At 41.5% G+C, this 58,542-nt stretch overlaps 1 protein-coding gene and 1 long non-coding RNA gene across 3 annotated transcripts; one reads left to right on the top strand and one right to left on the bottom strand.

Moving 5' to 3' along the window:
* Window positions 1–21,511: 21,511 nt before the first annotated feature.
* On the bottom strand, window positions 21,512–24,053 carry LOC121961589. Its single transcript, XR_006107058.1, has 3 exons — window positions 23,726–24,053; window positions 23,512–23,621; window positions 21,512–21,579 (listed from the first exon to the last, which is right to left on the bottom strand). It is a non-coding gene; the product is annotated as an uncharacterized LOC121961589 (long non-coding RNA).
* Window positions 24,054–24,334: 281 nt separating this feature from the next.
* Window positions 24,335–34,424, top strand: nfyba (nuclear transcription factor Y, beta a). Of its 2 annotated transcripts, none has more exons than XM_042510929.1 (7): window positions 24,335–24,431; window positions 26,632–26,725; window positions 26,830–26,960; window positions 28,641–28,838; window positions 33,528–33,606; window positions 33,731–33,810; window positions 33,932–34,424. In XM_042510929.1, the coding sequence occupies exons 2-7, from the start codon at window positions 26,632–26,634 to the stop codon at window positions 33,962–33,964; spliced, it is 615 nt and encodes a 204-aa protein (XP_042366863.1). In that variant the 5' UTR covers window positions 24,335–24,431; the 3' UTR covers window positions 33,965–34,424. The 2 variants fall into 2 exon arrangements, with proteins under 2 accessions (XP_042366863.1, XP_042366864.1); XM_042510930.1 differs by lacking the exon at window positions 24,335–24,431 and adding an exon at window positions 24,440–24,737.
* The last annotated feature ends 24,118 nt before the right edge of the window (window positions 34,425–58,542 follow it).

Raw genomic sequence — 58,542 nt, 5'->3', positions numbered from 1 at the left:
GTTTGGTGACATCATGCAGATGGCTGCTATGATTGGTGAAACTCATGGGAGTTCAACGAAACACAAGAAACTTATGCTCCAGAAAAGGATAAGCACTCAATGAAGAACCTAGGGTCACTAATCAGCTATTATGGCTTAAATGTAAAGGCCAGTGAGCAGTGATAACTAAAACGTCTTTGGGGTTTCATCACTGTTTTACCTACTTAGTCCCACAACACCTCCAGGATGCTAGGCACTGATCTCTGGCGTCCCAGAGCCACTCCCCTAGTGCCAGCTCTCGCTGCTCCTATGCAGCCCAAACAGCACTGCCACCTTCAACAGACCCAGGCTCCGTTTATGCAAGCTCCAGGTAGTGACAATGGCGATACTATCAGATACAAGGTTAAGCTACTACATGGCTATCACAGATACAAGGCTAAGCTACCACATGGCTATCACAGATACAAGGCTAAGCTACAACATGGCTATCACTGATACAAGGCTAAGCTATCTAATGGCTATCACAGGTACAAGGCGAAGCTAGTCAAGTCAAGTCAATTTTATTCATAGAGCCCATTATCACAAAACATAGTTTGCCTCAGAGGGCTTTACAGTGTACGACATCCCTCTGACCTCCTTAGACCCTCACATCACCCTAGGAAAATCTTTCGAAAAAGAACCCCTGTAACAGGGGATAATAAAGGAAGAAACCTCAGGAAAAGCGGCAGAGGATGATGAGGGATCCCTCTTCCAGGACGGACAGACGTGCAATAAATGTTACAAATAACAAATTAAATACAATCATGGCAAAAAGGAAAGCAAAAGAGAGAAGGGAGGAGAGGGGGAGAGAGGCACAGCAATAATGGAAACAGACGCATGCACAAGCACAACCAAAGGCAGGGTGACAGCTTCAGCATAGCTATCACCACGATCAGGCACAGCCAAGGTTACGGCCAGGATCCGGCAAAACTAGGAAACAAGGTAGCAGGAATACTTTGGAGTGGCAACAGGATTAGCGTAGAGCAGTTCAACAGACCCAGGATCCGTAATCACGAGTACCAGATAGTGCAGCGGGTGTTTTGCTGAGCAGGGAGTATTTATTTGAAACATGAAGGGGGGTTGGGAGGTGTACCTTGGCCTTCGGCTTGCTATGCTTTGCTCAGACAGTCACCCAGCCTCCCGGCTGCACGGGGGTTGCCAGGGATGGCTAGCAGAGGCTACGCTATGTCGGTCCGCACCAGCTACAGGGGGCTTGCTAACTACCGCAGCTAAAGAGGGATTTTCCATGGTGTGGAGCCGCGTTTCCAGATCACTAAGCCTCGCTTACAGCGCAGCAAATAAACTACACTTGTTACAAGTACCACTATCACTAAAGGAGGCAGAGAAGTAACTAAACATCTGACCCACTGAGCAGGAGTGAGCAGCAGAAGAGGAGCAGGGAGAAGCCATTGCTAACCAGAGCTAATGCTAAAGTAGCTAACGGACTTTATCCCACCAAATTGGCAAGGGGTTTGTTCCCCATACTGGATCCCGATGACTGTTGAGTTTAATCCTAAGACTCAAACTGGGGGGAACCAAACAGAATGGGAAGAGCCTCCCCTGACAATTAAATGGCCTACTCAATTACCAGATGGATATGATCCAAAATTGACAATTAAAGAAAATGGTGATGACTTGGTCTACATAGAATTTATTTTTAGACAGCAATCATCCCTTTATTTCTAATTTATGGTATAACTCACCTATGACAAAGGTACGTAGACTGACCAAAAAATCTCATTAGTCCCACAGTCAACTCAGGAATTATTTCCAATGCTATCTATAACTCTTGAAGGTCCAAAAGGATTGCCCTCCTTGTGTAATGGCCTATCAGTATGTGTTTCAAAATCATTCTGATTTAATAGCATCTGATGAGTCTACATTCTTTAGTAGACCTGTATTTCAGCCTAATAACATTCATATTGGAAAAACTAAAGCCATGGTATCTGAAATAGGTGGTGTTTTGCATAAAATGATCCAATATTTAATTTATTCCAATATTACTATTAGCAAGGAAAATGGTCACGAAACCCATTAAATTTTTGCTAGACGTGAGGGATGCTAGTGTGAGACAACGCAAGATTTGTGCGTGATTCAACATGGCGGCGCCCTTCTGAATGTAAACAGCTCAGCTCAACGCCAAACGCCAGCTTATACAAGCCCAATAATTCAGTTAAACTTACTGTTACACGTTTTCCCCTTTCTGCAATAAATCTGTCTGATAAATCCTGGATGAAGAGACCGTGGAAAGCCTGCAGGATTACGTCGATGAGTGCTATTACAGACTCGTCATGAGGAAGGCAACCGACACGCCGACTTCTTCCTCAAAGAGAAGCCGCTCGGAGAAGTCTCCAAGTGCCGCTTCATCGCCCCGAAAGAGACTACGGAGACATCCTAGACTCAATAGATAGAAAGCTAAGCAGCTTTGACGCCCACCTGGCTTTGGTGGAAGTCCTCCACAGAGTTCTAGGCGCTACGTGAGTCTCTGGAATTTAGCCAGCAACAGGTGGCCTCGCTAGCGGCTGAAAATGAGACCCTGAGGGGCTCAGTCAAATCGCTCACCGAGGGTATGACGAAGCTTTCCGACGATAACAAATGGATGAAGGAGTCCATCCTCGATATTCAGGCGCGCAGTATGCGAGACAACCTGGTTTTCTCTCCGGGATCCCAGAGTGGGCAGAGGAAGATCCCGAAGTGTCCATCAAGGAGTTTTTCCAGAAGCAACTGAAACTCCCAACGGACACTGTGAAGAACATCACCTTCCATCGGATCCACCGCCGTGGAGGGAAGAGACCGGATGGCCGGCGCCCGAGACCCATTGTTGCGAAGTTTGAACACTTCAAGCAAAAGGAGCTGGTAAAGAGCCGAGGCAGGGAGCTGAGAGGAACGGACTTCAGCGTGAACAATCAATTCCCCAAGGAAATCCTGGAGCGCCGCAGATGCCTGTTCCCAATCAGAAACAAAATTTATCGACGGAGGATCCCGGGCTATCATCACTGTGGACAAACTCTACGTTAATGGACAGCTGTTCCGTGATCCAGAAGTCACTCCATGGCTCTACTGAATGCACGTCTTCTCCCGCACTTAAAGGTAATTTCCGAGTAAGGTAATACAGAACATTGTCACAGAACAATTCCTCCACTAATTTCCTTTTGGGCCTTTATTAACTAAAATCACAGTGCACGTCTCATAATGTACTGTTTTCCTTCCAGACTGTTAATCTGTGTATTTGTGTTACCTGTTCTGTTTGTTTTATTTCCTGTTGTAGTTGTTGTAATGTGTCAGCATTTATGCTTAAATGTATTGTGTTTCAATGATGCTCAGTCCGACCACATATTTTACAAGGACACACTTGTCACAGACATACACACGCACACACACAAGAAAACATATATACAACTTGTTTATGCAGGTTCTTCAGAAAGGCAGCTGCACACATCTAACACACACACACACACACACACACACACACACACACACACACACACACACACACACACCTCCACTTATTTAAATTACAATTTATATTCAATAAGTTAGTTTAGATATGAACATGTTACGGTTTGTCACTTGGAATGTGCGTGGAGTTGGATCACATGAAAAAAGACTCAAAATTTTTGAACACCTTAATAACCTTCAGGCAGACGTTGTTCTATTGCAGGAGACTCACACATCCAAAGTAGGACATCATAAACTTAGTTCATCACAGTTTCCTCACACATACTTAGCTAGCTATAATACCAAACAAAGAGGCGTAGCTATTTTAATTAGTAAAAAAATAAATTTCAACTTGCAATGACACTATCACAGACCCAGAAGGAAGATTTATAATAATCAATATATCGACACATAATACAGAGATATGCATTGCCAATATATATGGACCAAATGTTGATGACCCCTCCTTCTTCCACAGCTTTTTCACTGCACTTTCGGCACACTCAGACACAACACTTGGTACTCAATCCAGAATTTGACAGACTTAGCAGAGCAGGTAGTTATCGCCACTGGCAATCAAGTGATATAATAAAACAATACATGAGTGATTGTGGTCTCTGCGATGCTTGGCGCTCTTGTCACCCCACGCTCAAATAATACACCTTCTTCTCACCAGTCCACCACTCTTATTCCCGTTTAGACTACTTTTTAACAAGTAACTCAATTATGATGGACATCTCTGACACACAGATTCACCCTATCACCATCAGCGACCACGCTCCAGTCACTCTGACAATCACTAAGAAAACAGTCACACCACCATCTAGACATTGGAAATTTAATACATCATTGCTTAAGGACCCAGACTTTATTAAATTCTTTAAAAAAGAGTGGACAATATTCTCTGAAACAAATGACCTGCCTGACATCTCCTCATGTGTTCTTTGGGAGGCGGCAAAAGCAGTCATGCGAGGTAAAATAATTTCGTACTCCGCATACAAGAAAAAAAAGGAGAAAGCTCTTGAAATAGAATTAGAACAGCAAATTAAAGCTTTGGAGACAGCTCATGCCGCCTCCCAAGATAAACATTTGTTAAGTGAATTGAGAAAATTAAAACTGAAATAAATGAATTACTTGACATAAAAACACAATTTCAGCTACAGAGATTACGCCTGGAGAACTTTGAACACAGCAACAAATCCAGTAGACTCTTAGCAAACCAACTAAAATAGAATAAAGAGTAAAAAGTAACAGTTTCTTCAGTAAAGAACTCTGCTGGGAAAACAACCCGTGTCCCAGAAGAAATAAATAATACATTTAGGGATTTTTACAAAAACTTGTATTCATCACAAATTAATCCATCAAACTCTAGCATAGATGCATTTTTTAAGTGTAGTTGAACTACCAAAATTAAATAATGAACAGATTATGGCTTTGGAGTCACCTATTTCAATAGAGGAACTTCATGAAGCCCTCCAGCACATGCCCAACAAGAAAGCCCCGGGACCCGATAGTTTTCCCTGCAGAATTCTACAAAGAATTCTGGCCAATGCTCACACCAATTTTCAACAGAATGGTTGCTGAAATTAAGGAAACTTCCATACTCCCTCCTAACATGAACCGTGCAAACATTAGCCTCCTCCTTAAATCAGATAAAGACCCATCACTCCCATCTAGCTATCGTCCAATATCACTTATAAACGCAGATCTGCAAAGCGCTGGCTAGAAGACTTGAAAGAATAACACCTCACATAATAGATCCTGACCAAACGGGGTTTATCAAGGGCAGACACTCTACAAATAACACACGCAGACTAATCAATATGATAGACTACTGTAATATTCAGAATAAGGAAGCCATAATAGTCTCACTAGATGCTGAAAAGGCTTTTGACCGGGTGAATTGGAAATTTCTCTTTGCTGCATAACAAAAATTTGGGTTCGGGGATAACTTTCTATTCTGGATCAAAATATATACAGTTCACCCAGTGCTTGTGTCAGAAAAAATGATCAAACTTCTCCAAGCTTCAATCTCCAAAGGGGCACCAGGCAGGGTTGCCCACTCTCTCCATCCCTTTTTGCCATATTTATCGAACCACTCGCAGCTGCAATTCGGCAAAAATAATAATATCAAAGGGATTCAAACAGCAAATGTGAACCATAAGATAAGCCTTTATGCTGATGATGTACTACTTTTCCTTCAAAATGCACAAGCCTCTCTCTCTGAGACAACAGCACTTATAGACAAATTTTCCTCTATTTCAGACTACTCTATTAATTGGAACAAATCAACAGTCCTACCTATAAACTCTGACTTCAAGAGTGGGTCAACCGCCCCACTACAATCGGGAAACATTAGATAACTAGGTACCAACATTTCCGCCAGGCTGTCTGACCTGACACGGCTAAATCACATTCCCCTACTTAAAACAATAGAGGATGATCTCACTCGGTGGAGGAATCTGCCCATATCACTTATGGGAAGAGTGGCAACAGTTATAATGATGGTCCTGCCAAAAATAAATTATATCTTCTCTGTCACAGCCCTTGTCTCTCATTCCCCTCCTGTCACACTGCTGCAGTGTTTTTCCGCTCTCCCTCCCTCTGCTCCACTCTACCTGCCAGCCACGCCCACCTCATCAGCCCAACTCTGCTCACCTGCCTCACAGCTGCAGCTCATTACAATCAGCCCTCCATATAAGCCTCTCAAGCACTCTCACTCATTGCTAGATTGTTCTTCAGCGTCATGTGAGACTTTCCAGCATTCATCTCCTGTCTGATCTCCCGGTGCCGACTCTGCCTGTTCCCAACCTGCTCTCCTCGTCTGCCTCCCGCTAAACTCACCTGCCTTCTGTCCCTGACCTCATGCTCTGCCTCAGCGTTTCTGGTATCTGACTGCTCTGCTGGTAACGACACCTCTCCCTGGCCTCGTATACCCTCTGCCTGCTCCCCCATCAGTGCCTCCGACCACTCCTCTGCTCTCTCCCTGTTGGCACCCCCATCGAACGTACAGCCGGCTCTTTGGGCCACGGAGCTTCCTCCTCGTCGTCTTCGGCTGAAGTGAGCTACGTCTCTTCCCCTTGTCTGAGCCCCAGAGACTGTGTGAGGGCTTTCAGCCTGGAGAACGAGCTTTATTCTGTGTTTATTCTATCTGCTCCGTACCTTGTTTGCTGTGGAGAAAATAAAGGTCATTACCAACTGTTCCTGAGTGCCAGTGTGCTGCATTTGGGTCCAAACCACACCCGTTTCACTTCTCAATGGTTCCATCTCAACCCCCCCTCACTTGGTTCAAATCATTAGACTCGAGCATTTCCAAATTTCTATGGAAAACTAAACCACCACGTATAAGTTTAAAAATTCTTCAAAAGGCGAAAGACCACGGTGGTTTGGAGCTACCAGATTTTTATAATTATTACCTTGCTAATAGACTACAATATATCTTAAAATGGATTACAAAAAGTCCACTAGATCAAGCATGGTCGGATATTGAACAGACATTTTGTAAAGAAACCCAAATCCCTGACCTGCCATTTATCAGTCCCATTATCAAAGGACATAGCTGCTTTAAGAGAATTAATATTAGCACTTCCCTAACAGCCTGGTGGGAAGTTCTTAAAATAAATAGGTCTTCACCCATGCCATGCAGACATACGCCCATCTGGAACAATCCTGATATCCTGCGAAATAAAAAAACAAACTTCACAACATGGTACGACAAAGGGATAAGACATCTGGAGCATATCCTCCAAGGCAGTAACTTCATTCAATTTAATGAGCTGGTAGCACTATATGGCATTTACAAGAACAAATTTCTGGAATATCTTCAGCTTAAATCCATAATTCAGGCAAGGTTTAACCTTAGCCAATTGGACTTAGAGCTACCACCAATAATAACAGATTTTCTAAAGCTTTCACCTCCAAAATTACTTTCCAAAATACATTTTTTATTGTCTAAAACAGATCTAACAGTCTCTCTTCCAATCTCCAAATGGGAGAAAGATTTATCCATCAACACAGACCCAAATTTTTGGATGCAAATTTGTTCAAATACCTTCAAAATGACCCAAAGCGCCAACTTACAACTCATACAGTACAAGGTTCTTCACAGAACACGCTACACAGGACAAAGGATGTTCAAAATGGGCCTTACACATAGAAACGTCCGTTTGAACTGCACGGGTGGCCCATTAAATACGTATATGCATGCTGTTTGGCTTTGTACACCGGTCAACAAATTTTGGCAAAAGATTTGTGAAGACCTATCGACATGTCTAGGACACCCCATCCCTGCCTCCCCCTCACTTTGTTTGCTAGGTGATCTCACTAACATCAATATGGACACTAACAAATCCTACATGCTCCTTGCAGCTCTAAGCATTGCCAAGAAAACTATCCTCATGAATTGGAAATCCAAAAAGAATCTAAGTATAAGTCAATATAAAAATCTTGTATTAGATCACATCTCCATGGAGAAAATGTCTGCCTGTACAAAAAATCAACTCACAGAATTTGAACATATCTGGACCCCAATAATTAACTTCTCACATAGTGTCACTGGGGATCGGGGCTTCGCCGCCCTGACTTCTGGGCTGGTGGCGGTGGATTCCGGTTGTCACGGGTATCCGGTGGCTCGCTGGGCCTCTGCCCCCTCGGTGTGGAGGGGTGCTCTGGGGGGTTGGTGGCTCTTGGGCCCTGTCTGGGCTGCCTCGCTGGTGCGGGTGGCTTGGGGCCCGTGCTGTCCCCCGGCGGGGGGGTCGTGGCACATGCGGGGGGGGGGGGGGGGGGGGGGGGTCAGTGCCTGCTGTGGCGTCTCGGGACAGGCGTGCCCCCTGGTGCTCCGAGGGGTGGGGGTGGGGGGGGGGCATGTTGGGTGTCTGAGGGTGGTGGGCCCCCTGCTTGGACATGGGTGGGTCTATGATGTCCTGGCTCCGGGTGTTTGGGTAGGCCTGACTCCCTGTTGGCCAGGTGGGGACAGTGATGGGGGTAAGTTTCAGGGCCAGTCGGGAAGCTGGCCACTTGGGAGCAGTCCCCACTTTACCTCCTTGTCGACCCCCTATCCCATTATATCTCACCTCATAAGACACTAGGGCCTTGAGGGGCGGGACCACTGGGGCCAGTGGGTGGGGGGTGGGGCTGCATTATGGCGGCCTGGCAATCCTCCCTGCTTTGGTCATTGCACCGCCCCTTAATTTTAACTGCACAGGAGACACTGGGACACGAATGGGGGGGGGGGGGTGGGGCATTTTGGGAGACTCCGCCGTCTGCCAGCGGTGGGGCGCCCATGCCCTGGCCATTCCCCCCAATTTTAAATTGCACCATAGTCACTCACACATCTCATAACAACCCCTACAACTACATACACACACCTTCACATGCATACATGCATACATGGGGGGGGCGCTGTGGCCTCCTGCCGTCTTCCCCATGGGGTATATAGGTTGGCCAGGGGGCGGTGGGCTGGGTCGTCGTGGTGGGCCGTGGCCCGCCCCGTTGGGGCCGGGGGTTGGGAGGGCTCTGGCCTCTCTGGTGCGTAGCAGGCTCCCCTCCGGGGGTCGGGGCCGGTCTCTGGTTGGTGGGGCCCTGTGGCTGTGGGCTCAGATCGTGCTGGGGTTGGTGATCTTGGGCTGGGCCTTGTCCCTCTGTGGGCTTCCCCCGGCCGGGGGGGTGTTGCCTCTGTGTTCCCTTGCTTGTTCCCCCTTGGGTGGGGCGCGTGGCTGTCTCTGGGGCACGTGGTATTGGGTCTGTCGTGTTCTGGGGGGCTGTTGGGTGCTCTGGTGGCTTGGGTCTTGGCCTGCTTGCCCCTGGGAGTTTGGGGGGTCAACTACAAACCACATCCAATGACAAACCCCTCACACACACACACACACACACACACACACACAGCACACAACTATTATACAATCACACACGTACAACAGTTACAAATGTTGATGTTATCCATGTCAAGGTTAAGGTTATTTTGGGTAAGTATTTATGCAATCTGTTTTTTTTTGTTTGTTTGTTTGGTTTTTTTATTATTATTATTTTTTATATTTTTATTTATTTATTTATTTATTTGTTTTTTCTTTTCCTCTTTTTTACTTACTCATTTTCTTCCTGCTTCCACCGTTAATACTGTTGTAAATAGTTGCAGCTATCATTATTGTAGATAGCATTGTTGTCATCGTTTTCATTGTCATTGTTGTTGCTGTTGTTTTTGTTGTCTCTTGTGTCTTCCCCTCCCCTCTGTGTCCCCCAACCTCTCTCTTTTCTCTCTCCCTATCCACTCTAACGTTGTGCTGTCCGGTAGCCTTGCCAATAAATCTCAGTGCAGACTGCAACAGGAAGAAGTATGTCAGACTCCTCCTTTGCAAAGCAAATCTGTTATTGCACCTCAAGGCATCCAGACCTCTCATACTGCATGCCTAAGCTGCCGAACAGGACAGGTTAAAAAAAAAAAAAAAATTTTGCTACTCCACTCAAGGTTCCAGAACACTACTCATCTTAATGGGTTTCCCAAGTTTTATAAGAAACATATTCTTCAAGTACCAGCGGATCTAGCTACTGATAATATTTTGTCTTCAGCTCCACTTAACTCATCTGCTGTTTTTGATTGTCTAAATGGTTTATGACAAGAGAAACAAAAAAAATCTTGGCGCCAACTCTTTAGGAGACTACGCCCAATTAGCAAGATTAGGTACTGCTGTAATACCAGGTTTTTCTTGGTGTTGTGGAGTTAATGGAATTATTTAACTCCACTATTTAAGGGACGATGCTGGTTATGTGCCCACTCGTAAAAACTCATCACGACAATAAAGAGAGCTGTCTAAAGTTATAGGAAGTTATATTATTATAAGTTATGTCTTAAAAATACTAATCCAGTGGATTTGGCTACTCGTTATTACACACTGCCAAATAACTATCAGCTTTACACCCATTCTTAATTAGTTTTTAAAACTTTTTTTGGAACACAGAATTACAGTATGCTAATCATTATCTTAGTGTTGACATGACACAATGTAGCTTTAATTGCTAATGCTACTCTTAAGTGTTTCTATGCTCTTGGTAGTGAATAAGCTTTAATTAAAAAATATGCTATTGACAACAGAATTGCTCTAGATGCTGTGACTGCCTCCCAAGGTGGAGTTTGTGCAATTGTAGGTGAGGGATGTTGTACATATCTTCCCTCAGAGTCAGAAGGTCTAGGAAATTTGACTGTTGCAAAATTGTCAGGATTAATAGTGACACTTGAGCTACAGCAGGTCATAGAGATTCACAGATATGGGATTCAGTTGCTAAATTCTTTAATGGAAACCCTACAGTTGCATGACTTTTGAGTATTAAGGCTCCCATATTAGGAATTGTTTTAATAGCTGCTGTAGTGGTATGTTGTTGTTTTCATATTCTTTGTGCACTAATTTCAAAATCTGTTTCTTCTCTCTATGTTTTTGACTTCCCTAGGAGATGTTCTTTGTCAAACGGCTACTTGCATGTTTCTTTTGTTCCTGTGTAGGCCCAGAGTGCTCGTAATAAATGTTTCCTGATTGAAGCTTCAATCGGTGTCTCCATTCCTCAATTTCATCACAGAAAATCATCCTATCACTACCCAAACTCCAGTCTGAATCAGCACACGTCTTAGTCAGCACATTTTCAAACACATTCAAAAACACAAAACAAATGAACAGATATTGAAAGCTACTTTAGTGTTTATAATGGCTGCAGTGTGTTCCAATCCTGACCAGGATGTGCAGACAGGGAATTAAGTGATAATGAGCACAGGAGATATTATCAGCAGCTTGGCAGAGATGCTTTCTGAAATGCAGTTATCTCGAGTGGTGCCAAGTCAATTGTAGAAAGAGCTAAAAATATAACAAAAGAGTGGGTGGAGAATTGTGGTGTGAACTGTTGCACAATTGGGGGCATTATGACTGAATATCTCCAGAGGAAAGGCAGAGAACCATCTGCTGCATATCACACTTCTAGGAGTGTGTGGGGGGCTCCATTAGTTTGGACAGAACTCGAACTGCACAGTTGCCTTGTCAGATGTTAATTACTGAATATGACTAAACAGTACTACCTAATGTTAAATAAATCTACTTTGTACCTTGTAATTAGATGCAGTATTACTGTGCTTTCTGTGTCACCAAACATTTCAGTTAAACTGTTTTCTTATCCCACCACTGTCACTGTACACACTGTAGTTTAGTTGCAAACTTTTTAAACCGTCACATGAATGAAGCGCAGTCTGAAGCACAAGTTTCAAGGTTCAACTGCCATCTGTCAGGCTGTATTCTTCAATAGACAAAATATGTGACACAAGGAGGCATGGGCTCAGAGCTTCAGCATCCTATGTCCATCTCACAAAACATTAACCCTTTGAAACCTGTATCAAAATTACCTTTCCTCTGCTTCTTTTAGACACCTTTCACAAGTATTTAAACCTTTGAGCCCTGAGCAAATTGGTGTGACTTCTTTCAAAAACACTAAAAAAAAGTAATGAACCACTTGGTAAGAAATGTTCCAGGACTGTCAGGCGATTTAGGAAATGATTTAAAAAAAACTATAATATACAATATTTATAATTAGAATCATTATATATTTAAAATTATGTTACAGGATTTTTATATATATTATTTTTTACTTTCTAACAAATTTTTAGGTATATTCTGTACTTTTTTACTATTTTTTTTGCTATTATGGGGGTAATTTCTTTTATTGTTGCTTATTGCCGTCTTCCCATGTTTTAAAAGAAATCAAGCCACTTTGCTCAGATTTTAAAGAGTGAAACACCAATCATTTGTTATTATCAAAATGATAATTGACAAGTTAAAGAAAAAAAGTCATACAAGGTTGGAGATGTGACATATGACTTTCACATAGCAGGAGATTTTATTCCTGGCAGGGAGGGTCCACTCCAGGGGCCAGTAGTAGCTGTGATACACCTGCAAAATGGCAGACCAGACATTTTGGTTTTAGATCCTCCTACAAGATGAGGACTGCTGTTTGTTTAGGTATGTATATACAGTATGCATACGTGTGTGTGTGTGTGTGTGTGTGTGTGTGTGTGTGTGTGTGTGTGTGTACCTCTACACTGGCTTCTCCAGAAGTTAGATTGGCTTTCTCCTCAGACAGACCACAGGCAACATACTCCAGTGGAATCAGCACAACAGTTGGCACATTGGTGTAATCACACTTTGAATGAAAAACAATTTTAGCTCAAATCACTTCTAAAGTTGGTATACAGCACTGATTCATGTAAAAGCTCTAACACATAAACACAACAGAAACACAACACAGACTTGGTCATTTATAATTGATCCGACGGCATAAATATGATCCACACTGGTCTGATCCCTCTCACCAGGATCCTGCCACTGCTGCAGCACGCATGTGCACGCATGCACACACACACACACACACACACACACACACACACACAACCTTAAACACCACCTGTCATGCACAAACTGAGGTCAAAATGAACGTGGACAAACTAAACCCACTCCTGGCTGCACTGCACCCCAACACACTCCAGTCCAACTCCTCTGGTTCCTTCCTACACTGAACAGCACCTGGACATTAATGGATTCAACATCCCGTCTAGTCTGGACCCCCTTGGAGATGAAGGTCACTCAAAGTCTCCCCCTAGAAACCTGCTGTGGTGTAGCTGCAGAATTCCCTGACTAAAATAATAACAAAAAAATAATATATAATTCATTCAATGTCACTGTGACTCATTTTCTTAGAATCTGTCATCACCATCTTGGTCTTTTGGAGCCAGAGGTGAGCACACCTATACTCTGTAGAACTGACATTATGCCATGGCTACGCTACCTCACCAATATTGTCACCAATGTTCTCAAATGAGGCATCTACCTGTCACATAATGTGGCCGCGCTTAATTATCAGTAACTTTATGCCTTGATAACATTTAAACTGGTGAATTATATAAAATTCACCCATGCACAGTTGTCATGAATGTTTAAATTAGCTATAGTGACATGATTCAGACTGTAAACATGTTAATATCCGCTGTAAAGTTGGGTATTTTAACATGGGAGTCTGTGGGGACTGACTGCATTCAGCCTTAAGAGGCCAAATAGAGAAACTGAGTTCCTGCCCAGAAAGTTCCCCATTAAAAATTGAAGCTGCAACTGATCGACATTTTCTTTGACATCAACAAACCTGGTGACAAACAAACATTCTGTTTGTTATTCTATTTATTAAAAACTTTAGGATATCCCTACCCTGAGTAGAGGTCTCAGCTTTAAGCCCATTGGTTCCTACTGAGCATCCATTTGTCCGTCTGTCCCTCCATCCATCCATTTTTATCCGCTTATCTGAGGCTGGGTCAGCCGGGCAGCAAGGGTGGAGGACTGGTTCAAGGGTGGGAGACTGGGTCCGTTTGTTAACAACAGATGGTGGAACTCCCGACATGTGACAGTGAAATAGAGGATCTGCTGTCAGGACATTGAACTGTTGGCTGTCGGTCTTAGACCACACTATGTACCGAGGGAGTTTTCACACGTAGTCGCCATTATTATTTACATCCAACTGAGGGCAAGTGACGCAGTTGCGTGTGACGTCATCCACGAGACTGTTGTGAGAATGCAGATCCAGCATCCTGAGATGTTTATTGCAATCACAGGGGATTTTGATGAGAATAAGATACCACTTCGGCTGCTGCATCTTCTCCACTGTCTCCTTTATGCAGCTACGCCCCCGCCCCCACTGCTGCTGTCACTGCAGCCAACACCTCACCTGGGGCTTCAACTCCATCTTCTCCTCCTCCACACAGCTGTAACATGTCACCTGCAGCTGCATTCCCACTACACCTGGCCAGCGCCCCCTGTCTTTTAACACGTGGTGAGGGAGGAGCTAAGGAGACTCCATCCAGGGGAAGCAGCAGGTCCAGATGGTGTGTGCCCGAGAGTACTTAAGGACTGTGCATCTCAACTAGCTGAACTGCTCCAGGAACTCTTCAACTTGAGTCTGTAGACGGAAAAAGTCCCTGTGCGGTGGAAAACATCCTGTCTTGTACCGGTGCCCAATTTGGGCACCCGGTAGAGATAAAAGACTACAGGCTGGTGGCTTTAACACATTATGAAGACCTTGGAGCAGCTGCTTCTCCGTCAAATAAGACAGAAGGTAGCACAGGACCTAGATCCCCTTCAGTTTGCCTACCAGGAACACATAGGAGTGGTGGACGCGATCCTCTACATGCTGCACCGGACCTACAACTATCTGGATGTGCCTGGTTCCTGGTTGTGCAGACCTATAAATACCTGGGTGTGGTCCTGGATAACAAGCTGGACTGGTCCACAGACATGGATACTCTGTACAAGAGGGGGCAGAGTCGTCTCTTTCTCAGGAGGCTCAGATCTTTTGAGGTCTGCAGTGATTCGCTGCATGTTTTATCAGACTGTGGTGGCGAGCTCATTGTTCTATGCTGCAGTCTGTTGGGGAGGCAGCATGATGGACAGAAACAGCAGGCTCCTGGACTGGTTAAAAAGGCCAGCTCAGTGCTCTAAAGAAACTACAAGCCATAATGGTCAATAACAACAACCCTGTCCACAACATCCTGGCTGGACAGAGGAGAAGGCACAGTGAGCAGCTCACCTCACTGCGTTGCAGAAAGAACAGGCTGAGATGGTCTTTTGTCCCCACAACCATTAGGCTTTTTAACACCTTTTACCCCCCCACATGAATTTCCCTGTGGGAATCAATAAAGTATTTTCTATCTATCTAGCAGGCCAAGCAGAGCATTCCAGACATCCTTCTCCCCAGGAATGCTTTCCAGCTCCTCCTGGGGGACCCTGAGGTGTCCCCTGGCCAGATGACATATGTAACCCCTTCAGCATGTTCTGGGTTTGCCCCGGGGCCTCCTACTAGTTGGACGTGCCTGGAACACTTCCATTGGGAGGCACCCAGGGAGCATCTTAATCATATGTTCAAACGACCACAACTGCCCCCAACCTGCCTCCCCTTTCCATGTGAAGGATTAGTGGATCTACTCCAAGCTTCCTCTGGATGTCTGAGCTCCTCACCCTATCTCTAAGACTGAGCCCAGCCACCCAGGACACTCATTTCAGCTGCTTGTATTCACGATGTCATTCTTTCAGTCACTACACAGAGCTCATGACACATAGGTGAAGGCAGGTGAAGCTTTACCTCCTTACCTCCCTCTTCACCACAACAGTCTGGCGTAGTGCCCATATCACAGCAGACGCTGCACCAAACCCGTCCATGTCACGCTCCGTTCTACCCTCACTTGTGAACAAGATCCAGAGATATTTGAACTCCTTTGATTGGGGCAAGTAAAAGAGTCCTACTGAAGATGTAAATATTTAATAATATTTCCTAAAACAGGTGGTCACTGTAGTTTTTATCAAACGTTACTCAAACAGGAGGAAGTGCATTTTGGGGACTATTTTCAGTGGCGGATGAATGCACATTCATTGCTCTGGTGAGTGTTTGTGGCAGCCGAACAGTGTGTGTGAGACTGAGTCAAAATACACACAGTGTGTGTGTTTATGGTAATGAAGGAAGATGTCACCCAGTGCAGGACTATGGCTTAGTTATGTGTTTTTAATCATTTTTTGGAACAATGAAGCTGTATGGCACTGAAGGTAAAGATAGATCAAATTTTGATACACAACACTTGCTTTAATGGGATTTGTTGTGAGAGTAAGAAAAATGTAGAATATCGCCAGTTCTATCCTTTAGAACTTAAAAGTTTTTGAAAACATCACATATACTGTGAATCATTGTATAACTTACTGTTCTAACTCTTTGCTCAAGCTAACTGATAAACTGAGTTACTGGCACAAGATACCATACCCATCTACAGAGCATCAGTGACATCAGTGAAGTCAGATGTCTGCACAGACTGATGGCAGCTACCCGAGCTAGTCTGTTCACCCTGCTGCCATCTGGGAAAAGATATAGAAGTACTGTCTGCCGAAACACCAGACTACGGAGCAGCTTTTTTCCCCAGGCTGTGAGCCTCATCAACTCCTTCATCATCTCCAGGGGATGTAGCAGGATTTGAGGATTTAGCCCTGTATCTTAATAAATCTGGGGGTTGTAACATTATGAAAGTGGGTAGGCAACAAGAAAATGTTCTACAAAGTTTTTCAGACTTTATTATTTTTACGTTTTTGCAGAAGTATTGAGGAGTTTTTAACCTTAAGGTCTTACAGGCTTTGAGGGAGAATGTCCTGTTGGTGGAATTGCTAACAACTGACAAAGGACTTCCCTGAACACGATTTCTATAAGGGCTCATATGACAAGAGGCTGGAAACCATTGTGTAAATCAATGTGTTGTATTTTAAAAACTCATCTTATGGGTTTTTCTTTTTTTTGAATATGTAAAATCTTTACCTGAAAACTAACTACCAACAGCCACTGTGAAATAAAGGTAGTGGGGTAAAAAGTACAATATTTGCCCCTGAATTGTGTAGGCTACTGTGTAACATGGAAACACTTGAGTAAAGTACCTCAAAATTAAGTGCAGTATTTCAGTCAATTTATTTCATCACTGTCTGTGGGTGCTGAGGTTTGGTCTGGAAGATTTTTTTCGGGTCACACTTCTAGATGGTTTGGAAGATCATTTAAGACAAAACAACTGCAGATACACTGAGTTTTGGAGATTGACAAGAATTAGTTAAATAAAAAAAAAGCATTGTGGCAAATTTACAATGTATAAGCTTCATGTCATCATATTTAGCCTCTTACCTCGCTGTATTATCATACATAATATGATTAAATAGGTTTTTAACAGTTGTCATACTTGAAACGACTTCATTATTGCAGGTTTCAGTCTGCTCCACCTAACACACACACAAAAAAGGCAATACAACATTTAAGTAATAATCTCAAAGATTATTATTTAAATAAATTGCTGTGAAGTCACTTTAGCCCAATGAGCTAACACAACTGGCCCACTAATGAAGGCCCTCGCATTTGCAGTATTATGAACTGGCTTTCTGTGACGACAGAATGAGTCGTGCTTGCTTGTAGTGATAGCAGCTGTTGAAAACACCAACAGAACAAGCAGTGCTGGGAGGATTACTTTAACAATGTATTTCACTACAGAGCACGGCATGCATAAAATGTAATCTGTAACAAATTCTGTTAGATTATTCAAAATAAGTAATGTATTCTAAATACTTTGATTTCCTCTGGAATACTTTAAAATTGTCTTGCTGAGCTCGTTTTTCTGGCTGTTATATTCCAGTTATATATGCCAAAAGCAGATAACAGTGTCCAGGCTGTGTATCTCCTCTGCCATAGTTGCGTAGCAGGTGCACTGCACACACTTAAAAAAAAATCTGCTTGAAGGATACGCTTGCTGCATGAACTTTAAACCATGTCAAGCATGCAGATATTGTTCTATGTCAAAACAAAATCTGTCAAATATGCACATCTGTTACATCATGTAAACAAACTATGTAGGATACCTATCAGCTGTGCACTCCATTAACAGAGCCTTTAGTGCGAGTAATATAGAAACACAACATCCAATAAAAGGTCAGCTCAAAACAGCAGCGCTGTGTCACTCCCAGGTGAAAAATTCCAATGAAACAATGAAATCACATGCTCACTTGCACCACATCCAGTCAGGACACAATGTCGTTGCAAATAATTCAGAATACCACTAATTTAAACTGTAATTGTAATTGAACACAGTTACCCATATTTGGTATTTTAGTTACTTATATTCCAGTACTCTCCAAACCCTAAAAACAAGTAGGTACAAACTCATCAGTGTTTATTATCTACACCAACCATTTACCTAAATTATTATAAGCAACCACGGATACATTCAGCTGAAAGTCCAAAGTTAACACGGTCACTTGTTAAACTGAAACACCAGTTGTAAGCTTTTAAATGTGTTGATAACCACTGGACTGAAGACAGGTCTAAAAATGACTATGTTTCAATAAAACAGAAGCAGAATTTAAGGTTGCTAAACAACTGTATCATCAAGCTCTGGGCTTGCTAGCTAGCCAGCTAACACAAAATTTTGCTCTCGGGAAATAACATTAGTTTTTTGTTTGTTAATTTGATAACATGGGCCTCATACAGAGTAGTCCTGTGTCCTTGTCTTTGGCCGGAGAGGGTTTCTGATTTCAAGACACAAAACACATTTCACTGTATTTGACCTTATGAAGGTTCATAACCACAGTTAACATGACGTTAGTCGGAAGCATCTAGTGACTTATATGCTTGCCTTATCTCATTATATGCCTGTTCACATTTCAAACTCATAAAATACTGCCACTTTGACAGTGCTACTGGTGTAGGATCATGATGCCAAAAGCAACCTTTCACGTGCACATGAAAAAGGATGGCATCAGGTTGAAACGCTGCCAGTGAGGAGCTAATATAAGGAGCGTGAGGGCGGGCAGGAGGGAGGGGCGGTGGATGGGTCCAGCAAACTCCAGACTTTTATTCAGGAGTCTGGTGTTTGCTTCCTGTCTGAATATGGTGTTTTTTTCTACACCTTACCATGTGCCTCCTTTCCCTAATCCTATCCCTTCATGCCAGCATATGTGTTTGTTGACATTCCAGTTTTGGTTGCCAGGTGCTTGTGTTGTTTAAACATAACTGCAGCTTCATCCTACCTTATGCATTTGTTGCAATCCATTCACACTTCGAACACATCTTGAAATTCTGACCGCTTATGTTAGACATTTGTTTATGGATTTTAATTCTGCTTAAATGCTATACTGCCTCAGATCAGATGAAGCACATAGAGGTGAACCCCTACATAATCAGATTGTACTTTGCGTTCCTTACAGGTTGCCAGCAACAGGTGAAAGTTAGCTCAACACTCTGACATACGGATTATAAACACCAGGGCTCCACAGGGCTGCGTGAGCTCTCCTCTCTTTTTCAAAGTATACACAAATGAATGCAGGAATAAGTACACAACAACTACATAAACAAATTCTCCAATGACAGCCATATTGAGTCTACTGACTCAGGTATTGTTATGTATAAGTCTGAGACAGAACAAGTTCTGCAGTGGTGTGAGGGAAACAAATTGATGTTAAGAAAACAAAAGAAATAGTCTTCAATTCCAGGTCTGTTGGTGATAACAGTCCAGTAGTTATTGGTTCGGTCACCTGACATCAAATTCAGATCCCAAATCCGAAACCTGATCAGAAGGGCAATTTTTTAGTGCAATTATTTTAGGCAGAGCATCTGTGCAACGCTGGGGTTCAAGGCACTGTGCAATACTCTGGGGTGTATGGACTGAGGAGGATACTGTGATAATTGTAGTCTGACTGTATATGTATGTGGCTGTGTTGCCTGTGTCTCTCCAAGACAAATTCATCCTAAGGAAGACAACCTAACGTAACCTTACCTTACTTTACCTAACCTAACCTAACCTTACCTTACCTTATCTAACCTTAATTTACAATAAGGTTATGACATTGTTACCTTTGTAAGTTCAGATAGCCTTTTTTGTGGCAACATTTTAAAGAGTTCCAAGGACGTTCTTTCCCTTGTAAGGAGAACTATTTGAAAATTATTATTATTAATATTATTATTATTTAAAAAATATTCTTCAAGCATTTAAAGGAAACATTACTGAAATGTTATGATATACTCTTATTTAAACATTTTTTAACAGCAAGGTTTTTGAAGTGTTCCCAGAACTTATTACCCTTATGTCATGTGAAAAATAATGTTGCATAAATGTTCTCATAAAAGCATTCTGTAACCCGCTTCCAAGACAACCTTTTAAATACATTCTCAAAATTTTGCAGTGAGAACCTTTCAGCTTTGTTAAGGAATTATTCTGTAAAAGAGCATATGTTACCTGGCCCCTTGACAACATTCACAAAATGTTCTCAGAATGTTGTATTCAGAACGTCAACATGTAACGTTGCAGTAACATTCTGTAAAAAACATTGTTTAACCTATGCCTTAGACACTGTACGTAAAACAATTTTGCAATTTTGATGTGAGAATGTTCTACTTTTGTTTACAGAGTTGCAGGAATGTTCTCTTAAAAACATTCTGTAACCTGTGTCCTAGACAACACTTTTGAACATTTTTGAATTGTTGCAATAAGAATGTTCATGATTGGTTAACCTGCAATGTTGAGGATATGTTTTTTTAAAAAAAACCCTTTTGTAACCACTGCTTTAGAAAACATTCAATAAACATTCTCCGAATGTTGCAGTGTCAAGTTCCACGTTTGTTAAAGTGCAACGTTTCATAAACAGAAAACACACAGCAAAATAAAAATTAAACATCCCCAGAATGTTCTGTGACCTTTGTAGTCAAAATATTTCTCCTGTAACATTTTAGGAATATGTAGGATTTTGGTTCGTTGAGTTCTAAGATTGAACAATAGTATTTGGGGCTAAAATTGAGGAGTCCCGGTGGCCTAGAGGTGTACGGCAACACCAAATAATTGCAAATTGTTTACCTCCACTGTGTGGGGTGCGACTAACTCACCACGAGTATTGAGGAAAAAAACTGCAGCTCCTCAGCTCCCTCTTCAACTCCAAACTGCAAGTCTTCACCTGCTGCTGCACTGCTTCCACCAGCTCACTCCAGCCATGACACACTGAAATCAGGCAAATATTGCAAACATGTGACCACCTCTGTGTGTGTGTGTGTGTGTGTGTGTGTGTGTGTGTGTGTGTGTGTCTATGCGTATAAATATATATATATATTCAATTTAGAGTTGGTGATTTGGTCTGACCATCTCAAGGTTGTTGGTATTCGAGGACCTTGTGTTGAGACTGGAACCTCCCAATTCTGGTGGAAATCAGAGGAAAAGAGAAGATAAGAAAGAAAGTGGAGAGTGAAGATGAGAACTGACAAAAAAGGAAAACGGGGGAAAAGAAAAGACAGCAGAGGGCCGGACAAAAATGACAGCAAAGACAACATGAGAAGAGAGAAAAGAATTTCTGACAAAAATTCAAGCAACAATACACCTCAGTAGGAACACAGTGGTTGAAACCTAACGAATCTGCAAACTTGAGGAGAGGAGCAATGATTCATAATCACCACGACTTTTCAGACTTTGAGAATTAAACACTCACCTCTCTTGGTGCCCTGTGGAAAGGGTGCTGCAAGGTCAAGGATAAGCACCTTTCTGCTCAACCCCACAGCCTCCTGAAGAAGTGAGAGAAAAACAGAATAAATGAGAGCGACAGAGTCAGACATCAGGAGAGAAAAGGGGAATTAAATATTGAAACAGGTTAAGCATTTGTCTTTCTCAACAATCCCAGCTCCTGCCCCTTCATCTCATTTTCCACTTTCCTCTAGAGCTGATCACAAATCAACCATTACCATAAAGCACATTAATATGCTAATTATCTGAGCTGTGCTTTGGCAAAGTGTGTGCTCATTGACCAGATTAGCAGTAATTATGAAGGTGAGTTAGTGGAGTGTCTTTTAACCACTGGGAGTGAAGCAAAGGAATTGCGAACAGGTACAAGATACAAATGCAAATAAACTGAGAGTTTCAAAATCACATACTATGTAACAGTCAGACTTCTATGATCTGGATATTTAAGTCTTCATCCAATCCTTTATGAGTTGATGTTTTGCCTACAAACACCCTACCAACCTATGCCTCTTTTAACTCTGTTTCTGATCTCCATTAATTTCTCAAAAATAATATCTGCCTCTGCAGCTGCTAAATGCTCCTCTGCGTTGAGCTGCTGTCACCCTGGTGTTTGCTGCTGAGTAGGTCGGGTCCAAGACAGCTGCTTGCTGCGGCTCTGACATCGCTGACAGAAAATGGTAGAGACGGTAAAGTCTGGGACCAGACAGATGAACTATGAACTATGAAACTCATTCTCACACTATAAAGCTCTGAAAACACAAGAGAGGCTGCAAAAATACCAGTTGTAGCCAATTTTAAAAAATGCAGTCACTTTTCAACAATCAAATGCAAACTTTCCAGGCTCAGATGCATCCCTGTAAAGCATTAGGCCTTAAAGAGGGCTGATCCAAATAATATTTAATAATACGGAGAGACGCTTTTTACGACAACACTAATTAATTTCTCCGTCTCCACTACACCACCATGCCACGCGACATATCATATGATGTATTATTTGTTAGTGTTGAGCTACAAACAGCCTCAGTGACAGGGACTTTGGCCCCTGAGCCACTCACTGCAGGCTAACTGTGGACTGCACCGCAAGACATCAACTCACAGGTAGTATAGAACATTCAGACTTCTGTCTTTGGATGAGACCTGGAAAAAAAGTATGCCAAAAATCAAAGTCAGAGGCAGAGAAAAACGCAAAAAAAAGTGATTTGAGTGCAAAAGATCTATTTACAACAACACACTGCAAAAAAAAGTTGTGTGTGTGCGTGTGTGTGCACATGTGCATGTGTGTGTGTTTCCTGCCCAGATGGACTTTATTCAACATTTAAACTTTGAGACACTGTCACTTACACCCATCACTCACAACATGGCAGCTACCTTTGAACTATCTTTATTATTCACAAAGTATAATTACATAATCATATTTTTAATATTTATAATGTGTAACATGACGTGCGATTTTTTTACTGTGCAATAATATTTATAATTGTTCAGCTGTCTGGTCCAAACTTAAAGGATGACAAATAAATCTACCTTGTACTTTAAGCTGTAGGCCTATTTCTACATTTTGACAGTAGATATATTACACCCCGTGTGTTTCAGTTATGCTGTGCCACGATCAATCGTAAACATACAGTATGTATAATTGAAGGGTGTGTGTATGTATATATATATAATTTTGTACATTTTATTATCTTTTGCACTCCAATGTTTTTTGGGGTTTTTTTTTTTACATTTTTCTCGTCTTCGGACTCTTGAGCTGCTGTAACGGGTGAATTTCCTTGGTGTGGGATTAATGAAGTCTTGTCTTCAACAGAAAAAGGCTTATCGTATGGCATCAAGTCACTGACAGAAATCACTTCAAATGATAAAAAAAACGACTGTGGTATTTATCACTTAAACAAATCTGCGGACTGAAATTAAGCAACTATAAACAACTGAAACTGAATTGCCGACATTAGACTTTTCGTGACTTTAAATTCTACCTGAGTGATTTTGTGGGGGCAGGGCGACATCCTGTGGACAACCAGCGAATATCATCTAAACTTCAGTCTGACTCCTCAGCAGCTTCCTCGGGGGAGTCTTGCACGAACATCTAGGGCACAGCATATAAACCCAACTCACCGTATGGAACACCACAGATATGTCAGTGATCGGACTTGTGTTGCCAGGAAAGCTGTTTGCGATAACACTGCCTACCTTCTTTATGTCAAAAATGGCTGAGGTGAAATGTGAACAGTGCTCACTTAGCTCAACAGTTCTCTACACATAACCCGCCGCATTTAAACGGAAGTCCCGAAGAAGCTTTCTATGGGAATTTGGTCCTTCGGTGCAGCAGGGCGGGCCGGGAGGAAAGTTTCTGTGTCCACGGTAACATTTGCTGAAACAACCCGAATCGTGTTTGAACAGAAGCGGAAGCAGTGAGTAGGAGCGCGGGGCACAGAGAAAGCAACAATTACCAGAAAACTGCAGGCTGGAAGAGATGCGTTTCCGTGTAACCCTGAATGTAGGAATTGTGAAAATGCAGAATAACCCCAAAACGTTGCGCAAATCGAATTTGTGTTTTCTCTTCACTCCGTCATCTCAGAAAGCAGTTACTCTGTATTCGCGTGGATGGTTAAACTAAAGAAGCGAAATTACACATTTCGAAACATTTAAAATCGCCTACCAAATTAATTGTCCCAATCCATGTTGGACATTTCACATTAAAGGCTACATGGCTTGATTTACTGTCAACCTGATTAGGCAGGAGCTTGCTTAGAGTCCGTGAACGCAGCGCAGCCCTCTGCTGGCCGGCGGCGGGAGTGCAGCCGCGGCTGCGCGCTGGGACTGGTCCTTTCGCAGCCATTTTCTGTCCAACCAAACAGCCGTCTCAGGAAGGTAACCAACCAGGGCTTCATTGCAGGTTTGTGTCTGGCTCCGGCCAATGATTGCTAACCGATTTCTCGTTAGCTCGAATGGAAATGTCCGTCTCTGTCTGATTTTTTATTTGTTGTCTGAGTGAATGAGGGCTGCTCATCAGGAAGTAACGTTATCCAGCGGGCTAAACTTTACAAACGACTATTAAAGATTTCGGCCCCGGCCACGTCTGGATCCTCTGTGTACGACAAAGAACAGGCCGACACGAGATGTGCAGGCGCGAGCTGCAGTGGATTTACAATGAAAATGTATTCAGGGGACGCTTTGTACCTGAATAGGTTAACTACAGAAGGTAACTGCCCGCTGGACGCCTCTCTTCACTATACTTAGCTCATTAGTTGTATCGCGGCCATCAGACTGACTAGCTAGCTAGCTAGCTAGCTAGCTTAATTTGTGGCTCGACAGCTAACGTTTGCAAAATATGTCACCGACGTTAAAATTTGCTAGTTAGCATACGATAGCTGACGTTAAACACAGATCGACGTAATGGATGTGTTGCAAACGTAATGTTACACTGCGCTCACCGCGGGTATGCAGCTGTCTAACCAGCGCGGGTTTCTGTTTAACGTTTAGATACTATGTTAACTGCACCAACACGACTAACGCTAGGTTGCTCCCCCGTTGTCGTACCAAATTTCCCTTCCCCCGAGCACGAAAACACATTTCATTATATCATACTGCATGTAAAATGAGGGGGGGGGGGGGGTTATTCATACAGCGTTCGTGGTCAGCCATTGAAAATATCACCGTCCTCAAAAATAGACTACACATCTATTCGGTGTCTTAAAAATGGAAACCTTCGCGTAAGGTAAACGCTGCAGACCTGAAGGCAACTGCCTCAATACCAGACCCAGTCATTGAGCCAGATGTTGAGGTCAGCTGCGAAGCGAGCGTTACTTCCTTTCGTTGAACAATGAGAATTAAAGCATGACACACTTTTGGTTCATTTTTTTGTGAAAGTCTTCCCGTTGGCTCATTATCATTTATCATTATCATTGCTCAGAGCAGACTGCTGTTTAGACATGCAGATGCAGAGGACACAAAACAGCAGAAGAGCAGCCCATCACAATAGCCAAAGCACCTCTTCCAACTATTTTTGGCTAAAAGCTTCCATATGAAAATATTGCCTAACCTTTTGAAATATGAGAAATTTAGCTTGATTTCTTTCAAAATATGGGTAGAAGGTAATGAGCAACAAAGAAAGAAATTACCCTTAAATTGACAAAAAAGTACAAGAAAATTACCTGAACATCATAAAAAAAATAATCAAAGAAACAAGTAGATGACCTTGAAAAAAAAGTTTCAAAATAATAATAACTTAACATAATTTTAAAATCTGTGATTGTGAACATTAGAAATAAAGGTTTTCTGTAGCTCTTAAATTTTCCGGAGACGTTTTCCCTTGCCTTTAAAAACAATTGTCTAAATCTACTAATGTCTTGCAATTTGGGGTGCATGGCTTACCAAGTTGCTCATTGCCTTTTTCCCTATGTTATTGAAAGAAATTGCTCTAATCTGCATAGGGATTCAAGGGTTTAAATACTTGTAAAAGATGTTTGAAAGATGTCATTCCAGGTTTCAAAAGGTTAACAGATGATACAGCGCAGGATTACTTTTAGGCATTAAGGTATTACATCAAATGAGCATTTTCCTCAGTTTGGGGGTTTTGCCATTTATTTGTATGAGAGTTATCCACCCACAAGTGATTTACTTTCAGTGTTTCTTTAGTTCCCCATGCTTCAGATGATCTAGGTCAGTCTGCCAGAGTGTTGAATTCACAGTGAAGCTACAGAGAAGAACCACGAGTTGTCATTATTCATTTAATTTTAAAGCTCTAGCTTTACCAAAACAGCACGTCATTGCATTTCAAGGAGATCATATGCTCTTTGATAACTGTTTGTGTGCGTGTGCTTGCGTGTGTCAAGTCAAGTCAGTTTTATTTATAGAGCCCATTATCACAAGACATGGTTTGCCTTAGAGAGCTTTACAGTGTACGACATCCCTCTGCCCTTAGACCCTCACATCACCCAAGGAAAAACTCCCGAAAAAGAACCCCTGAAGGAGGCTGTGTGTAGGAGGCTTGTAAATGCTCTTTTGAGTCAAACTTGGACACTTAGTACATTCAGGCTTTGCAGATTATTTCAAACGCTTCAGATGCTGAACTGGGTTGTGTGTTTGTGTTGCAGATGGACGGAGACAGCTCGACCACCGACGCCTCCCAGTTGGGCATCACTGGAGAGTACATGGCATCCGGTCACTACGTCCTCCAGTCTCAAGATGGTGAGAAGAGGCTGAAGTGTAGATCATCAGAAAACCACTGTCAGCAATGTGTTTACGCTCAGGTCACAGAGGGCTGATTCTGTCTGTGCGTTTGTTGTCTGTAGATGATGGAGAGGAGAATCTGAATGACCATGATGAGAGCGGCATCAAAGAGAACTTCAGGGAGCAGGACATCTATCTTCCTATTGCCAATGTGGCTCGCATCATGAAGAATGCTGTTCCTCAGACTGGAAAGGTCAGTGAGCAAAAGAAAAGAAGGAGCACAAGATTTCTGTGTGCTTTTTTGTGTTGCATTTATTGTAACAGTGGTAATTAGTGGAGTACAGCATAACAGACCTTTTTTAAGACCATATTTGACGAAGATTGACTTCCAAACTAATTGCGGTGTCACAAATTCTTGCTTGTATGAACATGCCTTTCACTCAGATTTCAACACCGCTTGTGGAGTTTTTGACCTTAGTAGCACTTGCTCAGCAGTTTTTCTTCCAGTTGGTCCTCTTTCTGTTTTTCTTATGCATGCACACAAGGACGCAAGTCCATACACATGCGCCAGAAAGCGATGCAATACACAATCCTGCCAGTGGTTTCATTCTATTCCACTGGTCAACAGGTAGCAGTAACATGCAGAGATATGCTGCAAAGCACTCACCAAGACTGCAAAGAAGACTGCTAGCTGGTGAATATGGCCAATATTTACCAGCCATTATTTCCATGATTTGAAAAATGGATTCTGCAAATGTTTTATGAGAAAGAAAATACATTTAATATTGCTATTCCACATTAACTGTTACACACAGATCGCTGAATATAAACATGCCTTTTGTTTGTTTACAAGAAAACTCCTGGCCCCTTGCAAACAAAGCACAGAGAAACACTACCCCTCAGCAGATGAATGTGAAAGCCACTTTCTAGTGTCAAACTCTGCATGTATATTATTCGGCATGGTGATGTTCAAATATTAGAATGAAGTGGCAATAAACAAAGCAAACTTTAGCCTTTAGTTCATTTTCTGCAAAGTAAAATGCCATAAACAGACGTTTGTGGACTGGGTGATTCAGCTTTAACTATTTAAAATGACAAACCTGATTCAATAATGGGTGCCTTACAGATAAAATCTGACTATATTTTAGCTGTGGAGGAACTCGTTGGACCTGTTGAAACGACAGATGATTTGCTGGCTGTATGTGTTCTCACAGAACATTACGACAATATCACAGATGCTCATGAAGTGAAAGGAAATCATTAGTGTGCTGGGACCCATCAGCTGTCTGTGATTAAAGAAAATGGTTCTCAATTTACAATTATATTGTGCTCTCTTATGTTCACTTTCAGGCTCGAGCCTAATTAAAAACCCAAATTTGTACAGTAAAAATAGGCCTATATTATATTACATTTTGTATATTATAAAATATATATTCTGGAACATTAAAACATGTATTACAAGCTAAGGGCTGGCATATTTCCTCCTGACTCAGTCTGTTAAAACTCCCGCCAAGGCGCCATTTGAGGACGAGACACCTCATGATGGTTTCATATAAGAACATTTTTTTTTTCTCAACTGCACTTCACTCATAATAACTTCTTTCTCAGTGTAGGAAAAGTTTTTCTCTCGGTCTTTCTTTGTTTGCAGCATGTTCACAGGTGGACAGGATGCACCTAACCATAAAAATGGTAGCACTTAGTACAAAGAGCAGAAGCTGCAGGATAACTGAAAACATGATTAACAGTTCTTTACTGCCAGAAGCCTGAGGCTGTTTATCCTGTGTGACAGAGAAATGTTTGTCTGTGGGGCTTCACAAGGATTTTTCTTCTTCGTCAGGCTGATGTGTGCGTTTACTGCCACAGCTGTCAGATGCAATTGGTCATAATTTCCTTTTCCTTTCCTTTTTGGGGTACATTTTTTCCTGTATCCTAGATTGCAAAAGATGCCAAGGAGTGTGTGCAGGAGTGTGTGAGTGAGTTCATCAGCTTCATCACGTCAGAGGCGAGCGAGCGCTGCCACCAGGAGAAGAGGAAGACCATCAACGGGGAGGACATCCTGTTCGCCATGTCCACGCTGGGCTTCGACATGTACGTGGAGCCGCTGAAGCTTTACCTGCAAAAGTTCAGAGAGGTGAGACATGACTATGGTCCAAGTAAGCAGAGAAAGTTCGACTGCTGTAACACCTGTAAGCTTACAACCCCTTGGCAAAAATTATGAACTCACCAGTCTTGGAGGATGTTCATTCTGTTATTTAATTTTGTAGAAAAAGAGCAGATCACAGACATACCACAAAACTAAACTCGTTTAAAATGGCAACTTTCTGGCTTTAAGAATCACAAAAAGAAATCCAGAAAAAAAATTGTGGTAGTCAATAACAATTGCTTTTTTAGATCAAGCAGAGGGAAAAAATTATGGAATCACTCAATTCCGAGGAAGAAAAAATGGAATCATTCAATTCTGAGGAAAAAATATGGAATCATGAAAAAAAACACTACAACACACCACTAATACTTTGTTGCAACACCTCTGGCTTTTATAACATCCTGCAGTCTCTGAGGCCTTAATGAGTGACAGACAGTACTCTTCATCAATCTGGCTCCAGCTTTCTCTGATTGCTGCTGCCAGATCAGCTTTGCAGGATGGAGCCTTGTCATGGATCATTTTCTTCAATTTCCACCACAGATTTTTAATTGGATTGAGATCAGGACTATTTGTAGGTCATGACATTGACCATACGTGTCCTTCTTCAAGGAAAGTTTTCACAGTTTTTGCTATATGGCAAGATGCATTATTGTCTTGAAAAATGATGTCATCATCCCCAAACATCCTTTCAATTGATGGAATAAGAAAAGTGTCCAAAATGTCGACGTAAACTTGTGCATTTATTGAAGATGTAATGACACCCATCTCCCCAGTACCTTTACCAGACATGCAGCCCCATATCATCAATGACTGTGGAAATTTGCATGTTTTCTGCAGGAAGTTGTCTTCATAAATCTCATTGGAAGGGCACCAAACAAAAGTTCCAGCATCATCACCTTGAGCAATGCAGATTCGTGATTCATCACTGAATATGACTTTCACCCAGTCATCCACAGTCCACAATTGCTTTTTCTTAGCCCATTGTAACCTTTTTTCCGTTTAGGTGTTAATGATGGCTTTCGTTTAGCTTTTCTGTATGTAGATCCATTTCCTTTAGGTGGTTTCTTACAGTTCGGTCACAGACGTTGACTCCAGTTTCCACCCATTTGTTCCTCATTTGCTTTGCTGTGCATTTTCTGTTTTCAAGACATATTGCTTTAAGTTTTCTGTCTTGATGCTTTGATGTCTTCCTTGGTCTACCAGTATGCTTGCCTTTTACAACCTTCCCTGTTTTTTGTACTTGGTCCAGATTTTAGACACAGCTGACTGTGAACAACCAACATCTTTTACAATATTCCGTGATGATTTGTCTTCTTTAAGAAGTTTGATAATCCTCTCCTTTGTTTCAAGTGACATCTCTCCTGCTGGAGCCATGATTCATGTCAATCCATTTGGTGCAAAAGCTCGCCAAGGTGTGAGCACTCCTTTTTAACTGCAGACTAATGAACAGATTTAATCTTATGCAGGTGTTAGTTTTGGAAATGGAAATTTCCAGGGTGATTCCATAATTTTTTCCTCAGAATTGAGTGATTCCATTTTTTCCCTCGTCTTGATCTAAAAAAAGCAATTGTTATTGACTACCACAATTTTTTCTTGATTTCTTTTAGTGTTTCTTAAAGCCGGAAAGTTACAATTTTAAATGACTTTAGTTTTATGGCATGTCTGTAGGGCTGGGGCGACCTAATCGATTACGTGAATACGTCGATTCACATAACATGCATCAACACGTCGCACCGTTTCACACAGCGCCCCTCATGAGATTGTGAGCAGCGCAGAACGTGTTGTTTTGGTTTCGGCGTTCATGTATCAAGTTAGAGCGTGCACACTGCTCGCCCGAGCAGCGCTTGTCAGGCGCATGTCAGCTGCTTGTCAGCTGCAGCACATCTAGACAAACAGTGGCTTTTTACGTGTGACGCTCGTGTTTGTTGACTCGAGATGAGGAAATACAAAGATGTTTGTTTTACCTCAACTTCCTTGCTTCCCTTTCAAAACAAAAGCTATCTGACAGTGTCTCTGCGGACAGAATGCCATCATTTGCTGATACAATGCATTTTATTTCAAAACATTTACAGGATGGGATTGTCAGCTGTGCAGGAGCTTGTATAACTTCATAAATGAGTGGAATATGTGCTTAGAAATATGAAAATACAGCACTCATATCAGCAGGCAGCGATATGCCGTAAGGCCCAGTTAAGGCTGGACTATTTGGATGCAGAAAGAATGTACTAGTCATAATTATTTCTGTTAGAGAAAAGTTATAGTGTAATTGCACTTATTTTACTGTAAGATGTTTTGTTGGACTGCTAGATTTGAGGTTTGTTACTGTATCAAAGAGTAACTGTTTTGTTAAGTGTCTTGAATGTTACATCGTTTTATTTATTTTGCTGTTGGATAGCTAAATATAGATTGCACTACATCCCTTTTACTTGAGTTTAACAAGCTCTTGCATTAATTTCATTTTGGAGAGACTTTATATCAGACTGTAAAACACAGATTACCAGTTAGGACTGGGCTATTTTTTGTTGGGGAATAATGCCCTACAGTGTATGACAAGTTTTAAAATGTTATTTTCTGTAAATTCGTTGTTATATTAATCAAGTAATACAAAAAAAGTAGTTAAATCAATATAAAAAAATCGATAGATTAATCAATTAATTGAAAAAATAATCGATAGATTAATTGATAGAAAATAATTGTTAGGTGCAGCCCTACATGTCTGTGATCTGCTTTTTTTCTTTTGCAGTTTTATTCCTCTTTTCCTTCAATCTGTTAATTTTTTTCAATTAAAAAAACATGGATAATTGGTCATTTCAGTCAAGATTAAACAAAAGCGTCAATAGTAAGTGAAATAGAAGCAATGCAAAACCAACACAGGACTAAGACAAGACGAATAGTACAGATCAAATCAGTCTTAACATAATATAATGGTTGTCGGTTGACAGTACCTTTATTCCTGTGCAGAGGTCGTTTTATTGAGTCAGTGACCCTCTAACTCTGATCTTGTGTATATCAATTTTGGTTTACCATTCAGCATTTATATTTGCAACTCGGGCAAAATCACTTTTTGTTCAGAGCAGGTTTAGATTCCAGTCCAATCAGAAGTCATTGCCTGTAATCAGAGGGCACTGTCAACTTGTTAGAGAGAGGAGCGGATTTAATTTCCCCTAACCAATCACATGAGACCAACGTATTCACCTGATTCGAATGTTGTAATAAGTCCACACTGATGTGTAGTAGGGCTGGACCCTAATATTCAGCTATTTGAGCATTCATTAATCGGGTAGGTATTCGGTTTTCTTTTTTTTTCTTCTTTTTGTTTTTGCAGAGAACAAATGTAATTTCAGTGTTTGCAATTCTGCTACTGAAAGTGTCATGCACAGTGACAAGAATGATCATTTTACCCAGCAGTTATTTATGGGTTTATTGATTGAGTTAAGCCATTTCTGTGTCAATGTGAGCAGCACCAGAACAAACACGTGCTTACTCGTTTTTGTCAGTTGTTGAAAATAGTAAAATTAATATCTTGGCTTAGTTACTTTAATTCAGACAGGAATGTGCAGCCACAGTTGCACTCAAATATCCAAACGCGCACACACCTAGCGCGTAGTCTGTAGCCCTTTCAGGCAAAATATATATTTCTGTGCATTTTCAGTATTAATTGTCTGCACCTTGGATGTTCAATAAAACACAGGACACAGTGGTTAAGGACTATACACCACAGACAGTGTACACCCTGTTTGTTTTGACCGCCAACATAATGATAACCAGGTCAGTTCACAGCAGCACAGTTCAGTTCTATCACCCTATCAACTGTTTTGTCTCAGTTGTCTTCTTCCTTTGTTTCGTTTGTGGTACATAACATCACTACGCTTAGTGCTTCCTCCACCTGATTGAGTGTAAGTGAACACACAAGCTTAAACCTGTATCCACGAGGTTCCCTCTTTCGTATATTGGGGCGGACGTGACCCCTGGTCTCCCATAAAGAGTACACATATTGTCGAGGGGCTCTAAATTGGGAGAAATGTGACCCCAGAAGGACAATGGGAGAGGGCAAATTCCAAATGTGAGAAGCTGATTGATTGATTGACTGATATGATTACATAATACACTTGAAAGTTCTTCCCAAATATCTATATCTTTATATGTCTTTATAATAATCCAAATGGCCTAAAAGCAGGCTGTCTGTTCACAGAGCCACTCCCTAATATTAATCGTGCACATGGTGATTAAAAGCACCATGTGCAGAACATGGGCTGAGTCACAACTTGTGTCGAATTGTTTAAAGGTTTACGTGCACTTCGTTTGATCACTGTTCATCAGATTTCGGCATTAATATGCTAAAATAATCAGAAAACACTGTTTGAAATGTTGTTTCTAACTTCTTATAATGAAGCTGGTTTTATTATAGTGCTTTACCATGAATAGTATTTTTCTCTTTTATCTTTTAAAATTTATTTTCATTTTATTTTATCTTTATTTTTTTATGAATTAAAAGAAATTCTGTTTATTTTATTTATTTCTCTTTTATTTTTCTCTTTTTTATCTTTTAAAAAAAAGTCTACATGTAACATGTTTCTATATGTGAATGGAGTCAGGCAGCTTCCAGTGGATACCACACTCTTGTGTTCCAGATGTGCTTACTTGTGTAACGTTTCTGCTTCTGTGGTGTCTGTCCAGGCCATGAAGGGAGAGAAGGGGATTCCTGGAGTGGCGGTGGGAGAAGGCCTGGGAGATGAACTCACAGACGATAGCTTCAGTAAGTATCAGTGCAACAGTTTGTTTTTATTCCACGTCTTTTGACATGTGTTTATTGAAGTTTCTGTGACTGTGTTTTGTTTTTTTGAAGTTCCGTCTTATTAAAACATTTCTCTCCTTTTCAGCAAATCCACTGCCAGCTGGGATCATCACAGCAGACGGCCAGCAGCAAAACGTCATGGTGTACACCACCTCATATCAACAGGTAAAAGCCACACTGAGGCAGCAGCACATCACCTGCTGGATTTGTTGCTTGCATCACAATTTTCAGTTCCTGTAGTAATCTAGATCAGACTAAAAACCTTCGAATAAACTTTGTGTTGTAGATTCCCACTGTACAGCAGATCCAGTTTTCATGATGAGGCTGAATGCAGTGGCTTCTTACCAGGCCTGTGCTCACCAGATGACCTCTGACCCTGAAGGTTATCAGACGGAAAGGGAGAAGGGCTGACAGAAACCCTCATGTACAGAGAAATCACTACCTGTTGAGTAGAAAGTGTAGTTCCTAGTTGTGAGGTACCAATTGTTTTGGAGTGCATCCAAACCAGCTTGGAAATGAAGGCTTTATTTTAAAGGCTAGTCTTATTACATGATTTAGTGGTGGAATTCTGTCTGTGCGTTAATGTGTTTGCTTTTATGCATTTATGGCTTTTGGGGGGGGTTGATTCGGATGTTTGTTTTTCAAGACCTTCTCTGTTTGAACGGAGAGACGCCACATTGTTACTGTCACATCGGATCATGCAGCTCTTTTGTAAGTTAACACAATTTACCATGTGCTTTAATGTTATGTCAATCCTTTGAATAAAAATTCAAAAGTGATGTTTGAAGTGTCCCCATGTTTATTTGTCAGATGAAATAATCCCAGTTTGCATGTAGCTTTCCTCTTAGCTGTGTGGAGTATCTTGACAGTCATGTTTGCAGCCTCTTCCTGTAGTTGTCCATGTATGGCTGAGCTGTCGTCCACACCTGCAAGCAGAAAACAACACATAAACCATCAAGTCATCACAGTCATCAATGGTATGAATGAATGGTAGATCTGTTGTTTTTGGCCAGTCTTACCTTTTGCTGTCTGACGAGTGTGTGAGTCAGGACTCATGATGCGGTCTCTGTCCCAGGGGCTAGACAGACAAGGGTTAGTGAGGACATCCTTGTGGTATTGTGCTCATATAAAATGATATGCCTTTCAAGCTGTGTTTCTGATAAGAAGGACCTGGAAAGTTTCCTGCTTCGAGGAAGGAAGCAAAACTCTGCTTAACCTTAACCCTGCTCTCCTACTTAACCTACTCTCCAACATCAAATGGAAGACTCCTGGGACTGTGACTGGTGGCTTCACTGATTGGCCAGATATTTGACAGCTGCTCATATAGAAGACAACAGTAGAAATAATTATTTTGATCACAGTAAAAGTAGTTTTTGATCAGTACCAGTGTTAACATGAAAACAGCTGTAAAAGACAGGAAGACTCAAATACAAATCAAATACATTGGATAATTTTCAAATGAACTGATTATCTAAATTGTCATGAATACTGATAAAAGTTACAGTTGATAACTTCTATGAAAACGTTTTGTTATAGTTGCTAAAACTGTCAGTACATCCACACTCTATAACAGTTAAACTGAGCTTGTGTCCGAGGGCCAAATCTAGCCCCCAGTAGGGTCCCTGGTGGTCCCCCAAACATTTTCTAACTCACAATAAAAATAAAGTGATTCACACTGGGAATTGTTTTTGTACTTTTAGTATCCATAAGGTGCCGAATGCATAAAACAGCATCAAAATAGAGCTTGTTGATCCAAAAATGTGCTGTTGGAGGATCCCCGACAGAGGTTTCAGCTAAGACCCCAATGTCCTGAAATACTAGAAATGTCTTAAAATCATATCAACATCCTAAAATCCTAGAAACATGCTTGGCGGTTTGAACCCGGATTGGGGTGAGGTTCAGACCATGGACGGGGGGGCCTTCTGTGTGGAGTTTGCATGTTCTCCCTGTGTCAGCGTGGGTTTTCTCGGGGCTCTCTGGCTTCCTCCCACATTCCAGTGGCATGCTGGTCAGGTTAATTGGTGACTCTAAATTGCTCGTATGTGTGACTGAGAGTGTGAAAGGTTGTCTGTCTCTATGTGTCAGCCCCGTGCTAGTCTTGCGACCTGTCCAGGGTGTACCCTGCCTCTCGCCCAGTGACATCTGGAATAGGCTCCAGCTACCCTGCGACCCTTGCAAGGACAAGCGGTTACGGACAATGAATGAATGAATCTACGGGGTTACTGGTCCCTGGCCACCCCAAGCAAAGCAAGTTGTATATCAATGCACTATAACATGAGAAAAAAAATCCCCCCCCTCCCCCCCCTTCTCTTTCTACTGCTTCTAATTTAATTTGCTTGAATCTCAGGATGGTAAACAACCAGTCAGAGTTGTCTGTGTTCTTTGCGGCCAACAGATTTTCATTTTGAAGTGAGAAAACCAAAATTCAACTACAATTAAGTGTACTGTTTAACTGTGAAATGAGAAAGTTTGCTCCAGCCAGTGGGCAGTGCTTTCAGATTGACTGTGTCCAACATGGTGGCTCTGACTCTATTCGGATGAGCAATGGCTAACAGCCCCACTCTAAGAGGGTCAGCAGGTGTCCCTTTGCCCTAGGTTGATTTTCTGTATCTGACCACAGAGCGCAGCAGCTCGTAGACCTTTTCCAGAGGAGTGGTGGTCTTCAGAGGACGCAGGAACTCCAGAGCCTGGCAGGCAGCCAATAGCTCTATGGCCAGCACTGCAACACACACACACACACACACACACACACACATAGGTTGATTTGCTGCCAGAGACATATGGTGGTCATGTATGAGGGTCTGTGGGGTGTCAGCTTGCTGCACATACTCCACCATTCTCAGTCCTTTGCAAGCAGCCCAACCACCCATAGACACACGATCCTCTGTTGCTGCATTGGTGGAAAGGGAGTCGACGGAGGATGGGTGGCTCAGAGCCTTACTCTCTGACGCTACAGAGATGGATAGTTCATATACACAGATAATACACACTGCAGCTGAGAAGTCTCAATCTGTGAAGGGAGTACTCAGCATTGTGTTGTAAGTAGTCATATGAACATTTATCAGGTTCATTCTGCAAAGCATGACTGCAAACTCTTCATGCTTCCCTCTGTGCTATGATACAGGTCTTGATCAGTAGAAAGAAAATAGTTGATTATCTTGGATAACCAGGTCATAATTTCTAAAAAGAGACGTTGCTGTTTAATTTTTTTAATTGAATTTTTTTGGCTCCTTTAGCCTCAGAAGTCGAGTGCCATCTAATTCCATTACATTAAACTACATGTCTACTGCCAATATCTCCAACACTCAGCAACTCACACTCAAACTAAACTGATAAACAGCACCGCACGTATGAGGAAAAATTTATACTGGGAGTGTCTATTTGCACCCCCAGAGAGAATAGTCACACTGCAGCTTTTTGGTTATTTAAACTCATCCCTGTGACCATGGATGGATTACTGAGCGGGCCTACTTGGCAGTGTCGGGGACCCCCAGGCAATAACCTGATAAGTGTCACTCAAATTAACGCTTACTGACCAGGAACAAACTCAAAATGACCACAAAGAGACAAAACAGACACAAGGAGGCACACAATCACTACATAACCAAAAACAACACAAAGAGACACAAAACGATCACAAGGAGACACAAAATGACCACAAGGAGTCACAAAACAACCACAGTGAGACACAAAATGACTACAAAAACACAAAACAACCACTAGGAGACACAGCACAACCACAAGGAGATACAAAGTAATTATGAGGACACAAAATACTGAGAATTACAAAAAGGGGCACATGATTACCTCCAGATGACCACAAAGCGAAACAAAACCACATAAAGATGCATACCGACCAAAGAGACACAATACTACCACAAAATCTGTGTATGATGGGGCCCTTAGCATAGCTGTGCCCAGGGGCCCACTGTCTCATGACATAGCAAATGACTATACTCATACTGTACCTGCATTATCTGCTTTTTTAATTTTATCCACTAACATTGTCAAATTGTGCTGTATATGCTTAATATGTACATGTTTAACTGTATTGTGTGCCTTTTTATCTCGAAGGTTGTCTTTAAACATTGTATATATTGTATCCTCATACTGTATTCTTATTATTAATTTGGGGTCCCTATTAACATCAGGCAGGGGATTACAGATGAAAACTAGAAAAAGCATTTTCTGCGGAACATGCCTCTGGATGCTAATAGCTGAAATCAGTTTAAGTCCATGTTTGAAAATGCAGAAATATATTGCTAAAAAATGCAGAGATGTATTACAAATTGACGGAAATATCTGAAAACCTGGCAGAAATGAAAGAAGGAAGAAGTTGATGTCAAATAAGGTTTAATATTTTAGGCATAAATGTCCTTGAAGAGCATAACATTTTGACATTTGCAAGGTTTCTGAAGCTGAAAGATACAGCTGAAGACAGAAGGAGAAAGTATCAGAAAGAGAGAAAGACAGGAAGACAGAGACACAGTCAGAGAGGAAAAAAGAGAGAGAGAGGGACACATTAACAGAGACACACACAGTGAGAGACAGAGGGATAGATGGAGAGAGAGGCAGACAGAGAGACAGACAGAGAAACAGACAAAGACAGTGACAGTAAACAGGAGCTGATGAAGGTCTGACCTGCTAATTAGAAGCACCCGTGTGTCTGAAAGTGACACGAGGAAGTAATTCCAAACTTAAAATGTCTGGAAGTTTGAATCTGTTAACTATAGGAGGCATCTGTGTATTGAGGAACACACGCATGCACCAGCATGGCACTGTGTTTGTGTGTCATTAACCGTTGCTATGGTAATTAATGGCCCACCTGTGTCAGTGGAGAGAGGAGCAGCAGAGAGCAGCTCGGAGTCATGGTCAGATAGATAAAAGACAGACGAAGACTGCTTAAAAAAGACACCCTGCAGACCTCATTTTATGCAATGCGGTAAAAATATGTGGACAGTGAGCACTGTGAGTTGTTACTAAAGAGATTGGTACGTCACACGTGTAGAAAAAAAGTGAACATGACTAAGATACAACAGTTTTAAAATGCCCCTCCATCTGGGTTTTGCTCAAACTTGATGAGCGAAATTAACATTGCAGCAAATGGGAGCAGGAACCGATCTCGTTGCTCTGAGGCAGAAAAGGCATACAAATACTAAGCATATTGCTTAAATGGACATATAAGGTAAAAAGAAAACAAAAATGCCTACGTTCTGATTAGAAATTGTGTATGAAGACCTTAAACTGTGGGCAGCAGAAGACTTTGAGAAATTTTTGTGAAAGAGCAGAGACAGAGATATCCAGAGTGCGGGAGCTTGTTAGTGATGTCACGTGCTCTGACCTCCAACATTCCGTCTCCATTTGACTCCATTATAAACGCAGAAATCGTCTGAAAAGAGCATAAAACTTAAATCACAAAAACAGAAAAACTGTAAAAGATACAAAAGAGCTGGGATTGGGACCTGTTAAAAGTTTAAATGGAGTTTCTAGATGAAAGTATGCTGAAGCAGTAGGCTTTCAAATTGAAGTGGGTGAGAGAGAATTTGAAAAATTTCCCCATTCATTTAAATGGGAGAAACATTTTGGAAAATGCTTAATATTTGGAAGAGTTTAAAGAGTTAAAATGAGAAAAGTCATAGCAGTCGATTCCCAAAGAAGCTGAACATTTTGATAGTTAAATGGTTTAAATAGCAAAAAAGTATGTGGAAGTAGTAAGTGGACAAAAAACATACAGAAGGTAAAATTAGAAGAACTAGAAAATGCATTTCCTGCGGAACATGCGTGTGGATGCTAATAGCTAAAAATCAGTTTGAGAGCATGTTTGAAAATGAAGAAATAAATTGCTGAAAATGCAGAGATGTATTAAAAATTGATGGAAATATCTGAAAAAGTGGCAGAAATTAAACTGAACTGCTTTAAAGTGAAGAAGTAGGCAGGGGTAGCAGTTGACCAGAAAGTACTGGAGAAAAAGTACTAGTAGTACTAGTAGTATTAGTAACATGAGTGTTAGCCATAGTAGTAGTTGTAGTTGTGGAAGCAGAGAAGATGGCAGTACTTCTATCACTACAAGGAGCAGTACTTGAGACAGACAGAGAAACAGACAAAGACAAAGACACCTAAGAGGCCACAAGGGCCAATTAAGGGCCCTGTCCACCTGAGGGGCCACAAGGGCCCACAAATGGATCATTAATTTCTAACTGGCAACTTTAATTGGCCACAAGGGCTAATTGATGCTTGAATGACTTGAATGTGAAGTAGTATGAATACCCCAAAAAAGTTGAACAGGTTAAATTATGAAGAATGTCATTAGAATTTTGAATGATTTCAATCTTGTAGAATATGTTTAAGCTTGCTGAAAAGCTGACGCTACACTGCAATACTTGTTTGAATTTGTTAGAAGCTGGTGAAGTAGTATCAATAGATAAACAAAGTATGAAGGAGTTTAATTAGCATGAATGTCATTAAAACGTTCTTTCATCATGTGAAAGATCTGAAAGCCTGTTAAAAAAAGCTGACATTTTTAAGATGGTGAAAAAATAGGAATTGAAGTGTGTAGAGGAGTCTAATTAGTTTGAATGTGGTTAAAATGTTGAATAATATCCAGAAAATACACGGAATAGTGTCTTAAATGTGTTGGTTTAGGTTCAAATTGCTTACAGAGCAACAGGTTTGATTTTGTCTGTAGAATGTGCCAAACCCTGTGTGTGCGTGTCTGTGTCTGAGTCAGAATGTTGGTGTGTCTAGCAGGCTCCACAGGTTACCGTGGTAACAGTCACTGCTGGGTGAGGTGCTGGATTAATGTCAGAGATTTGAAGTGAACATCCACTCTCAAACAAGTTGCCCTCAGTCGATGACAATACCTCCAGGACACTTCAGACATATACTGTTAGAGAGAAAACATCCAGGGGAACATAACTGTGCACATTTGTGTCTGAAAAGTGTAACGTGAGACTGAGCAGAGGTTAAAGAGAGGCATGGACTGCTGCTCTAAAGAGATTTCTTGAATAACGTTATATGGGAAGGTTGGTGGATTTCTTTTTCCTTTCTAGCCAACAGTAGGAACTGTGTTAATCTGATTGGTTCCAAAGTCACATTATTAGAAAGATCACGCCTGTTATATTTATTGTCACCAATGATGGTGTGTGACAAGCAAAAGCTGTAGACACCATGGCAAGCTAAAAAGAAATGTTTGGGAGGCTGTCTGCATTCTGCCAGTTGGTGTCCTCACTCTAGCTGTCAGCATTCTTTGCCATAAGGATCAATATTAAATCTTGATTTTGGCACTTTGACAAAGTTTCAAACAAGTTTGAATATTTCAAAAGCTATCAAAGATATTGAAAAGTTGTATCATATTTATATGAAAGACATGATGTGGAATATTTTAAAGGTGGAATGTAACTTTAATATGAAAGTATGGAGGAGGAGAAGAGTTTTTAAGATGCTTGAAAAAAGGTGATTTTTTGAAGGTTGAACATTGTATCCCATAGAAACCAATGTTAAATCTTGAAATTGGCATTTTTACAAACTTTCAAACAAGTTTGAATATTTCAAAAACTATGAAGGATAGTTTTCACACCCAATAAAGACAATAACAATAGTGTGGCTGCTGAAGCATCCAAACTTATTAGCTCCCCAGCTAACTCGGGTGCATTTACATTTGTGTACATGTGGATTAATGTACATAGTCCCTTCTTAAATAAATTTCAAATTGCAGATCCTCCCATGCATACAATGTGTTATTATGAATTCCATTCCGTGCTGTGATTGGCTAGTTTTTGTCACACTGCCACATCAAGGTTGGAGGCGGTTACAGTTTGGGCAAAGAGGTCATAATTAGGATGAGTACCACACAGTCCATGGATGCAGAATGGCTATTTACCATGGCTATTTACCATGTACACACCATGGCTGTGTTGTCTACAGACAACACAGCCATGGTGTGTACATGGCATGTACAGCATGTGTACATGCCATGTACACACGGTGTATAAAACAATAGACAAAACAATGCGAGGCGATAATCCAGGGCACCATCTTGTTCTCTTGTATATGTAAATGTACTTGGCAATAAAACTGGATTCTAATTCTGCTAAATAGTCTTTTTGATTTTGGAGTGAACTTTCACTTTTATAACTGAAAGCCAGGTTAATTTTTAAGCTGTGTTATCAAAAATGCAACCTCCAGTTGCACACATGGACAAAGAATAAAATAAATAGAGATGACTACATGTCCACAGAGATAGGTTTTGTATCTGAAGTCGTTTATGTGAGTTTAGGGTGCTTTAAGGTCCTGTCTTTGAAATAGAAAACAGGAACCAGTGGCACATAGATTACCAGTTCACAATCCTGAAAGGTTTTAGTATGACATAGTCAATATCTCGCAGAAGCACAGAGACACACCGCAGGCTGCAGCAGTGCAGTGTGTGATCATGAAGCCAGAGCTCAACCCTCTATCCTGGATGTGGAAGAAAGGCAGGTCACTGAGGGCTGGGTTCACCAGTCTCCCAATCCTCCTCTCACTCATACTGGCCAGCTCGTGCACACCTATGGCCAGGTAGTCCGGGGACTGGAACAGCAAAGTCACACTCAGAACTTTACTGAAAATGACAAAAGCATGACAAGCCAAAGTGGGAGGGGCTCAGAAGTTAAGTTTTTTACTTTTTTTGAATGACCAGCCTTTTTCACTTTGTCATTAACTGAGATTACACCTGGTGTCCTGCCAAATCTGCCAGCAGGGAATAAAACAATGCCAGACAAAAACACAATTCACGAGCATTTAGTTGCTAACTCCTCTGTGTTTCCTCTCCTCTCCTCATACTGTCTGCCAAGCCAAACACACATCAGGAGGAGAAGGAGAGATAGAATGGAGGATAAAGGACAATAATTCAAGCAGAGATCTCATGAGTTGGTTCAGTGTGACTCTACTATGGCTGGATACTCTCCAAGGAAGTTCCCACCAGATATTGTCTCTCTGGTTTCTGCAAACACTAGCTGGAACTAAGTTAAGGGTTCATGAAGCACCAGTCAGTTGTATGTATTCTGTGATGAAACATGTATACTGCCTGGGGAAAATCCCTTAAATGACATGCTCATAATACCCTTTTTTAAAAAAAGATTATTTTGTTGGCATCTTGCCTAATTGGATAGGATAGATTGATAGCGTGAAAGGGGGAGAAAGAGGGGGGTGATATGCAGCAAAGGGCCACAAGCTGGAATTGAACCCATAGCCACTGTACAAGGACACTGCCTTCATACATGGGGTGCCTGCTTTATCAACTGAGCCGCCGGACGCCCCTCAGAATACCCTTTTAATGACATGTCGGGAATCAGGAGCTTTAAGCAAGTTCAGTTTTATGTAAATTCAACTCCTTTAACTCAATATGTAAAACAACCTGACTTTACTTCTTACGGCCATCTAAGGTGACAGAGTCAAAGCAAATCATCAAATGTTTGTAATCACTCTAATGGCACAAACTTTTGTTGGTAGGACCATGAGACAGACCTCTTGGCTAATAATCTAATTTTGAAACTTCCTCTGGAGAGCCCCAAATTCCAATTTTTTAAAATTCTACACCGTTGAGTTGAGCATTAATTTCAAGAAGTCTAAATATAGAGTAGAGGGATATTTCATAATATAACCCATATTTTGAAGTGAGGTTGTATGTGGCACTTGTCAGTGGACCTCCATTAGATAGCAGTTTGAAGAAGCAGGCAGGAGTACTGGCAATGAAGCTAAGCAATATACTGCTGTGGGCGAGGGTAGCAGCAAAATGTATGTTAGCCACCAAAAATGAATAAACAACTAAATATAAGTTTATGTGTACGCTGTATTTTCACTGCTTTAGCTCTCGGTCAGAAAACCCTCTCCAACAACTGAAACTTTTCAATGCTCTCTTCAAAGCCAGACTCTGGCTCTGACAAAAACAGTGTTTGTGCTCGCTGAACATAGTAGCTTCTGGTCTGCAGTTGCCTCTATAGGTCAGTGCTATTGTGTGACTTTGGTGTTTGAAGGGTCTGTTCAGTTAAACCAAAGTCACACAAATCAGCATCTAACCGTTCCAAGCAGTGGTAGACCAGCAACTCCCATGTTATGTGAGATATAATTACTGTTTTTATCAACAGAGTCTGGTCCAATATAGTTTAATATAGTGTACGGTAATACACCCCCCCAAGCTAACTGGCCGCTGACTGTACCTTATATTGACAAATATATGTCACAAGATCACAATTAAACAAAAATGCTAATCATAAATCATGTTAAAAAGAAAGACTTTAAATATTAAAGGGCTTATTTCCGTAATCAATTAACCTGCCGATTATTTTTATTTCCTCAATTAATGACTTCATCTACTTGCTTGTAAAATCTTAGAAAATCCTTTTTTTATTCTCTCTGGCCAAAAGTCAGAACCCGAAAGGTGAATCAGTTAATCTTGTGACTGGGTTGGATGAATGACATTTACATGGTTTGATCTACACATGATGTAGACCAAGATAACATACATTTTGTGTGGTCTCCAGCGCCACCTACTGGCCACAGGAAGTATCACCCCAAATGAAATATCTAACTGAATTGGATTGAAATTATCGGCGACTTTCATTGAAATGAAAGATCATGTGACATCAAAGGTTATTCAATTTGAATTTTTTTTCACACCATGTGGGCGTGGCTTGGTTTCCAAGTTTGATTTTTCGCCATGGAACAGGAAGTTGTTGTTACTCAGCCAAACATCATTTGATCTGCCCAAAACCCATTTTCAGCCCATATTCAGCTCAAACTTGGTAATAAAAGTGTTGATACCTTGAAGATGCCTGCTTGTGATTTCAGAGCTTTTCATGAACATCGTTGCCATGGCAACGTGGTCTACGCCGCCAAAAAGGAAGTTGTTATAACTTCACTTTGCACCAACCGATTGGCCCCAAATTTTACAGGTGTGATCAAGGTGCAGCAATGAACACATCAACATGTCAATTAAGCATGATAATCACAGCACCACCAACAGAAAAACGGTAGTCAGCCTCATAACACAGCTATTCTTTGAAGTATGCTGTGTAACAATATCATCATATGATTTACATGTAATTTACATGGTTTGGTCTACACAAAGACCAGGATGACTTAAATTTTGTGTTGTCTCCAGTGTCACCTTCATGGTGTTGGGATTTGAAACAATAGTCCTACATATTTCAACAGATTGACTTAAAAATTTGACAATTCCACCTTCAGATGTGGGCGACCTTAGTTTGCGAGCAGTTTTGGTTTTTGATCAACGGTGTGGAAGTTATGGGGCCAAGAAGTTACTTGTTACTTGTTACTTGTTACTTGTACATGGTCCAATCCCAAACTTCACATGCTTGATAAGAGTCCAGCCCTGAACACATCTATATGACAATTTTCATCGATACTCAGAGCGCTACCTATTGACACAGGAAAGACAAAGTTTTACACTAAGAGGTCCAGCTCCTAGCAGGTTGACTTGACTGATCTCAAACTTGTGTCAAAAAATCATTAAGATGTTGGTGATGATGGAAAATGAATATTGTCAGTTTTTGTTGAATGGTCTTCCCATGATGCCATGGCAAATTTTGATGTTGCGACGTGACATCAAAAACTGTCATAACTTGACCCCAGATGGTCAGATCTTAACAAAATTTCACACATTTGATGACAGTCCAGGCCTAAACACATGTGCAGTGCAATTTTGAGTCATAGCGCCACTTAGTGGTAACAGGAAGTTAGTTTGTTTACACTTTAATGTGTCTCCTGCAGCAGATACACCTGAGCAACGTCAAATGCTCTCATAATACAGCAAAGACATTCATGGTGCACAGAAAAAAATACATTTGAGTTTTTATCAAAAGCTGTCGCTATAGTTACGCACTGTTCACCTTTGAAACAGGAAGCACTTGAGGGCCAAGCCATGCACCAATACTCACCAAAAGTGGCACAGACATCAAAAGTCCTAAATTGTGATATCTGATGTGATTTTTTTGCATTAATGTGCAAAAATGGCTCTTGTGCGCCCCTAAGAAAAATTTCAACGAAGCAGCCCCCGCAGACTGTTTAACCTAGAGCTACGAAACTTGACAGTCATGTTCAAAAGCCCAAGACCTACAAAAATGCTTCTTGGAGCCATGCCCTAAACACAACAGGAAGTGCGTAATATTAATTTCAATTTTCACAGTTTTTGTAATTTTAGTGTCTCTTTCGTTAAACACTTGTCCTACAGATTTCATCTGATCGACTTTAAATCTGGACACCAGTACTTCCTAAAGTTTGTGATGTTAAATTGTGTGCCGTTTTTGATTTCATCAAACGCCATTCCGTGGCATTCTTCGCCACGAAACAGGAAGTTACGTTTGAGGGGCTAATAATGCTTAAACACTCACGAAACGTGGCAGACACATCAATAGCCCTATGGTTTGTTATTTAATATGATTTTTTTTTTTGCTGTGATGTGCCAAAATGTGCTCTGGAGCGTCATCGAGTAAGTTTCAGTGAAGCAGCCTCCGCGAACCGTTTAACCTAGAGCTACAAAACTTAAGAAACTTATGTAAAAGCTCAAGACCTGAAAAAAGCCTCTTGGAGCCATGACCTAAACACAACAGAAAGTCCACCAATTTTTATATTATGTAAATTTTTTGGCCAATATTTGCAATTTCTGCTGGAGCCCGACTTTTTTTTCAACTATTTTTCAATACATCCATATTATCACCTGATACAAGTCTTTCACAGAAAAAATTGAGCAAATCAGCCTCGGCTTATAATTTTCCCAAATGCGCTGATAGGAAAACTCTGCTCACAGACCATATAATACAGGAAATGATGCTGAGAAATAGTTGCCTTCTATAGCTGTCCACTAGATAGAGCTCTTACTCCATTGTTCACCCATTGTTTGACTCTACCACATACACACACAGAAAGAGAAAGAGAGAAAGAGAGAGTCTGCTCTCTTACTTCATTCTTAAACTACTCTAAACATGCAAGAACATTGTGACAGAGAGCGTTGCAGAATAGTGGACGGTGGTGTAGTCAGTCAGAGTGTTTTTACGGTAAGCAACACTGAAGTACATACTGTTATGTTTAAAAACATTGGCCTTTCTGCAAAACAAACAAGATGACCTCAGGTTCCAGGCTACAGGAGGAGAGCACTAACAACCAGCTGACTTTATTGTATTTAGCAATTTTCCAGACCCTCTTTGCAGCGTTATATTTAAGCAGCAACGACAAACACATTTAGGGACTTATTTAGATCATCAGGAAAAAGGAAAAATATACTGTCATTTTTTTCCCACGTTTGTTGCTGTGAGTAAACCCACAACAGCACTGCAATGCACACATACACCTGCTAAAGTGAGTTGGCTCATCTCCAGCCTTAGCACTACATGGAGGAAACATGAATTCACTGCTGTGTGCAGTGTTGCCGTTTCTCAGAGAGACAGGGACGCATCAGTCGGCGTCCAGCAAGTAGCCCCAACATGCTCAAATGAATTACCTTTTTGAGGGCTTTAACATATTCAAAAAGTCATGAAACTTTGCAGACTTATCAAGTCTGGTGAAAAATTTGATATTTTAATGGTCTCCTGCATGGGTGGGAGGAAATGTATCAGTTGCGCCTCCTATTGATATTCAACGAAGCAGCCCCCACAGCAGGTTTGACCTAGAGCTGTGAAACTTTGGAGGCCTGTGCAACACCCCAGTACCTACAAAAAAATCTCTTGGGGCCATACCGTGAAACCAACAGGAAGTCAGCCACTTTGATTTGGAGTTGTAATTTTGGTGTATTTTTGGCCATTTTCAGGGGTCGTAATCTTGAGAACTTTCATCAGATTGACTTCAAATGTTATGGCTACCTTCATAAGACCTTTGACAGCAAAAGTTGTTCAAATCATGAGTTTTCATCACACTGTGTGATCTGTATGAGGCATCTTATTTGCATGTTCTGCCATGAACCAGGAAGCAAACAGGAAGTGGTATGTAATTCTGCTGTAAATGGTCAAATATGACCCAAACTTCACATGCTTGATAGGAGTCCCTCCCTGAACACATCTATATGACAATTTTAAGCAATAATGAGAGCGCCACCTATTGGCACAAGAAAGGCAAAGTTTTACATTAACATGTCCAGCTCGTAGTACATTGACTCAGTTGATCTCAATATGGTCACAAAAAATCTTTAAGACGTTGATGATGCTTCAAAATGAATATTGAGAGTTTTCGTTGAAAGGCGTTACCGAAGTCGAAGTTACCGAACTGTTGTAACTTCGCCCCAAATGGTCAGATCTTTACAAAATTTCACAGATTTGATAAGAGTCCAGTCTTGAAGACATCTGCTGTGCAATTTTGAGTCTAACTCATAGCGCCACCCATTGGTAACAGGAAGTTACTTTTTTTACTCTTTGATTTTTCCCCTGTAGCAGGTTAACTTAATTGATCTCATATCCACTTAGAATACTATAAAGACCTTCATGATGCACAGAAATCACACTTTTGCGTTTTCATCAAACGCTGTTGCCAAAGTTACGCATTATTCGCCATAAAACTGGAAGCACTTTTTGAGAGGCAAGGCATGCACCAAAACTCACCAAACTTAGCACACACATCAGAAGTCCTAAAATGTGATATTTGATATGATTTTTTTTTGCACTGATGTGCCAAAATGGCTTTGTAGCGCCCACTACAGATTTCAACAAAGCAGCCTCTGCAGTACATTTCACCTAGATCTACAAAACTTGGGAGGCATATGTAACAGCCCAAGGCCTACAAAAATGCCTCTTGGACCCATACCCTAAAACCCAACAGGAAGTCGGCCATTTTGAATTGAATGTGCAATTTTGCTGAAATTTTGGTCATTTTCAGGGGTCACAATTTTCCTATTTCATCCAATTGACTTCAAAATCAAAATATCCTCTCAGAAGACCCTGGACATCAAAAGTGTGGTCGTTACTGGGCCAAACATTTTTATGTCTCGCCATTAACCAGGAAGTAGTTTATAACTAAGGGACATGGTCCAATCTGCACCAAACTTCACATGTTTGATGACAGTCTTTCCCTGAACACATCTACATGACAACTGTATTTATAGTGCCTGGTATTTATAGTGCCTTAGTTCACTGGAACTAAGTTATAATAAAGCAGCAACGAGAGACAAATTTAGGGACTTATTTAGATTAGCAGGAAATAGGAGAAATAAATTTTTTCCCATGTTTGTTGCTATGAGTAAGCCCACAACAGCGCTGTAAGTGGCAGATCACAATGCACACACACAACACACACCTGCTAAAGTGACTTAGCTCATCTCCAGCCTTAGCACTACATGAGGAAGCACTAATTTACTGCTGTGTGCAGTGTTGCCCTTTCTCAGAGAGACATGTGCGTGGAGGTGTGAGGGCCCATTCATTGCTGCTTGCAGCTTTTATTATTATTATTATTATTATTATTATTATTATTATTATTATTGTTATATTATTTTATTTATTTGTTTTTATTTATTTTTCTCTCAAATAAATTGCCTTTTTGAGGGCTTTAACGTATTCAAAAACTCACGAAACTTTGCAGACTTATCAGGTCAGGTGAAAGTTTTGACATTTTCATAGTCATGTGCATGGGTAGGAGGAAATGTGTCAGTTGCACCCACTGATTTTCAACGAAGCAGCCCCCCGCAGCACATTTTACCTAGAGCTGTGAAACTTTGGAGGCCCATGTAACACCCCAAGACCTAAATAAAAAGTCTTTTGGAGCCATTCCATAAGGAATCCAACAGGACATTCCCCTAACAAATGAAGAAATCCACTCTGTCCTCAATAAAATGCCCAACAATAAAGCGCCTGGACCTGATGGCTTCCCTGCTGAGTTCTACAAACACTTCTGGTCCATCTTAGCCACACTTTCAATAGAATGATAACTGAAATACAACAGAACTCCAGATTTCCACAAAACATGAACAGAGCATCCATCTCACTCCTCCATCCATAATTCACCCAGACCAAACACAGGATTCATTAAAGGAAGAAACTCATCCAATAACACACACAGACTGTTCAATCTAATGCACTACTCAGGCACACACGATCATAAATCCATCACAGTCACCTTACATGCAGAAAAAGCCTTCAACAGAGTAAACTAGCCATTCCTCATCAACACCCTCCATAGATTTGGCTTTGGGGAATCATTTATTAACTGGATTAAAACACTATACACCTCACCTACAGCAATGGTCATTACTAATGGACAAACCTCACAAAGCTTCACTCTGCACAGGGGGAACCTACTCATAACTGGAATCCAAACCCCCAACATGCACCATAAAATCAGTCTCTATGCAGATGATATATTGCTCTTTATTCAGAGTCCACAACCATCACTTCAAGAGTAATTAATGTCATCAACTCATATTCCCATATCTCAGACTACTCAATAAAACAAATCCTCCATACTCCCACTAAACATGAACAGTCTGGATGTGACAGCCCTTACAACACAGATCCCCTTCTGCGCAAATCACATCACTTATTTAGGCATCCACATTTCCTCCAGGCTGTCAGAGTTGATCAATCTTAATTTCACTCAACTCCTCAAAACCATAAACAATGATCTTTACCGATCTTTAACGACTACCCATTTTAGGCAGAATAGCAACAGTTAAGATGACAGCCCAAAATTAACTACCGCCTCTCAATGATCTCCACTCACCCACCTCTCACCTGGTTTAACGCTCTCCATTCATCCATCAACAAATATAACTGGAAAAACAAAAACCCAAGAATCAAACTGGCCACACTTAAATGGACCCATCCCACTCACTCGGTTAACACACGGTTAGACATAGAACAAGCAATCAGTCAAGACATCCATATCTCAGATTTGCCATTTCTTAGTCAGACTGTTAAAAAACACCACTGTTTCCAAAGCCCCACAATATCATCTACTCTGACAGCCTGGTGGAAATTCTACGACATTACTAATTCCACTTTGGCACCCTCACTCTTCACCCTGATCTGGCACAATTCCGACTTCCTCTGTAATAAACAACTATTAAACTTAAGCACATGGATAGAGAAAGGGATCACTCACCTTAAACACATCATTCACATAACACTCTGGTTCCACTTCCTGTCCTGGTCCAGAATTTCGGCATCGGGAGCCATCAATTTCTACAGTATTTGCAGGTTTCAACATCAATTCATTCTAAACTGAAAAACAAGAATATAGACTTAGACCTTCCCCCTTCAGCTTCTACACTCATTAATATCTCTTTACTTTGTGACAAAAAAAATGCCGACTTGCAACTTATACAGTACAATGCACACCTGTTGCACTGCACACCTGTCCAACACTTCTGGAAAAACATCACAGACATTTTATCCCAAATCATGAGCCACCACATGCCACTCTCCCCCACCTTGTGCTTGTTAGGAGACCTATCTTCATTAAAACTGGACAACACACACAGCCGTTTACTTCTCCTAGTGCTAACTATCGCCAGGAAAACGATCCTTAATGAACTGGAAATCACTGAGCTCCATACACATCACACACTGGAAAAACCTGATTATTGACTACATCTCCTTAGAAAATACAAACTCCTCTGACAATAATCACAACCGTATCTGGCAATCAGAACAGAATCAGAACAGCCACGGGGGGGGGGGGGGGGGGCAGAATCAGTACAGCCACAGCACGAGCACAACAAAAGGCAGGGTCGCAGCATCAGCACAGCTATCACCACGGTCAGGCACAGTCAAGGTTACGGCCAGGATCCAGGGAAACTAGGAAACAAGGGAGCAGGATGCTCCCGAGAGGCAACAGGATTAGCGTAGTGCAGTTCAACAGACCCAGGCTCTGTAATCGCGAGCCCCAGGTAGTGAGAGTACCACATGGCTATCACAGAGCTAAGCTAAGCTTGCACATGGCAATGCATTTCTGATGGTGTGGCATTGAGAGAAGGAAAGGAGCTCAGCGTATCAGAGGAAGTCCCCCGGCAGGTTAAACCTATGTCAGCCTAACTATGGGCTGGTCCAGGCAGCATGAGCCAGCCCTAAGCTTTAGGAGGAAGGTCTTAAGTCTACCCTTAAAAGTTGAAACGGTGTCTGCCTCCCTGACCGAAAATGGAAGATGGTTCCATAGGAGAGGAGCATGGTAGCTGAAGGCTCTGGTTCCTAACCTACTTTTGGAAATTTTGGGAACCACAAGTAACCCTGCGTTTTCAGAGCGCAGTGATCTTGAGGGTTGGTAAGGAACTATGAGCTGTGACAGATAGGATGGAGCCTGACCATTTAGAGCTTTATAAGTAAGGAGGAGGATTTTAAATTCAATCCTGGATTTCACAGGGAGCCAGTGCAAGAAGCTAAAACAGGAGAAATATGATCCCTTTTCTTGCTTCCCGTTAAAACACGAGCAGCAGCGTTCTGCACCAGTTGGAGAGACCTAAGAGATTTGTTTGGGCAACCAAATAATAGGGAATTACAGTAATCTCCAGCCTAGAGGTGACAAATGCATGTACTAATTTTTCAGCATCTGTTTGTGATAGGATATGTCTAATTTTTGCGATGTTACGCAAGTGAAAGAAAGCCGTCCTTGAAGTTTGTTTTATATGGGAGGCAAAGGATAAATCCTGGTCAAATAAAACTCCGAGGTTCCTTACAGTTGTGCTAGAGGCCAAGGTAATGCCATCTAGAGAAATTAAATTGTTGGAAAAGGAGCTTCTGAGGTGTTTTGGGCCCAAGAACAATAACTTCAGTTTTGTCTGAATTCAACATCAGAAAATTACGGCTCATCCAGGCTTTTACATCCTTAAGACATGTTTGAAGTCTAGATAGCTGATCAGTTTCATCTGGTGTCATAGATAGATATAATTGCGTATCATCAGCATAACAATGGAAATTTAAGGAATGTTTTCTAATTATGTTGCCTAGAGGAAGCATATATAAAGTGAAAAGGATTGGTCCAAGCACCGAACCTTGTGGCACTCCAAAGCAGACCTTTGTATGTGCGGAGGGTTGATCATTGATGTGAACAAATTGGGAACGATCTGATAAGTATGACTTAAACCAGGCTAGTGACGTTCCTTTAAGGCCAATTGAGGTTTCAAGTCTGTGCAGTAAGATTTGATGGTCAATGGTGTCAAATGCAGCACTGAGATCTAATAGGATTAAAACAGAGACCAGACCTGTGTCAGAAGCGATAAATAAGTCGTTATTAATTTTTACTAGTGCCGTCTCTGTGCTATGATGAACTCTAAAGCCTGACTGAAAGTCCTCGAATAAACTGTTGTCTCGGAGAAAGTCACAGAGCTGATGAGCAACCACTCTCTCAAGGATTTTAGAAATAAAGGGGAGATTAGATATCGGTCTATAGTTAGCTAAAATCTCAGGATCGAGAGTGGGCTTCTTTAGAAGAGGATTAATGGCAGCTACTTTAAAAGACTGGGGTACATAACCTGTCAATAAAGACGCGTTGATTATAATCTTTCTAATAAAAAGTTGTCTAATAAAGGTAAAACTTCCTTAAGGAGCTTAGTTGGGATGGGGTCTAGCAGGCATGTTGATGGCTAGATGCAGAAACCAAAGTATAGAGTTGATGAAGGTCAATGGGGGAGAAATGGTCTAGATAAATTTCGGGCCTTGCTGCCATAATCAGGCTATCTGAGTTCGGGGTCAGGTCAGTTGAGGGTAAGAGGTGATGGATTTTATCTCGAATAGTTATGATTTTATTATTAAAGAAATTCATAAAGTCGTCACTGCTTAGGGCCGAAGGAATACTCTGAGTCAACCTGGCTACAGTGTTGAAAAGAAACCTGGGATTGTTTTTGTTTTCCTCAATTAGCGATGAATAATAGTTTGCCCTGGCATGGCAGAGGGCCTTCTTATAGACTTTAAGACTGTCCAGCCAGACTCTTTCAAATTTTCGCGATGTTTGTTTCAATTTGCGAATCTGGAGGTTAAACCATGGGGCTAATTTTTTTTGTTTCATTATTTTCTTCTTGAAGGGTGCAACAGTGTCGAGAGCTGATCGCAGTGAGCCAGTAGCATTATCGATGAGACAGTCAATTTGGGAATGACTTAAGTTAGTAGTAGTGTGCTCAGGAGTTGTAAGACATGGTAATGATGTCAAAGCAGAGGGAATTAGTTTCTTAAATTTAGCCACTGCTGAATCAGATAGACATCTAGAAGAGTAGCTCTTACTGAGAGGCTTGTAGTCAAGTAATAAAAAATTAAAAGAATTAAAATAATGGTCTGACAGAGCAGGAATCTCAGGAAAGACTAATAAATCTGCAATATCAATGCCGTATGCAAGGACTAAATCGAGGGTGTGATTGTAGCGGTGGGTGGGTTTATGTACACACTGACTGAAGCCTATTGAATCCAAAAGTGTGGAGAAAGCAGAACTAAGGCTATCACTATTACACATCCATGTGAATGTTAAAATCCCCTACGATAATAATTTTGTCTGATTTGAGCACTAAACTTGATATAAGCTCAGAGAACTCAGATAGAAATTCAGAGTATGGGCCGGGGGCGCGGTACACTATGACAAATAGAATTGGCTGTAAAGTTTTCCAGGATGGGTGAGAAAGACTAAGAAAAAGGCTTTCAAATGAATTATAGTTTAACTTGGCCTTAGTGTGAATTGCTAAGCTTGAATCAAAAATAGCAGCGACTCCCCCTCCTCGGCCAGTGTCCCGCGCAACGTGACTATTTATATGACCAGGAGGAGTGGATTCATTCAGGCTAACGTACTCTTCAGGACAAAGCCAGGTCTCAGTGAGGCATAATAAATCAATATGGTTATCCAATATTAAATCAGTGACTAAATGAGCCTTGGTTGATAAGGATCTAACGTTCAAGAGTCTGCATTTAATTCTCCTGTTATGATGCTGTATGACAGGAGATGAGTTAATTTTTATGAGATTTTCATGTACAACTCCCCTTTTGTTTATTTTAGTATTAAACAAATGAAGTGGTCGGGGGACAGACACTGTTTTTATAACATTTACATTATGGGTGTGTGACTGTGCTAGAGGAAGCGCAGAGAAGCGTGTAAGACTGCGACTCTGAAACCTGGTCCCAACTCTGGTTTGTCATGGCTTTGGGCCTCTAATAAAATCGGCCAGATTCTTAGAGAGGAGAGCGGCTCCATCCAAAGTGGGATGGATGCCGTCCCTCCGGATAAGACCAGGTTTACCCCAAAAAGGAGCACCAATTATTAACGAAGCCCACATCATTTGCTGGACACCACCACGACAACCAGCGGTTGAGTGCTGACATGCGGCTAAACATGTCATCACTGGTCACATTGGGGAGGGGTCCAGAGAAGATTACGGTGTCCGACATCGTCTTGGCGTACTCACACACCGACTCTATGTTAATTTTAGTGACCTCCGATTGACGTAACCGGGTGTCATTGCCGCCAACGTGAATAACAATCTTACTGTATTTACATTTAGCCTTAGCCAGCAGCTTCAAATTTGACTCGACGTCGCCCGCTCTGGCCCAGGGATACATTTGACTATGGCTGCTGGTGTCACTAACTTCACGTTTCGCAAAATAGAGCTACCAATGACCAGGGTTGTGTCCTCGGTCGGTGTGTGGTTGAGAGGGGCATACTTATTTGAAATGTGAAGGGGGGGTGGGTGGTGTACCGCGGGCTTCGGCTTACTATGCTTCGCTCGGACAGTCACCCAGCCTCCCGGCTGCACGGGGGTTGCCGGGGGACGGCTAGCAGAGGCTACGCTATGTCGGTCCGCACCGGCTACAGGGGGCTCGCTAGCTATCGCAGCTACAGAGGGATTATCCACGGTGCGGAGCCGCGCTTCCAGATCGCTAAGCCTCGCCTCCAGCGCAGCAAATAAACTACACTTGTTACAGGTACCACTAACACTGAAGGAGGCAGAGGAGTAACTAAACATCTGACACACTGAGCAGGAGAGAGCAGAAGAGGGAGAGGAGCAGAGAGAAGCCATCGCTAACCAGAGCTAATGCTAACGAAGCTAACCGGCTAACAGTGAGAGAGCGGCTGTGAATACACAGGAAAAACCGCTTAGAGGAGGAGACAGCTGTGAGTGATTAAGTAAAACTTCAGTGAGTTTTCAGTCACAGATAGATAAGAGTAGCCGAAGTAAGGAACAAGTTAGAAGATTAGCTGAGGATTGCTCGTAGGAGCAGCTCAGAGACGCTACCAGAGACACAGACAAGATACACCGGAAGTGATGTAACACGCTTACCCGCAGTACGTCAGCACGTCAGTCCAGCCACTCTGAATACTCAGTGTCCTTCTCACAAAGAAAATTTACATGCACAGACACCTTCACACACACAAACACACCCACACTTACACACATATCTCATACACACAGAAAACAGCCCCCCCATTTTTTTGTTTTGTTTAACTGCAAAAACTGTAAAACCTTCCTCTGTCTTGTCTTTGTTTGCATTGTTTGTCTTGCAATAAATAAAATAAAATTTAAAAAAACAACTACAGGAAGTCAGCCATTTTGAATTGAAGTTTCAATTTTGGTGTATTTTTGGCAATTTTCAGGGGTCATATTCTTTCGAACTTGTCCTAGAGCTCTCATCAGATTGAATTCAAATTGTATGGCTACCTTCACAAGAACTTTGACACCAAAAGCTATCAAATTCATGAGTTTTCATCACACAGTGTGACCCTTTTGAGGCATGTAATTTGCATGTTGTGCTATGAACCAGAAAGTAAACAGGAAGTGGTATGTATGCTGTGAATGGTCCAAGATAAAAAAAAAAAAGATATTTTAAGTGTCTCAGGCACAAATTTAAAAAAATGGCTCAGGAGTGCCCCCTATTGCATTTGTGAGAATCAGCCCTCGCCTCTGCTTTCACCTAAATTAACCAACATTGGCAGGCACATGTAGCACCCCAAGACAAACAACAAAAGCCTCTTGGACCCATACAGCAAACCCCACTGGAGGCTGGCCATTTTGATTTGAAGTTGCAATTTTGGCGTGTTTTTGGCCATTTTCAGGGGTTGTGTTTTTTACATCTTCTCCTAAAGATTTCATCTGATTGACTTCAAAATTAAAACATCTTCTCAGAAGGACTTGGTCATCAAAAGTTATTAAAATTGTGAGTTTTCGTGACACCGTGTGGCTGTTATTCATCCAAACACTCCATGTCTCACCATGAACCAGGAAGTAAACAGAAAGTAGTTAATAACTCTGACCCTGCGTACCCACCAAACGCGATGAAAATTATTTCATCGCGCCTCAAATGAAATCGCGCCGCGCGTCGAGCCCGCCCAAACAACAACATTTCTTCCGCCATTTCATTCTCTCGTTGACCATGCCTGAGATAACCACGATCGCTGCACTGTACCTGCTCTGGAGAAGTTCCCAGCGTCGTCTGCGGGAACACCAGGACGTCCATACGTCAGCACGTCGATGACGATCTCAACGCTGATAGGCAGTCGCGGCGCGTCTTCACGCGACGACGCCGCAAAAGTTCAATTATTTCAACTCGAGCGTTGGACGCGAGGCGTTGGACGCTACGCGAATTTCGCGTCCAACACGTCCAACACACCGCGCAATCGCGTCCATCGCGTCACCCGGCAAAATGAGGCGTCAAATCGCGTCTTTGCATTGACTTTGTATGTAATCTTGAGGTGCGATCATTTTTCATCGTGTTTGGTGGGTACACGCCATGAGGGTTCAATCTGCACCATACGTCACATGTTTGATGACAGTCCCATCCTGAACACAGCTACATGATAATCTTGAGAACTTTCATCAGATTGACTTCAGATGTTATGGCTACCTTCATAAGACCTTTGACAGCAAAAGTTATTCAAATCATGAGTTTTCATCACACCATGTGACCTTTATGAGGCATCTCATTTGCATATCTTGTTATGAACCAGGATTAAGCAGGAAGTGGTATGTAACTCTGCTGTGAATAATCCAATATTACCCAAACTTCACATGTTTAATAGGAGTCCCGCCCTGAACACATCTATATGACAAATTTAAGCGATAATGAGAGCGCCACCTATTGGCACAGAAAAGGCAAAGTTTTACACTAAGACATCCAGCTCCTAGCAGGTTGACTGGATTGATCTCAAAATGGTCTAAAAAAATCCTTAAGACATCGATGATGCTTGAAAATGAATATTGTGAGTTGTCGTTGAAACATGATACTATGGTAGGGTGGACAATTTTAATGTTTCAACATGACATCAAAAAGTGTTGTAACTTCGCTCCAGATGGTCAGATCTTTACAAATTTCAGATGTGATTAGAGTCCAGGCCTGAAGACATCTGCAGTGCAATTTTAAATCATAATCATAGCTCCATCTATTGGTAGCAGGAAGTTATTTTTTTTACTCTTTGAACTAGGAAGTAAACAGGAAGTATTTTATAACTATGATGGACATGGTCCAATCTTCACCAAACTTCATGTTTGATGACAGTCTTGCCCTGAACACATCTAAATGACATGCGTTACCATTACTTACAGCACCCCCTACTGGCAACATGAATTGTCATGGAAATTACATGCTTTCTTCTTTGATGGACGGCTTCTTCAGATTTTATCTGATTGAGTTCAAATCTGGTGACAAAACCTTTAAGACCTTAATGATGCCTCCCTCTAAAGTAAAGCTTTTGCATTAACACTGTTGCCATGGAGACCCAGTGGTGGCCGCCAAACAGAAGAGAGCACGGGACTATCTCAAAAATTAAATGCACTGTCCTTTATTGAATCAATATAAGATAGCATTTGGCCCGTGCTTTCATGCACAGACCAGTTAGAATGAGGTTATGTAGCTTGCTCAAGTATTGGTATGGACAATTATCTCCTTCAAAAATATTGGTGGGGACAAGTCCCTGCTGACCATATGCAAATCTACGCCCTTGGCGTAACAAACTGTAAAC

The sequence above is a fragment of the Plectropomus leopardus genome, chromosome 22 (assembly GCF_008729295.1).
Source record: "Plectropomus leopardus isolate mb chromosome 22, YSFRI_Pleo_2.0, whole genome shotgun sequence".
Lineage (NCBI taxonomy): Eukaryota > Metazoa > Chordata > Actinopteri > Perciformes > Serranidae > Plectropomus > Plectropomus leopardus.
This window is presented reverse-complemented; position numbering and strand designations above follow the sequence as displayed.

Bases quoted from the DNA above. Each gene is read 5' to 3' on its own strand.
- nfyba (XM_042510929.1), top strand. From the start codon at position 26,632: ATGGACGGAGACAGCTCGACCACCGACGCCTCCCAGTTGGGCATCACT. The intron at 26,961-28,640 runs GTCAGTGAGCAA...CCTGTATCCTAG, and splicing joins CTGTTCCTCAGACTGGAAAG to ATTGCAAAAGATGCCAAGGA. The intron at 28,839-33,527 runs GTGAGACATGAC...GTGTCTGTCCAG, and splicing joins ACCTGCAAAAGTTCAGAGAG to GCCATGAAGGGAGAGAAGGG.